Source organism: Pelobates fuscus, chromosome 5 (assembly GCF_036172605.1).
Source record: "Pelobates fuscus isolate aPelFus1 chromosome 5, aPelFus1.pri, whole genome shotgun sequence".
Lineage (NCBI taxonomy): Eukaryota > Metazoa > Chordata > Amphibia > Anura > Pelobatidae > Pelobates > Pelobates fuscus.
In genome coordinates this window covers 219,199,653-219,271,741 of record NC_086321.1, presented here as the reverse complement: position 1 = coordinate 219,271,741, position 72,089 = coordinate 219,199,653, and the positions used below count along the sequence as shown (strand labels likewise).

The window sequence follows — 72,089 nt, the reverse complement described above, 5'->3', positions numbered from 1 at the left end:
CCCCACTAACTTCCACCCTCCCCAGCTAGCTAAATTTATAATTTTAAAATATTTAAATTAATTAATAAAATAAATTTAACCCCTGAGGGTTAAAAAAAAAAAAAGAATTAACCTTCAGTTGTTAAAAAAAATCAGATCATATTAAAATGTAATCCCTGCCAATTGATCACTGTAGTCAGTGATCAATTGGCAGGGAAGGGGTTATTTTTTTATTAATATGGGTAAGGGGGGTGGGATTTTAATTTAACTTTTTTTTTTACACACCAGGGGGCAGGATCACTGAAGATCCGTCTCCCTGCACTTCACACTGAACCCGGAAGTGCAGGGAGGCGGAGGTGAGTATGCAGAGCACATGTGCCCGCTCAGACATGCTGTCAGAGCGGGCACATGTACTGGGACAGCCCGATCCAGTGCTCCCGGTCTGCCTCTAATACAGAGGCAGACCGGAGCACCATTAACCCCACGATCGCCGCGATTGCGGCGATCTGGGGTTAATTTTACCGCGTGACGGACGAGGTCCGTCATCCGTCGTTAAGGGTATCCCCTGGATGACGGACCTCGTCCGTCACCCGTCCTGAAGGGGTTAAATGGGGTGCTGCTGGGGGCCATATTATACAATAAACAATACACAAGATCCAGCGCACTCTCCTATCTACTAAACAGCAACTTTAATGTTGACAGATTTTATTAGTTTTTAAAAGTTTTTTTTAAAAACACCTAATCTAGGCAAAAAAAATAATGGGGTTTTAGTTACATTATATGATCATACATTGCATAAGCCTGCCACAACGTCAATGTACTGCAGAGAGCCTCAGATGGAATTTTTTCCCAAGTAAGTGGGTTAATCTCATAAGAGCAGACATAAGACTGTGAGAGTAGGACCTGCCAAAGATGGGGTACATTGACGTTGTGGCAGGCTTATGCAATGCATAATCATATAATGTAACTAAAACCCCATAATTTTTTTTTGCCTAGATTAGGTGTTTTTTAAAAAAACTTTTAAAAACTAATAAAATCTGTCAACATTAAAGTTGCTGTTTAGTAGATAGGAGAGTGCGCTGGATCTTGTGTATTGTGTGTATATATATACCGTATATACTCGAGTATAAGCCGAGTTTTTCAGCCCATTTTTTGGGCTGAAAAACCCCAACTCGGCTTATACTCGAGTCATAGTCTGTATTATGGCAATTTGCATTGCCATAATACAGACTGGGGGGAGAGGGGGGCTGGCAGAGCTGTACTTACCTTTCCTGCAGCTCCTGTCAGCTCCCTCCTCCGCCGCGCCGTCGTTCAGCACCTCGGTCAGCTCCCAGTGTAAGTCTCGCGAGAGCCGCGGCTCTCGCGAGACTTACAGTGTGAGCTGATAGAAGGAGCTGCACGGACGGCGCAGAGGAGGAGAGAGCTGACAGGAGCTGCAGAACAGGTAAGTACAGCTCTGCCAGCCCCCCTCTCCCCCCCACTGAACTGCCACTGGACCACCAGGGAAGGAGAGCCCCCCTCCCTGCCATATATCAAGCAGGGAGGGGGGACGAAAAAATAAAATAAATAAATAAATAAATAAAATAATAAAAAAAAAATTAATAATAAAAAAAAAGGGGTATAAGGACCACTATGGGAGGGGGGGGGGGTATAAGGACCACTATGGGAGGGAGGGGGGTATAAGGACCGCTATGGGAGGGAGGGGGTGGGTTAAGGACCACTATGGGAGGGAGGGGGGTATAAGGACCGCTATGGGAGGGAGGGGGGGTATAAGGACCGCTATGGGAGGGAGGGGGGGTATAAGGACCACTATGGGAGGGAGGGGGGAAGGTAAGGACCACTATGGGAGGGAGGGGGGGATAAGGACCACTATGGGAGGGAGGGGGGGTATAAGGACCACTATGGGAGGGAGGGGGGGTATAAGGACCACTATGGGAGGGAGGGGGGGGATAAGGACCACTATGGGAGGGAGGGGGGATAAGGACCACTATTGGAGGGAGGGGGGTATAAGGACCACTATGGGAGGGAGGGGGGGTATAAGGACCACTATGGGAGGGGGTGGGATAAGGACCACTATGGGAGGGAGGGGGGGTATAAGGACCATTATGGGAGGGAGGGGGGGGGTATATGGACCACTATGGGAGGGATGGGGGGGATAAGGAACACTATGGGAGGGAGAAGGGGGATAAGGACCACTATGAGAGGGAGGGGGTGGGATAAGGACCACTATGGGAGGGGAGGGGGAAGTAAGGACCACTAGGGGAGGGGAGGGTAAGGACCACTAGGGGAGGGGTGAGTCAGGACCACTGGGGGGGGGGAGTGAAGGAACACGGGGGTGGGGAGGTAAGGACCACTGAGGGAGGAGGAGGGGAAGTCAGGACATATGGGGGGGGGGAGGGGGCGGCAAAAATTTTTTTGCCTACGGCGGCAAATATCCTTGCACCGGCCCTGCACACACTGCATTCACACACTGCACTCATGCACACACACACTGCACTCATACACACACTGCACTCATACACACACGCTGCACTCATACACACACACATACGCACACACTGCATTCATTATACACACACTGTAAATAAATATTCAATTAAAATATTTTTTTTAGGATCTAATTTTATTTAGAAATTTACCAGTAGCTGCTGCATTTCCCACCCTAGTCTTATACTCGAGTCAATAAGTTTTCCCAGTTTTTTGGGATAAAATTAGGGGCCTCGGCTTATATTCGGGTCGGCTTATACTCGAGTATATACGGTATATATATATATATCTATCTCAAGAGAAACAAGACAAAAAATGTGAATCAAATACTAGGTAGATATCAGGTTCCCTTCCTCACTACCTACACTCATATGTTTTCCCTACTTGTAAAAAATAATTTTCTGTAAAACTAAATATTTTCAAATGTAAAAAATCCAGCCAATGGTATTAGTTTGTCTGATGCGCTATTCAATTAACACACACCCAATGACACATGGGAAAAGATCAATGTCATTCTACTTTACAATGGCACATTGAACCCCCATATTAAAGGGACACTCCAGGCACCCAGACCACGTCTCCCCATTGGAGTGGTCTGGGGGCCAACTCCCACTACCCTTAACCCTGCAACTGTAATTATTGCAGGTTTTTTTTGTCTACTAGACAGCCACTAGAGGGCACTTCCTGATTCATAGCAAAGGTTTTCTGTGCTATAGCATCACTGGACGTCCTCACGCTGTGTGAGGACCTCCAGCTTCGCTAAAATCCCCATAGGAAAGCATTGAAAGCATTTTCAATGCTTTCCTATGGAGAAGTCTAATGCGCGTGCGCAGCATTGCCGCACATGCGCATTAGGTTTCCCCCGCCGGTGGGCGGGATCGGTCTCCCCCACCTGATGACATGAGGACGGAGAGGCGCGTGGGCGGACCAAGAAGCAGCAGCAAGGGACCTCGTTGCTGCCTCTGGTAAGTCACTGAAGGTGTGGTGGAATCTCGGTAAAAATAAATTTAGTAGGCCGAGATTACCACGTGGCATGTGTACGTGCATATGCTGACGTATCGATCAGTTGGTTGCACGAGGCAAGATACGATCAGTAGTGTACGGAGCATGTGCAAGAATACAGGATGTAGTATTCCCCTCCTCCATTGTGCTGGACAGGCCATGCGGTCAAGCAGGAAGTTAATTCTTATGTGTATTGATTGGTCAAGAGAATGTGCGGGTGGAGCTTAATATGGGAGTAGTTATGTGCCTATATAAGGAGCCTGCACTATTGTCCGGGGCTCAGAACTTGCTGTATTTTGGTGACACTAGTCCCTCTGAGTCCCGATCGGTGATCCAATAAAGAATCTCTTCCTTCCTGAAGAAACCTGTGTCCATCTCTCTGTGCTTGGCTTCCGTCAGTTTCTCCGGTATCATTTGGTGCATTGGCCGGGAAGCTCATCGTTCAACGGTAGCTGAGAGGCAGAGGCGTGAGACGGTCTATCTTTGCCCACGTTCTCTACGGCTGCACCCCTGAACTTCTGCGTGGACCTCCCTTCGTCTCGGCGCCACTGGTCTGTTGTCCAGGAGATCATCGGCCTCTACGTAAGAAGTGCTGGGGTGTCCCCGTCGATGAGTGTGAACTCAGGTTCAGGAACGAGGAGGTAAGACAACTGCTGTTTTAGACGGCAGACCCACTAGGGGTATACCGATTGTGCGGTAGGCCCATAAGGGGTTTGAATTGTGTATGGAATCTGCCCCCTCTGTCGGAGGGAAGGAGGGAAGGCGCACCGCTCAATCGAACGCTCTTTAGTAAGACCGTTTGATTTGGTTTGGAGTCAGGCGGGGTTCTGTGTAAATAGCCCTAGCCGGACACCGGTGTCTTGTCTAGACTAGCGTTCTAGGGTGTATATTACGTTCGCTAGGTCGGAGGGACCGGGAGACTAAGCGGCGTCTGTGTAAATTCGGTTCGCTAGCTCTCAACCTATCTTGGCTAAGTGGGAAGGCGTGTAAATTTGGAACCCACTAGATTTTTGATAGAGTAATCGACTAAGAGGAGTCTGTGCAAATTCGGTCCTCTAGTTCGCTATATGTGGTGCTTGGGCAGTGTGGCTAACCAAAACGGATATAGATAGTTTTAGGTAGTCCATTCAAGGTACTGGCCAATAGTTTAGTTGGGAATTGTAAATGTGTTAAAGATTGTTAGTAAAGTGTATATCTTGTTAGATAGCGCGAGTGTTAATAGTGTGTTGCTGTATCATAGTGCACGGTACCATAACCCTGTATATTTACTGACACTGTATATAAGTACTAATCATTGTCGTCTATTGCATGTTTAACACCATAACCACTAATAATTGTATTGTGACCTTAAATTGTGCTTTGACCTATGCTAACCGTACTGTAACCGCTATTTGTAAAAGACGATGTTACTGGGGTGTGTTATAGACAGGTAATTCATATATAGAGAATTATAGCGTGGGTGACTGTATAGTTTCGCCAAAGGGCATAATATTGATTATTTAGTGACTGGTGTAACAGCTGTGTGTGTACGGGAATTCCCTGAGTGTTTATTGCGTTATTCTGTACGTTTCACTTGGTAACCGTACCACGTGGTGCTGTTGCCAGAGGAAACGGGTGTGACTGTTGAATAGTACGCGTGCATAGTATTCGTTGTCAACGACGTTCCATTGATAAGTATGGGCGCGTCGGAGTCAACGATTTTGGATCCCTTAGGTTGTATGGTAAAGAATTTTAAAAAGGGATTAAAAACATGTGATTTTGGGGTTAAAATGTCTCCTGTACGTTTGGTCACTTTGTGCACTAGGGAGTGGCCTACTTTGGTTGCGGCATGGCCGCCACGTGGCAGTTTGGATCCAACTCTGGTACAGCGTGTACACGTGGCTGTATCAGGTAGGCCTGAACTTTACGGACAGTTTCCATATATTGATTGTTGGAGACAGGCCGTAAACGACTCGCCAAAATGGATTCAGATATGCCACGAGGAGCAATGTCGCCTCATGGTGGCCAGGACTTGTTTGTCCACTAGGACTGTGGTTAGGCCCATTTTGGACACGCCCCCTGAGTCCAAGATCCCTTTGCCGCCCCCTTACTTCCCTTTAAGAGGAAATGACGCGAATGCAGGAAGTTCTATACCCCTCCCCTCATTGCCCTCATCCACTTCCGCTTCCTCCTCTAGTACAGAATCCACCCCCCCTCGTATTAAACCTCCCCTTCCGGAACCAGAACCAACCCCCGTTAGATCTAAATATCCTGATTTGGCGCCACTTCAAACTTCCGGTCAAGCTTCTTCTAGCTCGGCTGGGAGTATTCTATTTACCAGCTTTTCCCAAAATCAAGCTCCCACATCCTCATGCCCTATTTCCCCCCGACTGGAACCCATAACTGACGCCCCTCCACGTAGCCCTATACTAACCCGACAACTGACCGGTACCCAACAACTTAGACATTATCAGATGCCTCTTCGTCTGAATCCCGGGTCAGCCTATCTCGATGCCGCAGGTCAAATGGCACATGCTGACCCAGTCTTCGTATATGTCCCGTTCACTACTACCGATCTCTTGAATTGGAAGACCCACAATTCCTCGTACACTGAGAAACCACAAGCTATGACCGATCTGTTCACCTCGATAGTTCAGACACATAATCCGACATGGGCTGATTGCCAGCAGTTATTAATGACTTTGTTTAATAATGAGGAAAGGACAAGGATTAACCAAGCGGCCATTAAAGCGCTAGAGGATAGAGCCCGTGCTTTAAATCAAGCCAATCCGGCAGCATGGGCCGCAACACATTACCCTAATACCGATCCCGATTGGAATGTTAATGGCGCAGATATGGTTCAACTCAAAGCCTATAGAGACGCTATAATTGCTGGCATGAAAGCCGGAGGGAAGAAAGCCATTAATATGTCGAAGACAGTTGAGGTGATTCAGAAAAGTGATGAAGCGCCCAGTGTCTTTTATGACCGATTATTGGAGGCATACCGCTTGTATACCCCCTTTAATCCGGAAGACGCAGATAATTCCCGAATGGTGAACTCCGCCTTTGTCAGCCAAGCTTATGGAGATATTAAGCGCAAGCTACAGAAGTTAGAAGGGTTTGCAGGAATGTCTATCACCCAACTAATGGAGGTAGCAAATAAAGTATATATGAACAGGGAAACAGAGACTAAGAAAGAGGAAGAGCGCAAGATGCGTAGAAAGGCAGATATGCTAGCGGTAGCGATCGCAGGCGTAGATAGACGGGGCCCAGATAGAGGCGATAGTAAGTGGAATGAGGAACCTCTGAGTAGAAATCAGTGCGCATACTGTAGGGAAGAAGGGCATTGGAGAAGTGAGTGTCCGCGAAGAGAACAGTATGAGAGAGACAGACCTAGGACAGGTTACGGAAACTTTAGAGGCAGAGCGAGAGGTAGAGGAGGCCCCGGAGGGAGCAATGGTAATAGAGGGAGTAATGGGAACAGAGGAAGTGTAAGGGAAGATAGGTACTGTCCAGCAGCGCAAAGGTCCCGCGATAGAGAAGGTAGGGACTTTGTAGGATTGGCTGACACGGTCATGGAGGACTATTGATACCGACCGGGCTCCATCCCCCTTGGTCGAGCGGAGCCTATGGTCGATGTATCAATAGGGGGAAAAAGGAGTGCGTTCATGATCGACACTGGTGCTGAACATTCGGTGGTGACTGACCTAGTTGCTCCTCCATCTGGAAGAACTATTACTGTAATAGAAGCAACTGGGAGAAGTGCTGCAAAACCGGTTCTTAAAAGTCGACTCTGTACATTGGGAGGCCACGTAGTAAAACATCAATTCCTTTATATGCCTGAATGTCCAGTCCAATTGCTGGGACGTGATATGCTATCCAAGTTACAAGCGCAGATTACGTTCCTACCAAATGGAACAACATCCTTAAAGTTTAATGGACCTTCAGGTATTATGACATTATCCGTACCAAAGGAAGAAGAGTGGCGACTTTATACAGCGTTGACTATCCAAAACCCTAGGAGTGATGAATCCCTATTCAACATACCAGGAGTTTGGGCAGAGAACAACCCACCAGGACTGGCCCGCAATATTCCACCTATTAAAATCGAACTAAAACTTGGGGTTTATCCAGTGAGCCTAAGACAATATCACATCCCGCAGAAGGCTAAGAAGAACATCCAATCTTATCTGGATAAGTTCATACGGTATGGTATCCTAAAATTCTGTACTTCCCCCTGGAACACCCCATTGCTGCCTGTTCAAAAGCCCGGTACAGATGAGTATCGACCTGTGCAGGACTTGAGAGCAGTCAATGATGCGGTTGTTAGTATACATCCAGTTGTGCCCAATCCATATAACCTGCTTGCTTTAATTCCGGGCGGGGCTACTTACTTTACAGTCTTAGACCTCAAAGATGCCTTCTTTTGCCTCCGAATTGCCGCAGAAAGCCAATGTATCTTCGCTTTCCAATGGGAAAACGCTGTGACGGGCTCAAAACGCCAAATGACCTGGACAAGACTGCCCCAAGGGTTTGAAAATTCACCTACCCTATTTGGTTCAGCTCTAAGTCAAGATTTATTGGATTTCGAGTCCATCCCAGGAGAGTGTGTATTGTTACAATATGTAGATGACTTGTTGATAGCAGCAGTTACAAAGGAAATATGTCAGCAAGCAACGCACGATCTACTACACATTCTCTGGAAGGCAGGATACAAGGTGTCTAGAAAGAAGGCTCAGTTGTGTTTGCCAACTGTCAAATATCTGGGATTCCATATCTCTGAAGGTCAAAGAATTATGGGGCCAGAGAGAAAAGAAGCTGTGTGCCAAATACCGATACCCAAGAATAGAAGACAAGTGCGAGAATTCTTGGGGGCAGCAGGCTTCTGTAGGATATGGATTCCCAGCTACGCGATACTGGCAAAACCTCTGTATGCAGCTATCAAAGGTACAGAGCACGACCCCTTCTTATGGACTCAAGAACAGCAAACGGCATTTGAAGATGTGAAGAAGGCTTTGATGAGTGCCCCAGCATTAGGTCTACCCGATCACACACGACCATTCTACCTGTATGTACATGAGCAAAGAAGAATGGCTGTGGGAGTATTGACACAGTACTTGGGATCATGGCAAAGACCTGTTGCCTATATGTCTAAGCAACTGGATGCAGTGGCCAGCGGTCTTCCACCTTGTCTAAGAGCCGTAGCTGCAGCCGCCCTGCTAGTAGCTGAAGCCGATAAACTCATTTAGAGACTGTAAATACCTTAAATCCAGCTACCCTTTTGCCACAACCTACTGAAAGTCAACATGATTGTTTGGAAGTAATGGATGAAGTATTTTCAAGTAGACCAGATCTTCGTGATTTTCCCATCCAGAACCCCGATGTTCAATATTACACCGACGGCAGTAGTTATGTGAAAGAAGGGATCCGCTATGCAGGATATGCAGTAACAACAATAGACAAGGTGATAGAAGCTCGGCCACTGGCAAAAGGAACATCAGCACAAAAGGCAGAATTGATAGCACTGACACGAGCGTTACAATTGGCTGAAGGTTTAAGAGTGAACATCTACACGGACTCCAAGTATGCATTTTTAACCACTCATGCCCACGGAGCTTTGTATAAAGAAAGAGGACTATTGAATTCAGAAGGCAAAGAAATCAAGTACGCAGCTGAAATCCTACAACTATTGGAAGCAGTGTGGGAGCCGAAAGAAGTCGGTATTATACATTGTCGAGCGCATCTGAGAGGAGATGGTGATGTAACCAAAGGAAATCGGATGGCAGACAGTGCGGCTAAGCGTGCCGCTGAATCGGGAAGACAAGAGTATGTGGGGCATATAGCTGCTCTTATACCAACTCCACTGTCTCAATGGACTCCAGTTTATACAGCTCAAGAAGAGGAGTGGTTAAAGACTGAACCTGGAAAGTACATGGAGAACAAATGGTATCAGTTAGAAGATGGAAGAATAGTTATTCCAGCATCACTAGCGGTAGAAATTGTCCAAAACTATCACAACGGGACACATTCTGGGAGAGATAGTACAGAAGAATCTCTCAGAAAACATTTCTACATACCAAGATTGTCCAACTTGACTCAGGCCATTGTAAGAAGATGTGTAACGTGTGCTAAGAATAATGCAAGGCAAGGACCAGTAAAGCCACCAGGAGTCCAGTTTATGGGGGGACTCCCCATGTCCGATTTACAAATTGACTATACAGTGATGCCTAAATCTGGTGGACATCGCTACCTGCTGGTAGTTGTGTGTACCTATTCAGGCTGGGTAGAAGCATGTCCTACTCGTACGGAGAAAGCAGGAGAAGTTGTGAGATTCCTGTTACGAGAAATAATACCCCGATATGGACTACCCTGCTCTATAGGATCGGACAATGGTCCAGCTTTTGTGCACCAATGCCTACAACAACTGACTCATATGCTTGGTATAAAGTGGAGGCTTCATACGGCATATAGACCCCAGAGTTCTGGTAAGGTAGAGAGAATGAATAGAACTATTAAGAATCAGTTGGCTAAAATGTGTCAGGAAACCCAACTTAAGTGGAACGTTCTCTTGCCCATAGCTTTATTGCGACTCCGCAGTACACCTACCAGAAGGATGGGCCTCTCTCCTTTTGAAATCATGTATGGGCGACCACCTCCCATACTTGGTAACTTAAGGGGGGATTTGAGTCAGTTGGGAGAAGGAATTACCCGGCAGCAGGTTGTAGAGTTGGGTAAGACTATGGAGGAGGTACAGAAATGGGTACAAGATAGATTACCTGTGAATATTTATCCCCCAGTTCATAGTTACCACCCAGGAGACCAAGTGTGGATTAAAGAGTGGAATAATGTACCGTTAGGGCCCAAGTGGAGAGGTCCTTATGTTGTTCTTTTGTCTACCCCTACAGCGATAAAAGTAGCCGAAGTGACTCCGTGGATACATCACTCCAGGGTTAAACCAGCAGCAGTCGATTCTTGGCAAGTTACAGCAGATCCAGAGAATCCCTGCAAGATCCGGTTAAAGCGCACGACTCAGTCGGAGTGACGAGGAACCTTGTGGATTACAAATTTTATTGTTTCAGAGATTTGGTAAGTGAGTGAGAAGGCCATAATAAAGCCTGTCCGCTCACCGACGTATAGTATATAAGCCAGGAAAAGTCTCGAAGGGACCCCTGTGAAGACGAGCAGAACTCCATTCCCTGCAGCCCTTACACCCTGGAAGCTGAGGTGCCATCGCACGGACGAAGACTGAGGATGACGACGAAAGATGTGTTCTTAATAATGTTTTTATATGTGTATTTTTATATTCAGGAAGGTAGAGGTACCGACACTCCTAGCTGTGAGGTATGCATTAAGACTACAAGGACAGGTAACCATATTTCCCAAACCCTAATTTGGCATTCACAATACGAGTGTAAAGGAGATGTATCAAGATGTAGATACCTAAATATAGAATATAGTGTGTGCCATTTAGGAGTAGGAGAACCTAAGTGCTTCAGTCCGGAGTATCAGCCTCGTACAATTTGGTTGACTCTCAGGAATGGATATCCTCAGGGGACCCTAATTAATAAGACGGTATTAGAATCCGTACATTCTTCGGGTGTTTTGCTATTTGATGCGTGTAAGGCGATATCAAGTGGTAGAAAGCCGTGGAATGTATGTGGGGATCTTAGATGGGAGAGGACGTATGGGTCTAACGATAAATATATTTGTCCCAGTAGTAAAAATAAGTACGTGAGTCCTAGATGCCCAAATAGAGATTATAACTTTTGCCCATATTGGTCTTGTGTGGGGTGGGCGACTTGGGGACAGACAGTAGACAAGGACATGATTGTGACTAAGTTGCCTACCAGTCCATATTGTAAGTCTATGGAATGCAATCCAGTCCATATACTTATAAATAACCCCGACAAGTTCTTAGATAAATATGGTAATTTATTTGGGTTTCAAATATATGGGACGGGTTTAGATCCTGGGACAGTATTGTTTATAGGGATAGAGACTGATACGGTATCCTCCCAAACTCATCAAGTATACCATTCCTTTTATGAAGAAATGAGCATAGATAATAAGATCCCCCATAATGCTAAAAACCTGTTCATTGATTTAGCCGAAAGTATTGCCGGTAGTCTTAATGTTACCAACTGCTATGTGTGTGGAGGTACTAACATGGGAGACCAATGGCCTTGGGAAGCAAAGGAGGTAATGTCCGGTTCTGAGGCAGTTGACCAACTAATATCTACACAAGCCGATTATCATATGAGTATAAGAGGTAAATCTGAGTGGAGATTAAAGACCTCCATCATAGGTTATGTTTGCATAGCGAGGAAAGGAATGATGTATAATACTTCTGTAGGAGAATTAACTTGTCTAGGGCAAAAAGCTTATGATGATGATGAACCCGTTTGCTAGATACGCCAATTTAAAGGATGTGTGGTTTGATTTATCCATCACATCTAACTGGAGAGCCCCAGCAAATTTGTACTGGATCTGTGGTAAGAAAGCCTATTCGGAGTTGCCACAGGACTGGGAAGGGGCATGTGTGTTGGGTATGCTCAAACCATCCTTCTTCTTGTTACCTATTGAAACAGGTGAGACTTTAGGTGTTAAAGTGTATGATGTGAATCATAGGAAGAAAAGGGGACCCATAGAGATAGGCACCTGGGAAGATAATGAATGGCCTCCCCAGCGTATTATAGATTACTATGGGCCAGCCACGTGGGCAGAGAACCCCAATTTATATGCTCAACCGTATTATAAGATTACAGGCAGTGGTTGAGATCATTACTAACGAAACATCACAAGCTCTCAATCTTCTAGCGAAGCACAATACCAGGATGAGGACAGCAGTCTACCAAAATAGATTAGCCTTGGATTACCTTTTGGCAGTAGAGGGAGGTGTATGTGGGAAGTTTAACCTGAGCAATTGCTGTCTTCAAATAGATGACGAAGGGCAAGCAATAGCTGAGCTTACTAGCCATATGGTTAAACTAGCGCATGTGCCTACTCAGGTATGGAAAGGGTATAATCCAAGTAGTTGGTTTGGTAGCTGGTATGAGTGGTTTGGAGGGCTTAAGGCAGTGGTAGGTGGAGTCCTACTGATTTTAATTTTGTGTCTACTCCTGCCGTGTCTTATACCCTTAGTAGTTAGGTTTGTGCAAAGCCTGATAGAAAATATAGCAGAGAGGAAGGCTGCTGCACAGATAATGGCTATTTATAAATATAAGGCTCTAGATCAGGGAGAACCAATGCAGGAAGATGAGTGTTGAAGATTCACATCATAGATAAGTCTGGTCTGGTTCAAGGTAACTTGTGGTGTATGCAAACCAAGGTTAAGTGATGCCTCAAGTAATTGTGAAATATCAAGAGGCATCAAAGGGGGGAATGTGGTGGAATCTCGGTAAAAATAAATTTAGTAGGCCGAGATTACCACGTGGCATGTGTACGTGCATATGCTGACGTATCGATCAGTTGGTTGCACGAGGCAAGATACGATCAGTAGTGTACGGAGCATGTGCAAGAATACAGGATGTAGTATTCCCCTCCTCCATTGTGCTGGACAGGCCATGCGGTCAAGCAGGAAGTTAATTCTTATGTGTATTGATTGGTCAAGAGAATGTGCGGGTGGAGCTTAATATGGGAGGAGTTATGTGCCTATATAAGGAGCCTGCACTATTGTCCGGGGCTCAGAACTTGCTGTATTTTGGTGACACTAGTCCCTCTGAGTCCCGATCGGTGATCCAATAAAGAATCTCTTCCTTCCTGAAGAAACCTGTGTCCATCTCTCTGTGCTTGGCTTCCGTCAGTTTCCCCGGTATCAAAGGGGTTTTGACCCCTTCAGCAACCGGGGATGGGAGGTGGGAAGAAGAGGGGACCTGCAGTGCCAGGAAAACAGATTGTTTTCCTGGCACTGGAGTGTCCCTTTAATGTTTACCTTTTCAGTTTGACCTTTCTTGTGTCTACAATTTGAACACTATAGTGAATAACCCTGACAGATGTGGTTTATTTATTAAACACTGAATTGTGCAGAATTGAAAACTGATTTGCAACATTTAGGCAAAACTAACCAAGTGGCTGTGGCTGTAATGGAGATTTGTTCCAAGTCAGATCTTGTTGCCTAAAATATGCAGTAAGGTTTTCAATTCACTATATTTTGATATTTATTGAACAAAGCTCGGTTAAGTTGGATAATATTTCCAGTTTGTCAATTTTTGACTCATTTTTTTTTTAACATTCCTGGTGAATTCCTAACAATTTGCTGTTTGATTAATAGCTGTGTCAATTAAGGTAGGATGCAATTGGGATGCCTGCTTGGTTGATTTTTTGTCTTCTATTCAGTATATGAATTCTACATACTGCAGACCTTTTCATGCAATACCAGGCAACACTGGGACCTCTATTACTCTGATTTACCCCTACAATTTCACCTGAGTTAGATATTCACCTTGACAGTCCTGACGTGTTTTTGGACCTGAAGGGGTTAAATTTGCAGCTATGTCATCCCAATTCTAACTTAACAGCAAGTTATTAAAAGATAAAATGGCAGCGCACTGAATTAAATGTGAGCTGGCTACAAAAAAACTTATACTGTGCTTCATTTTTAGGGAGTGTGTTGGGTTTCGTCTTCTTATATGTACTAACCAATCACTGGCCTGCAGAAAATATTCTTGGGTTGCTAGGTGTGGCTTACAGACGTCTTTATAAAAATCAGAAGCCCAAGGCTGCATTCTTCTGTCCTGCTTTTGAGAAGAAGAAACACACTTATTTCTTTCATCAGGTGGGTTCTGCAACTTTTATTGGGTATTCTGACATAGGATTTGATACATGTTTTCAATTATATGTACTCCTTTTTCTTTGTGCAAACAGCATAATAATGTAACATGTATATGTTCCTCCATGTTTAATTTGCGCATTATTGTTCCTTTTATAACTCAAAATTAAAACAAACTTTACAAATAAACAGCAGTTTGTGATCTAAACTAATTTTAAAACCTGAAAAAGTGCTGGGAGACACCGTTAGAAACTGGCAACAGATTTTATTTTTTTTATTTTCCTCTAGTGTTTTCTTCCATGGAAACCAGATATGTTCTGCCAAAACATGAGTCATAAATTGCCCCACCCTCCAGATTAAACCCAAAAAGTACAGCAGAGATACTTTCTAATGCAATTTTTATAAAATCTTCATGGGAATAGAAAGTGCTAAACTAACAGAAGCTTATTTTAAATGAAGGTGTGTGTGTGTGTGTGGTTTTTTTTATTATTTTTAACCTGTTCTTCCTTTCAAAATGTCATCACACTTTATAGCAAACAACCATTTTGTTTACCCAGTAAACCAGTTCTTCTGGATATCTGATGTCTGAGCATGTAGAACATAGATGGAGATAGATAGATAGGTGTGTGTGTGTATTTTATTCACAGCATGTGCAAATGTATATTTGATCACTTAACATTCCACAGCTTTTTTTTTTCTTTGGATGGTGAGGCTTGCAGACTTTATTCCTGATGTGGGGTGCAAATCTATTGTGGTTTTGTCACTAAGATCCAAACTGTTGTCAACTAAAATCCAAATGGAAAGTTTGTTTAAAATTGCCTAACTGTGGCTATAACGGATTTGGAGTGTATGTGTGTGTGTGTGTGTGTGTGTGTGTGTATATATATATATATATATATATATATATATATATATATATATATATATTTTTTTTTTTTTCATATAGACTTTGAAAATGCTACAATTTGGAGTTTAAAGTGAACTTGTCATACCCCCAAACAAGTTATGCTCATTGGCTTGAGCATACAATTTTATTTAGACGTTTTGCTAGCAAAAGTATAGACTAGGAAAAAACCCTATTTTAAAATAGTTTTTTTTTTCTCTCAACAGTCAGTCTCTGCATGCAGCGAGGCATTGACTGACCAGGAACCGAAAAGAACTCCTGCAGGAGGTCCCTCTGCTCTGCTCTCCTCTCATAGCAGCCGTAGTGCATTTGCTAAAGTTGCTATGTAAACTTTCTAGTACTGGCTATGGAGTTTAGGAACTGAGTGACATTATGTCCCTCTGTCCTGGAACTCGCAACAAAGCCAGCTTGCCAAAGTCACTGACGAGACTTGCCATGCTTTGGGATACCTCCCAAGTAGGGCAAATCAACTAAGAACACAAGCATAGTGGATAATGGTCTGCAGGTGAGCCTAACCTGAAAGGTAACACCCACGAAGCATAAGAATAGAGGAAAAGTGAGTGAATCTTTACAAATTAAATTGAATACACCTTGTATATTTGTGACGTGGTGTATCAAATGTATATGGGAGTGATTTGAGGAGAAGTTAAACTATTCATAACCGGTTCACATTAAAGGAATGTCAGGGATTTTCACTAAAGTGTGAATTTCAAATTTACAGTTGAACTAGAAGTCAGTTATGTTTTCAGTAGCCCAACAAATTTTAATTCAGGTTTAATTTCTGACAATTCAGACTTTATTGAATAACACTGTAATGTGTGACTTCTCAGGATGGATGCATATGGGCACACAGTTACCCCTATTTAATCCAGCTGTACCAGTATGGTACATTTGCAAGAAGTACTAGACCTCATTATGGCAGATGGCAAAATACTAAAGTTATGGTGAGACCAAACATGAAAACACCTGACCGATGTATGTCACTTAAAACGTTCTATTGTTGTAAGCTTGCGTATCTGAAGTAGGTCCTTGAGAAAAGTCCACCTCAGGGACATTAACTTTTTAGAAATACTTTGTCCACACTTCTCCCAGAATTCCCAGCATGACATGCAAATGAACAGACCTATATCTAGTTTCAGACCTCATCATTCATATTTGCAGGCACCCTTAGTAAAACACTATTTTTTTTTATTTTTTTGTGATCCAAAAGAACCAATGATCATACATTAATCATGGACTGTACAGTACATTATTGCAAGGTATTTCTACTAGAAGTACATTTTTGAAGGGTGTGGAACAATCTAGAATAATGTTAATAATTTAGCAGTAGGTTTCCTAATATTTACACTTTTTTTATTTTTATGTGAATGATAGTTGAAGGGAGGAATTGTTACTAGGCATGTGCATGGGAACATTTTTCGGTTCGGCATTCGGGACTTCGGCAAGTTCGGAACTTCGGGACCTGGGTACTTTGGCAACTTCGGGACCTCGGAACTTCGGGACTTCTCTTGCAGCCGCTTGGTAGATAACTGCCTAATTCCCACGGTATTAGGGAGTTATCTACCAAAAGGCTGAAAGACCTAAATTGGTCTTTCAGCCAAATTTACTAAAAATGTAGTAAAAATTACTTGGTATTAGTAAATTGTGTCCCTACTTGCGAGTAGGGGCATGTCAATTAAACAGTGAGCTCACTGTTAAAAAAAAAAAAAGCAGCACGGCGGTTGTGGGCCCTAAAGTAAAATAATGGGGGGGGCGGGACACCTATTGCCCCCACCCCTGAGCGGTCGGTGGGGGCCCTAAATTACTAATTAGGGGGGGGGGTCTAATGTGCTCCCCCGGGGCCCACCTGTGAGCAGTGGGTGGGGGCCCTAAAATACTAATTAGAGGGGTAGGACCTAATATCATCCCCCTGGCCTCCACCCCTGAGAGGTGGGGGCCCCAAAATACTAATTGGGGGGGGGGGGGGGGACCTAGTGTCCTCCCCCTGGCCCTCACCCCCCTCCCCCAAAAAATTAGCCCCTACCTACCCCCCCACACCTCAAAAATAATGAGGGGGGACCATTTAACTAAGTACCTGGAAAAAAATTAAACTTAACATTTGATGTTTTCTTTCTTGTAAAATCATCTTTTTTCAGCCCCAAAAATGGCCAAATAAAAAGCCATAATAACCAACGCAATTAAAGAAGAAAACGAGCGCAAAAAAATAAATAATCCATCTTCACCCGGCAAGGGCTCCGCGCAGACTGAGCTCTGCAGGGCGGGGGAAGGCTTATAAAGCCTTGCCCCGCCCTGCAATTGGGCTCAGATCACTCTGATAGGTGGGTTTAAGCCATCCAATCAGTGCTCTGACAGTTAAATGAAGAGACTGACAGGTAAGTAGGGGGTGCTCTGAGCCTAAATACAGGGCGGGGCAAGGCTTTATAAGTCTTCCCGCCCTGAAGAGCTCAGTCTGTGCGGATCCCTTACCGGGTGAAGATGGATTTTTTTTTTTTTTTTTTTTATAAATAGCGCTCTTTTTGTTTTTTTGTGCGTCAGTTATTATGGCTTTTTATTTGGCCTTTTTTGGGGCTGAAAAAGATTTTTACAAGAAAGAAAACATCAAATGGTAGACCCAGCAGCACCAGAAGAATAACTGCAGAGAAGAACCCCCCCCCCCCCTGGAGAGACGGCGGTTAACCCCAAATATCCGGGCACCACGCTGACACTAGACGCCAGCGACGACCTCCAGGAAACCAGATAAGTGCCACACTGATCACATCGCACACACTGAGCTAGAGGCTAATTGGCAACAGATAATGTACATAATATGGAATTACAGGACATATGCTGCATTTGGGGCCGGGGGACTATCAGGGGTCGGGGGGACATTATACACGGACACTGCTCGCACTCAAGCAACTGGGGACAACATGATGTTGGAGAAACATGTTAACAATGCTTTAATGTTCTAAGGTTTTAATGTTTTACTGTATTACTACGGTTAATATTGGGCGGGACTGCAGGGGCACCGCACAGAAATGCTAACGGTCCCCAGGATACCCAAATGACACGTGTTGGGCTCCCTGCAGGGTCGCCCTGTACCGCCAATTCGAAGCAGCCATACGGTGTGAGGCAAGCCCACAAAGCCTAACCTTAGAGACCCCCACAGATCTAATAATTATGGTGGAGTAGGGGAAGGGAAACCGGGTGGGTAGGTCACGGTTACCGTTTAGGGAATGGAAGCGGACGGGAGATGTGAATGCCAAGGTAGATATAGGGCTGGGGGATCAATGGGAGAAGGCACTGATGCCATGAGGGGGGCAGAAAGAGTACTACCGCAGACAACGGATAGGAGACGAGATAGGAGACACGTTTAGAATAGAATTCCGAGGACACCTTGGGACACCGAACCAACTAACCGACCGCGGACAGCCTCTACACCCCGCTAGTCCGCCCCCCCAGTTGGTATTGCAATGCAGGAACGCAACCCCGGACTAGCGAATGAAGACGACAAAAGGGACGGGAGATGACATCACACCTCTGACGTGCTCACACACTGAGACACAGCTGACGATAGAGAGCCCACGCTTACGGGGACAAACACAGTGAACTATGCCAAAGCCACCCCTGAGACACAGACACTCAGTAGCTGTGGATGGGACTATGCCACGTTAAAACCTCATAACCACCCATACCAGAACTGCAGGACCAACACACAGAGACTTACTGTACCAAACCTAGCTAATTATCAGTGAGATGGACGGCTCACGGAGTCTGACACACCCAGACAAAACTTTCTTAACCAAACCACCACAACTTCGGTGGTGGACATAACCGACAGAGAGGCCACAACCCTGACCTAATCCTGTGTTGGCACGGACTACCGGGGGAACACTGCCTTGCTGCCCTAGTTTACACTACGAGGTGGTTTGGCTTTGCCATCCAACCCGGTTACAAAGGTACCCTTTATCTAAAGGGAACATCACTCTGGAGAACCCCGGAAACTAAACTGGACAGCAGAAACTAGGCCCACAACCGGCATAATCCCCCTGTGACTCGTATAGGAGGCCCTCAAGACATTGACATGAGGGGATAGGCGGGCGCAGACGCGAGGGCTCTGGGGTAACCCACCCTAAACCCTTTAACACCTCTTACCACCCTCCATCCCCCATTCACGCACACACAAAACACCACATACCGCACACACAAGATGGCATACTCAGAGACTGCACCCTGCGGATGTTCACTATCCAAAACCTGGCATGGAGGGACAACAAGAGCCTACTCTTGCTCTCCACGGACACAGAAAAAGCCTTCGATAGCGTGAGATTGCAATTTATGATGGCAACACTCACCAAAGTCAGGCTGGGGAGAGGGGATGTTACGTGGATCGAAGAACTGTACCGCAATCCGAGCGCGTGGATACGTGTCAATGTGGCACTCACAACCAGCTTCCCCATACGCAACAGCCCCCTATCTCACCTCCTTTTCGCCTTAACGCTGGAGCCGTTTCTAGACAGGGTCCGACAAACACCCAAAATCCAAGGATTCCAATACAAAGATCAAGACCACAAGGTAGCAGCGTACGCTGAAGACATGCTTTTTTTACTTACACAATCCAATGTAAACACTACCAGAGTTACTGGAGGAATTTGACCTGTACGGACGAGCCTCAGGGCTCAAACTAAACCACGCGAAGTGTGAAGCCCTGCAAGTATTGACCCCAGCACCCGAGTGGGACCAAATCAAACGAAACTTCCCTTTCAGATGCTGCGAAGACCAGATGAAATACCTAGGTATTTGGATCCCACATAACCCGACAGAAACATACTCACGGAACTATACCCCACTCCTTTAAAGAATCCAAGGAGACCTAAATCGTGGCATGGTCGAATAGCGGTGGTCAAGATGAATACCCTACCGAGACTCCTCTACTACTTCAACACCATACCCTGGCTTATACCACCAGACTTCTTTGCGACGATGAAAACTGAGATCAGCACCTACATTTGGAAGGGGAGCAGGGTACAACTCAGCCATGACAAAATATGCCTACCCAAATCATGGGGGGGACTGGCATTGCCCGATCTCCGCAAACACTACCACGCACATATTGGAAACCTGCGTGTTTCACACTGCACACAGACTAAATGCTTGTTGAATACTAAACAAAACTTCAATAAAACGCTATAAAAAAAACCCACAAAAACTCTAACACGATGATAATCTTCAAAGCTGTGTGGCCTTGGAACATGCCAACACACTACAATGAAAATCATGCATAGACTTGGAATCTCAGAGAAATGTATATCTAGACAAAAAGTTCAAACTTGTTTAAACTTGGTATTACTGTTTCTCTAGATTAGTTTACGTGGGAAGTGGTTGTCTTCTCCTATTTGTTGCTTAGCAATAAAACCATAATCTATCTGCATTCAAGGGATCCTTGGCTCATTGAAGTGGTCTGGGCACAATGTATTTGTCCCACTTGGTTGTAGAAAAACTGCAAGAATTACATTGCAACACTAAGACAGACCGCCACTAAAAGCACTTCCTGCTTGCTAGGCGACATTTGGTCTCCTAACTGATGCTGAATGTACTCACGCTCTGCAAGATGACATTCAGCATCAGCAAAATCTCCATAGGAAAGCATTGCAGTAGTGCTTTCCTTTGAGAAGTGCCTAATGTGATTGTGTGTGTGTGTATATGTATGTATGTGTATGTATGTATATATATATATATATATATATATATATATATATATATATATATATATATATATATATATGTGTGTGTGTGTGTATGTATATATATATATATATATATATATATATATACACAAAATAGAATGGCTGCACTCACGGAATTTCTTCAGTTTAAAATATAACTTTTAATGAAATCGCATAAAAATCAACGTTTCAGTCCAGCCTGTGGACTTTCATCAGGATATCCTGATGAAAGTCCACAGGCTGGACTGAAACGTCGATTTTTATGCGATTTCATTAAAAGTTATATTTTAAACTGAAGAAATTCCGTGAGTGCAGCCATTCTATTTTGTATTTGGATATTTGGAGCCCTGGTAATGCACCCGGTTCATTGCAAGAACTGAAGGACAGCTTGAGTGCAAGGTATTATATTATATATGTTTTTTTTTTAATATATATAGCTCTGGTGATCTCAATGTTGTATTCTTTCAAGTTCAGCTTATCATGCATAAAATAATTGTTGTGCGAATATAACAGAGTTCTGCATGATCTGTTCTCCTCTATTAACCTTTAGTTTAGGTCATAATGACTATATAACTTAATACAAGTAAGCCATTGTTTTATATGGATTTATAGATGTACTGGGCAGTTATTCTTATTCCATAAATGAATTTTCTGTACTAAGCAGTTGGCAAAACTCAAATCGAAATACTTTCCTTCTACTAAATGGACTTTTTTTTTTTTTATCTCTCTCTGTGGTACCATACATGTGATCTTGTCTAATAAAATAAAAGCAATATTCATTCTAGAAACAAGCATTTAAACAGTTTACACTACAGCAATACAAGAATTAATCAGTATAAAAATGTTGGTATTTGTTTTTTCAGTCACTAAACTGGACGGATAAAGGAGCTGTACATTTTTAGTCCAACATAGTTTACTTTTTTTTTTGGGGGGGGGGGGGCATTCAAACTCTGCTACATCTTCAACCCTCTTTACACCACAAAAAAAAGATCTGTTAGTGAAAATATTGGTGCAAAGAGATTTAATCTCTTACAATTGGGGTCACTTTCTTGACATTTTAAATATTTATATTGCGTATATTGCAGTTTAATTTGAAACTTTAAAATGTACTAAAGAACTGATTCTCAGAACACTAGGGTCCAAAAATACTCCTTAGGAAGTGTTCTAATATTTTTTACTGTATAACAAAAATGTAGACTGGGTGCTTACTGCAGCCACCACCAGAGAGCTATAATAGCAGAAATAATTTACAGAAGCAAGTTTTTGACCCTAGTGATGGGATAAGATCTATGCTTGAGTACTCGTTTACATTTTACCTAATGATTATTTATAAGAATCTGATTTTAAAGAACTGAATAAATGTCAGTCTTTACTTCTGGATAATAACCATAGCTTTTCAATGATCTTGAAATAAGTGCATGTTTGTAAAAGGCCTAGGTTTGTGTGATGGCACATCTAAAACATGCATAAAGGAGCTGGTGGAAAGAGGGGGTTCTTGATACAAAGCACTGTTCCTGGCACCAGAAAACAAAGCAGACGAAGCAGCATAGCTTCCTATGATGGACAAGTGGTCAAGGGTTCTGTCTAATCGTGAGACCTTTTCATATATCTTTATTTTTTTTCCCTTTTAGTGTTTTTAAGCACCATCAGTCATGTCCTTCGTAAGCGAGTTCTTGAAACAAGCTAGTTTTCTGCAGGAGTTTACTCCAAAGGTATGTACTTCTTTGCAAAAGATAAATGTTGAGAAAAACTAAGGTAGTTCTGTGTTCTGTTTTTTGCTTTACACTATTTGTTCTTTTGTATCTTATTGTTGCCATCTTTCCTTGGACTATTGTGTGTGCCAATATATAAAAGACAGATTGGAATTAAAAATACACTTATAAACGGTCTTGTTTAGAAGGTGATACTTTAATATATAAACACGCTGTAGACCTGTTTAAAACTGAAGCATTTCATGGTTATAACCCTTGGAATGCACATTTAAACAGGGTAAAATCTAATTCTGAACAAAAACAAATAAACTAATCGTGTATGTATATGTACACCATCTCACTATTCATTTATTGCTATGCCCCTGTTCCTCATATGGCTTAATGCATTAATTGGCTTTAGAATGTAATGTGCCAGCAATTTGTTTCATTAAATGGACACTAATATAGTGACCAAAAAAAGATTAGCTAAATTAAGCAGATTTTATGTGTCTTTATAATTCCACTGAGGTCTCACTGCTCAGTTCTGTCATTTAGGAGTTAAATAACTGTTTATACAGCCCTAGACACAATTGCCTACATGTGGTTTACACAGCCTTCCTAAACACTTCATGTAAAGTGACATGCAACATTTACACTTCCTTCTATTGCAATCTGCAGCCTGTGGAACTCCCTTCCCTTTTCATTGGACACTCACCCAGTCCCCACTCCTTTTAAAAACTAATTCACAAAAGCATATCCTTTAAACTGTTAATAGCCCCCAATTAATACCTTGCAACTGTCATTAAAAAAAACACACCAAGTCTTCAGTGAATGCTGTTCTACAAATCTACGTCTATAATACTATGCTTACCTTTTGTGTCAATTTACCACACTCCCTCTAGGTCTGGATATACGGTTATTGAGCAGGGCTTTCAACCACTCTGTTTCTGTGCGTCCAACTTGTCTAGTTACAATTACATGTTTGTTAGTCAACACACTGTAATGCTCTGCAGAATTTTTTTGGGAATAACAATATGATTTTAACCCCTTAAGGACAGAGGCCATTGTAAAAATTCTGATCAAAACCTGAAATTTGACTGTCTGTACAACCATAATTCACCTATTTCATATTAAGTGTACCCACACTTGTATATCATTTTGTTCATGAGAAATGGGGTTTACATTTACTGGCCAAATTTAGCATTCATATTTGTGTGTGAAAAATGCTTAAACAAATATGAATGCTAATTTTGGCCAGTGTTGTGACTAAATGGCTAATATAAGACTGGATATTCCCCATTTGCAATACCTTGGGTTGTCTAATTTTGTAATTGGTATCCCATTGTGAGTAATTCCCATTGCTGGGCTACTATATAGTCTCAAAGGCAACATAACCAATCTAGCAAAGTTAAATGTGGAAAAAAAATCTCTTATCACAATGATAGTCTGTGAAAGTGCCGTTTGTGTGTGAAAAATGTAAAAAAAATTTTTTTTTTTTTGCTTTCTAGGATGAACGAACTGGTGGCCTGAAAGCAGCTGCAGGATGTGATGGTTCTGCAGATGCTGCTAACTTGGAGAAGGCCATTAAGGCAAAAGGTAAGAATCTTGTATTATAATTAATACTTTTTTCTTTTTTGTTAGATCACTCCTCCTGTTTATTCCATATAACAAGCAGATCAGTATATGCAATAGTATGAATTAAATTCACAATAACTACACCAAGAAAGTAAAGCATAACTTCAATGAGAACATTGTTTAGAGCAGGGGTTTCCAACCCAGTTCGCAAGTACCCCCTACCAGTCCAGGATTAGGGATTACCCTGTTGTGTCGAAGGTCTTTTCGGAAAGAGACAGAAAGACATACTTTAGACACAACACGGTAATTCCTGAATCCTGTTTTAGGATAATTGAGGACTTGTTTAGAGCATCAAATAAACTGCATGCAGACCTGCAGGATTACTTGTAATTGGCCCCATTCATATAACTTACTCTCAGAGCTCTTGCTTCACCTAACATGGAGGCTGCTTCTCAGTCTTTCAGTTGAGGTTTATTGGCTTTCTGAGTGAATTAAATATATTACATTTTTAGGTGTGGATGAAGCAGGTATAATTGACATCCTGACAAAAAGGAACAATTCACAACGCCAGGCAATTAAAGCAGCTTACCAGCAGATCACAGGAAAGGTGAGCATTGTGATACCACTTGATGTCACTGCAATGTATTAATCTTGTCAGTAGCACTAACTCAGAAATAACACTTTTCAACAGTGCTATTTTCTGTAATGTGCAATATGAATTTTTGTTTTTGGATAGAAATGTGATGGAAGCCATGTGCTGTAACCACAAATATGAATTCAAGGGCACAATACACGGACTAGAAAATATGGTGTTTTGTCATTGGTTCTCTCAAAATGGGCTCTACCATGTTCAAAGCAATAGATACTGATTGGTAGTCCGCTCGGTTAAGAAGTAAACCTTAACTAAATTTTCTTGGCAAATTATGGAAATAAAATTTGTCGGGAAGGGTTTGGTATTTCAAGCTTTGTCAAGAACTCTCAAAGGATAAATGAACACTCCAATGCCCATTTAAAAACTACAGATCGCTGTAGTAGTTATGGTAGTAGGGGTGCACTGGAGCCGCCCATTGTAAATAGATGATGTTAAAATGATTAGTCCTTTTTATCATGGGTCTGCCAGGTGCCAATACTCGCCTTTGTGCAAGAGGAAGTGCGAGCCAGAAGCACCTATTAGAAGCTTCTATTAAGTCATGTGTGACGATGCTTGCTGTGCAGGACCAGCTGACTGGCTGTCTGACAGTGTTCGCTGAGCACTCTCAGCCAATTGACTGAACCTTTTTAAAACCACCACTAAACTATTTTATTGCTGAAAACTTCTGGCTGCAGTAGTGGTTAAGAGCGGCACTCAAACGCCACCAGATATGAAACCAAAAAATTCTTAATAATTTTACTATTTACAATGTGGGGCACGAACAATCCTGAACCCAGAGCTACTACAGCACACTGTAGTGGATGTAGTGCCTAAACTGTTCCTGAACCCCTTAATGACGAATGACGGACCCGGGGAAGCGGGGTTAACGCTCCTCGGGTCTGCCTCTGTATTCGAGGCAGACCGGGAGTACCCGATCGCTCTGACAGGCTGTCAAAGCGAGCACATGTGCTACAGGGACTTCTAATCCGCCTCCCTGCTCTTCCATGTTCTTTGTGAAGTGCAGAGGCGGATCAGTGCTGATTTTTCTCCATGTGTATAAAAAAAAAGTTAATTTAAAATCCCACCCCCTTTTACACATTTTAAATAAAAAAAAAAAAAACCCTTCCCTGTCAATTGATCACGGACTACAGTGATCAATTGGCAGGGGCTACCTTTTATTGTGATCAGATTTTTTTTTTTTTTTTTTTTTAACACCCGAGGGTCAACTTTTATTTTTTTTGTAACCCTCAGGGGTGAAATTTATCTTATTAATTAAATTAAATATATTAAAATTATTTGGCTAGCTGGGGTGGGTGGAAGTTAGTGGGGAATTGGGGAATTTGGTGTTAGGCTAGCTAGGGTTTAATGTTAACGTTTAAAAAAATAAAAGTGAAATAAAATCCCACCCCCTTTACCCAGTCCTAATAAAAATTAACCCATCGCCTAACAGTTGATTACTACCTACAGTGATCAAAATGCAGATTATTTTTATTTTTTTAAACTCTCGGTGGTTAAATTTATTTAATTTAAATATTTTAAAATTTATATTTTTCTAGCTGGGCTGGGTGGGAGCTATGGGAAATTGGGGAATTTACTGTTAGTGCTGCATACTGCTAGTTAAAGGTTAAAGGGGAAAAAAATTAAATAAGCCAAAAAAAGTAAAAAAAAAAAAAAATACATTAAATGCTCATTACCAATAAACCTGGAACAAACTAGAGAAAAAAAATTATCCCATGCTAAGGTTCAAAATATGCCTTTTGAAATACTCTGGGATATCTTCTAAGAAATGGTGTAGCTGGTATATGTAGCCTGCTCAAGTGCTCCAAAGTGGGACATTAATGCATCAAAACCCTCCATGAAAATTCAATCTTAAAACCCTGAACTTGTCACGTCTTTTACAGCACTGTAACTTCACAAAATAGTGTCTAGGTCAAACATTGGGCATATTGTTTTGCTCAAAATGTAACTTGGCATAATTTGGGGGGTTTTATGACAGTGGTACATATCAAGTGTAAGAAATACTCAGCAAAAATGCAACATATATGTAAAAATGCTGTTATTTTAAAAAATAAAAACCTTTATTTTACCCCAAACCTTGACATAAATTGGTGAAAAGAATGGTGACAAGTTAAGGCACACTATAAGATACCCTTGGGTGTCTGCTTTATCAAATGAAAGCCCTTTGTGGGGTTGTTTAAAAAGTCACACTGCTATAATACCCTAAAATGAGACATTGGCCTGTCAAATCCATCTACGAAAATTCTAACTACCGTATATACTCGAGTATAAGACTTTCAGCACATTTTTTGTGCTGAAAAACACTCACTCGAAAAACATAAGAGTGTATCAATGACTCCCACTAAAAGTGAGAGTGTTGAAACACCCAGGGTCAGAGTGGTGGTTCCAGATCCACCAATAAAGGGCTTGTACCCGGATTAAAGTAATTGAAAAAAGAAAAAAATTGAGTCTCGATAACAAGAAAGAGACTCTAAACTGGTTTTACAATACAATTAATAGGACAATTAATAATTGTGGTGACCACACCAGAACGCACTGTTCCATTTAGACCTAAAAAATGCATCAGATGGTATATAGCATGATATAAAGAATTACATAGCTCCAAAAAATGGCTCAATAAAAATAAAAATTACTTTATTGGTAAATAAACAGGAGAGAGGACACTTTAAATGGAGTGTAAATAAATAAGGCTGAATACAATATATCAATATAGAGGCTAAATACCACTGTGAAAAAAAAAAAAAAAAAAAAAAAAAAAAAAAGGTAATTAACAGTTTAGCAGAGGAGCAATCCCCAGAGTATTCAAAGGCGTCTCAATCTACTAACTCCTAGATAGGGAGCCCCAGGAAAAAACCCTGTTGGCTCCTATGCACGGCACCTTCCAGGGTGCGCTAAGCTGCCCTTGTTGCTATATAATGGGGGAGAAAAGTCCCCAGATGAAGCAAGGCAGCCAGTGACAGGAGTAGAGTAAATATAAAGAGCAATAATCCCTGTAACTCCTAGATACACCTTCGAGGGTGTTCTATACTGTCCCTATATGAGAAAACAGAAAGGAGATTGACACAAGCAGCTCCACCAAATAACTCCTAAGTAGAGAGCCTAAGGAGATAACCCTATAGCTCCAGTAAAGCAAGACAGTCTGCCACAGAGGAAAATAAATAAAAAGAACTGGTTTCCCTGTAGCTCCTAAATAAAACACCTTCAAGGGTGTTCTGTGCTGTCCCTACATGGGAGAACGGAGAAAAGAAGGCAGACTGACTGCAGCTGAAATCACCTTTAAAGTAAATAGAACAGTGCTTTCAAAAAATAAATCAAACAGCTAGTGCTACCATTAGTGTAGAAAGCGTGATAAGATTAAACCCGACGCGCGTTTCGGTGCGTCTACGGCACCTTCGTCAGGGGCTAAAAATACCTCTGTCAGTGTGGAAGCTTTTAAATCCTAAATGGCCAATCATATGCGCAGTCCCATCACCCCGTAAGTATCAGCCGGTGTATGCACGGAGCGTTTTGTGGGAGGAGCAAACGGCCGTCATCAGTTACCTCTGATGAACGGTACGCCGAAGTGAGCGTCACAACCCACGTGGGTATCCAAGGGCGGAGCTAGGGGCGGCGAAAGGAAGGGTTCGCTCCTCCCTTACTCCAATCCGGCTCGAGTGTGCCGAAGTAATGGGCGTACGGGGGGAGGTGGGGACCAAAATACCGATATGAAAGACTCTGGCAAATTACAATATATTATGCCGAGAGTTCAAAGCGTCAATCCACGGAATCATGAATGCGGAATAAATAAAAGTATATACACCCAGAGTCAGATATTTAGCCCTTATAGACAAAGTGTCATATATCCAGGGCTAAAATGCTGCATACAGATATGTAAAGAAAGTATATTGTGAGGGTTAAACTGAATCTCTGTAGCAGATGGTGATAAACCAAATATTCTTATTTGAGACAAAGGGTGAACCCATACTTCACATATTTCATATGTATGTCATATGCGGTCATAGGAATCTAGAATTAACTTTGATTTCCATGTGATGTGACTGAAATACTCTGGGGATTGCTCCTCTGCTAAACTGTTAATTACCTTTTTTTTTTTTTGTTTTTTTTTTTTTTTTTGCACAGTGGTATTTAGCCTCTATATTGATATATTGTATTCAGCCTTATTTATTTACACTCCATTTAAAGTGTCCTCTCTCCTGTTTATTTACCAATAAAGTAATTTTTATTTTTATTGAGCCATTTTTTGGAGCTATGTAATTCTTTATATCATGCTATATACCATCTGATGCATTTTTTAGGTCTAAATGGAACAGTGCGTTCTGGTGTGGTCACCACAATTATTAATTGTCCTATTAATTGTATTGTAAAACCAGTTTAGAGTCTCTTTCTTGTTATCGAGACTCAATTTTTTTCTTTTTTCAAAACACTCACTCGTCTTATACTCGAGTCAGTTGTCTGTATTATGGCAATTTTCATTGCCATAATACAGACAAGGACCGGGGGCTGTCAGGAAGCTGTAACTTACCTTGACCGCAGCTCCTGTCAGCTCCCTTCTCTCTCCTCTGGTCCGTGCAGCTCCCAGGTCAGCTTCCTCTGCAACTCTCGCGAGAGTTGCAGAGGAAGCTGATCTGGGAGCTGCACGGACCGGAGGAGAGAGAAGGGAGCTGACAGGAGCTGCTGTGAAGGGTAAGTTACAGCTTCCTGCCAGCCCCCTTCCTACAGCCCATCCACTGGACCACCAGGGAGTGAGAGCCCCCCTCCCTGGCCAGCTAACAAGCAGGGAGGGGGGACGAAAACATAAATAAAAAAAATAATAATAAAAAAAAATAACATAAAAAAATATATATATATTACAATAATAATTAAATAATAATAATTAATAAAATGCCCACCCCCACCAATGCTCTGCACTCTCACACACTGCATTCATACACACACTGCATACACACTGCATTCATACATACACACTGCATTCATACATACACACTGCACTCATACATTCACACTGCACTCATATACACACTCACACTGCATTCATTATATACACACTGCACTGCATTCATTATATACACACTGCACTCCTACACACACTGCACTCCATTCATTATACATACACACTGCACTCATTATATACACACTGCACTCATATACACACTGCACTCCATTCATTATATACACACTGCATTCATACACGCACTGCATTCATTATACACACTGCATTCATTATATACACACTGCACTCATACACACACTGCATTCGCACTGCACTCATTATACACACACTGCACTCATTATACACACACTGCACTCCATTCATTATATACACACTGCATTCATACACACACACACTGAATTCATTATATACACACACTGTAAATAAATATTCAGTTAATATAATTTTTTTAGGATCTAATTTTATTTAGAAATTTACCAGTAGCTGCTGCATTTTCCACCCTAGTCTTATACTCGAGTCAATAAGTTTTCCCAGTTTTTTGGGGTAAAATTAGGGGCCTCGGCTTATATTCGGGTCGGCTTATACTCGAGTATATACGGTATATAGAAACTGAAATAGCCTTGTCTCTTATATGGCATTGTAACTTTACAGAATATTGCCAAAGGCATACAATGGGTGTATTGTTTTACTCAGCAGATTAAGCTGAACACAATATCCGGTTCTGTGCAGAAATGGCACACACCAGCTTTATGAAATACACATTACAAAAACCTTGTGTATATGCCAAAATAAAGAAAAAACACAATTTTACTCCAATATTTAGCAGAGATTGGCGATGAAATGGCTACGTAAAAAGTGTCAAAATAACATTGGGTAAATAGCCTGTGATGTCTACTTTATATAAATACTTTTGTTTAGCAATTTTATTTTTATTTTTTTTATGATGGCTACTAAACCTAAAAGACGAACATACCAACTTCCAAAATTGTTGCAAATTGAAATTTTATTTTATTCCTTGTATTTTGTGACCTGTAACTTTCAAAGTAAGCTGAAATCCTATATATATGATGTACTCTATAAATCAAGACACATAAATGAATTTATTTTTCATTACTTTTCCTAAGCTGCACATATTATGCATACGCTATTATTGCCAAAACTGTGGAAAAAAGTTTTTTTTATTTATTTTTTATTTTTTTTATTTTATGAGACTGTATCTATGTATATATGACCTCAAATTAAAGCCCTGTTTGCCCTCTAAAAAAAAAAACGTATATAATATGTGTTGGTGCGATAAATGACAGATGCAAATTACGTTTGAACACAAACCGGAAAAATTACTTGTGTCCTTAAGGGTAAGACGAGCTTCTGAAGCTGTCCTTAAGGAGTTAATTTTTATCAGGCAATAAACCAGCTTGATGCATTTCCATACAATACATGTGACCTACAATTAACCCTAGTTTATATATTGATTATAGTTTTTATTTTTTTCTGACATACGGTGGCAGTACGTATGGGTTGTGCTTCCTAATTGGGACAAGCATCTGCAAGATAGATGATTAAGAAAAGTCCCTCCCCGTTACCCTTAAAGGGCTTCCCCGGCAAACCCATCTCAGTTCTTCCTTGTCCCAGCATGAGACGGATCAAACGTCTGTTGGTGAGACACACAGGTTGCTGTCTGGGGGAGGAAGCCTGATAGCCACCCGGGTGGTAGGCTGAGTGGCATAGCTTCATCCATGGAGGTTCCGGAGCACTTTTCTATTTAACTTTGTGTAGAGTATGTTCCGGCTTGGTGAGTATGGTCAGGCCAGGGAATGCCTTAATTATGTTGCAGGCCTTGCGCCTGCACACAGCGGTGGAATGCATGCCCGGATGGTGTTGCGTTCTACCAAAGTTCCGGGTGCGCTATTGTGCATGCACGAACCAGAACTATCAGTAAACCGCAGAGTGCGGATCGCTGTGCTGTTGCCTCTGGCAGCAGGTAACTTGTCAGAAGGTTTCCCCGTGTCACCAACCCCCCACACGGCTCAGAGGTTTTCAAGGTAAGTTTAGCTGATCTCTGCTTTGAAAATCTGTTCTGATTAAAATTGCAAGTTATGGATGGAATTATTTTGCAGAACGTGGACTGTTTGTACACTGTGGAATGCCTCTGCTATACACGGCTTTTGCTTATTGTATCTGTGCTACTCCCCTTAATATGGTTCTGGGCTTTATAAATATGACCAAGGTGCTGCAATTTCTTGGGTAAACGTAAGCAGATAATATGCAATCATTCCTATCTTTGAATTCTTATAGAGAATCAAATAAAGTATTAGCTGCTGATCTGCCTGAGATGTACCACAGAGACCGAAGAGAAGCGTCCTTCAATTACTTCTAATGTCGGGCTAATGTTTATCTACCTCTTCTTAAGACATGTCTGGTTAGTCATACTGTGTGGAGTTGGTTTCCATCTGATGTACTTAGAAGGTTCATTAGGAATTAATCTGTCATGGGACAGGATAAATCTGCTAAAGTTTAATGAGGGTTATCTGTTCCTCAAACCCCATGTCTCTTATATGCAGAAATGGGAACTCTGTGTAACAAGACTTTCTTGCCCGACATTTAATGTTTACCATCAAATGGGTAAATGTTACACCCCCAGGTACACTGGGAATCCATAAAATTCTGCGGAAGTAGATGCTTTTAAAATCCTATTGTCAGGATGACTTAGACCTATTGCAGACTATCTTCCCAGACTGCTGGGTTTTGGTATGGGTGTTTGCTAGCAGGTGCAGCTGTATCCAAAACTTGTAACTTTGTTTACAATAGTTAATGGAGGTTATTTAAGTCTCCTGGTAAGCAGCTTGTCAGTTTCCAGTTGTATTTGTGATTGTCACATACTTTATTTGGATTTGACTAATACAATCTGACAATGACTGCCAAGATTATGGGTTTATCTGCTGTTTCCCTTATATCCTGGTGGCTTAATCTTGGACAGCAGATCAGCATCATTTTCAGTCCCCTGTTTACTCCCATTTGGAAAAGGGGTATCTTTTCATAACTTTTGTCGAAAAAGGAAAAAAGCTCTGCCTCAAAGACCAGTAGAACTAGGTCCGACATGGGTAGGCATTTCGGACGTTAAGAAGCTTGGAGGCGTAATCCTGAATTTCTATACAAAGTGTGGGTTTAGCCCTTGTTCAACCCTTGGGGTTCATAGGTTCACTTCCCCTGCAGGGTTGACTCAGCCCTTCATCCCTTTGAGGTAGATGACTGGAGTACTATTCAATGGAGTCACTTATCATTCCCAGGTTGCATTTGTGAACCAGTATATATCTGAAAGTCTCTTGCCTGGCTTTTTAGTAGAACTTCTTGCAATCACTGGTTTCTTGATCTAGTTAAAGAGGGCACCGCTTGCTCTTTTCAAATCTGCCCAATCCATAATCTTCTGAACATCTGATACTCTATTTACAGAAACCATGTTCCTGTTGGATTTAAGGAGTTTGAGATATGGTTCTGTGAACCATAAAGTTCGTTGGGTTCCTCAGGAATCTCCTGGTTATCAAAATCTGATAATTCCTTTTATGAATTTAAATTAATTGGTTCCTCTCCTGAGGTTGAGAATCTAAACTTCTGATTCTGCAGATAGGAATTTCTTGGTGTATATAGATCAGAAATATATTCCCACAGATCCCTATTGCGGCCCCTCAAGAAGTTTTCTGAAAATACACCATGCGTGGATTGAAGAGAGACTGAGGCATTCCCTACTTGGGAGTTTGGCTACCTATTGCTAATCGGGACGGTTGCCCTTTAGTATGTTCAGGTAGCTAGCAGAGTGCTACAGCAACACTGTTGGATATGGAGACAATAATGTATTTTCTTCATCTCCAGGAAACATAGGGTTTTTTGAAGTTTGTGTTAACCTTAAAACATTACCTCTGCATCTACTGCACTAATAAAGGAAATGTCCATTTACCAATAAAGCTAAAATTCCTCCAGAAGGACAGGATATGAGATTGCTGGGATGTCTGACCTCTTCAATTCCTGTGGCAAAATCTGGATTTGGACACTACAGTGGAAAATTCTCTCCTCTGGGTCAAAGTGTGGAAATCTTGGATTTGTCTCCTAGACTCTCTTTGAAAAAAGTGAAAGCTGTCCTTTAATCCCATGGAAAGAGAGTAACTTTCTCCACAGAATGCATCTAATACAGGCTGGGTCGCTCGTCTAAAGTCTTTAATGTGTCAGCACAAGAAATTGGGATCAAGAGTAAGGGTCTATAGATCGTTCCTGTTCATGGTCTACAGAGAGAATTGGAGTGCTCGGGTAGACCTTATGGCAAAGAGGGAGAACATGAAGATTCTCAGGTTTGCCTCTCTGTGTACAGGACAGACCAACTATTCCACGTGAACTATCTAAGGGTATTTCTCCGGGCTTACATTTTTTTTTCTCCTATAGACTGTTCCCAAGACTTCTTCAAAAGAGGTGAACAGACAGATCAGTGGTTCTTCCGTACTGGCCAAACACGAGCCAGCTTTTGGCCTTGTTGGAAATGACTTTCAAGTTTAGGGATCTTCCGCACAAGCACTTTTGGAAGACCGAATATCCTAATGAAAGGGTATAGGTTCTTATTTACGGTAGGGCATGGTGGATCCTCCATCTACTGAGTCGTCATGAGTCCACTTGTTGCGTATAATCTTCTAGTTGTTCTGCCTCTAACTTTTACATGAGAATTTGGGTAGAGTGTCTACATTGGTGTAAGAATGTCATTGTCTTCTAGTTCATTTGTCCGGTCGGTTCAAATTTACACTTCTTGCTGGAGGTTTCCACGTTAAGACCAAATTGTATTCCCCAAGTTCTTTCTGATTATGGATTGGTCTTCGTATATACCGGTTAGAAGTTTCTTTAAAGCAATAAGCTTTTTATGCCACCCAGGAAGTTCTGTTTCCCTCCTGGGATCTTTCTTCAGTCTTTCAGGTCCCCTTTTACTTTGGAGGTGGTACCTTTTTAATATGCTAAAGCTTAACCAGCGTTCTTAGTGGCCATTACTTCTGCCAAGAGAGTAAGCAAGCTTCAGGAAATATCTTCAGTGGAATTTCTTATATTCCATCAAGGTGAAAGTTGATGCTAAAACTTAAATTCTTCCAGAGTTATCTTTTAGAGCTGTTAATCAGCTCATCCTTCTATAATTATGCCACCTCCCCACTGGAACTAGATTGCATATTCTAGAGTTAAAAAAAGCATTTCATATGTATCTATCAATATCAGCTGAATTCAGAAGATCAGATCACCTGTTAACTTCTAGAAATCTTTTAAGCCTCTACTAATTCTATTTCTCGTTATTTTGTCTATCATAATGGCCTATGCTTCAGTAGTTTTGATTCGCCAGTGTCTTTTCTCAGCGCATTCCACAAAGGCAATGGCCGCTTTGTGGACAGAGAAAAGCTCTTGCTTCACCCAAAGAAATCAGCATGGCTGATTTGAGCGCAGGGCTAGTTTCTTTAATGTGGATCAGTGTTCCTACTTCTCGTTTGCATCACCAGCATATGTTTGTGGATGCAGGCCATATTTTGTGGATTCTTTCCGGTACTAGGTACCAGCGGTATAAGATTTTTCCTTTGGATTGCTAGGTGTTGGGCGCAGGATGTGAGGCCCTTATGGACTGTGTATGCATGTTTCCATTGTGCGGTACTAAGCTCGCTTCCTAATTCTCTGTGCCATGCTTCTTTGTATGATTCGTGTGGTGGTGGTTGGCTGTGTAAAAGTATACGGTAAAATTTTGACACGGGTTTCATGATGGGTGTGCTTGACAAGCGGGCATTTTCAAACTCTGAAGTTGGTTCGGACAGCGCTCTCTTGGGTTCGGTAGGTAGGTTGTTCGCTAGCAACCACTTTACCTGGAGGTATGGGAACAGAACTCTGGTGGGTAGATTCAATTGCTCTTGGAGATGTGGAAAGGTTTTACGGTATCCCCTTGGTATAGGTGGAATATGTGGGTGATGCCTTTATTGGTCTTCAGTTTATGGTTGAAGGTGGGGACGGTCATGCTAATGGTTTGCAGTCGTGACGCCATTGGAATCTTGGGGTGGTTAACCAATGCCTTTCTCACCCTGTCCCATGTAGTTATAAGCAACAGAGTAGTGGGCAGACTATCATAGGGTTTGGGTCTATGGGTGCTGTCAGTCCAGAAAACAGGATGTAGTCTGTCAGTTTTGAGCCAGAAGACTTCAATTCCCGTCGATTTTGGGCTGGAATGTGTATCATGTGAGACTAGCATAGTGCTCAGCAGAGCCGCTTTGTGATATATGTGCAAGTTTGAGATGCCTAACCCTCCGTCTGTAAAGGAGTTTGGTGGCTGCAAGACTTTTTTTTTTTTTTTTGCCAAATTTATTTGAGTAGGGATGTGGCCGATCTGAGGTAGGTGGTTGGTAGGGGTATCTGTAGTGTTCTGAAGAGGTCTAACAATTTTGGCAGCAGTGACATTTTGATGGTTGCTATGCGGTCTAGCCATGCTTCTTTCAGCCTGTTTCTCTCCCCACTCCCACCGTCAATGCTTGTGTTTTGGAGACATTCAGTTTATAGTACGAGTAGTGGCCAAAAAGTTCAATTTGTCGCCTAAGGTTGGGCATAGATATGAACGCTTGAGTTAGAGTGAGCAATACGTCGTCCGCAAAGATGTTTAGCTTATAGTCTTTAGTCCCCAGGGGTATGCCATGAATGTTTGGGTCTGGTCTAATTTGGTAGCTAGTGGCTCCAGGGCTAGGACAATGGGGACAGAGGGCACCCCTGTCTAGAGCCATTGGTAACGCTTATCCTGCGTGAGGGGAAACCTGCGTAGAGGATTTGTGCTGAGGGTGTACTGTAAAGAGCCTCCACCGCTGTGATAAATTGTGTGGGGAAGTCAAATTTGAGGAGTACCCTATTCAGGAACGTCCAGTTTATTCTATCGAAGGCCTTCTCTGCTTCTAGGGACACGAAGAGGCCTCCGATCCCCAGTTTCCGAGTGCTGTGCATGAGGTCTAGTACCTTGTAGGTGTTATCCGAGCCCTGCCTGCCCCTACGAACCCCACCTGGTCATCATGGATAAGTTCTGGGTGGATGGTTTTAAGTCTGATGGCTTGGAGCTTCGCGAATAGCTTGGCATCCGTGTTGAGCAGGGAGATAGGGCGGAAATTTGGACATGTGGTTCAGGGTTTCCTTGGCTTGGGGAGGGTAGTAATATGAACCTATTTGAGCTCCGTGGGCAATAAATGTTTATCTATGGCGTTATTTAACAGGGTTGTTGGTGCTGGGGAGAGAATATCGGCTTATAGTATGCGTTGACAAATCCGTCCGGGCCTGTGGGGAGTGCTTTTTATTGTGGTTTTTAACCTCTTGTTGGGTGATGGGGGCTGAGAGGGCTCTGTGTGCTGGCGAGAGGGGTGTCTTGCAGGTATTCATCAATGGACGTGGTGGGCGTGAGCAGGTTGTCTCTCAGGTTGTACAGGGACTCCTAGTATGTTGCAAATTTGTCGCTGATAGCCTTCGGGGCAATTAGTCTGTCACCAGTAGGTGATTGTATGTATGCTATTTTAGACGTGGCCTGTCTGTCCCTGAGTCTTCGGGCGAGGATTTTGCTCACTCTGTTTCCCTGGGAGTACTGCGTGGCTTTCAGTTTTCTCAACATGTAGCCCACCTCAGTGAGTGCCGGGTCTAAATCTTCTGCGTCTCTGAGATCTGGTGTTTCAACCCTGGGGATGGGTGTGTTTGGCTCAGTTTATGGGTATGTTTGGTTCAGTAGCATGTTGGGCATGGGACATCTGTTTGAGGTGGTGGGCTCTTTATCAGTTCTCCTCGAATAATGGGCTTGTGTGCTAACCAGGTGGTTTCCGGAGAAATATCTGGTGCTGTATTTTCCTAGAATAGTGTGTGAGTGAGTCTTCAAGGGGTCCAAAGTTTGATCATGTAGCAGTGTCTCATTCAGGTGCCCCCCTTGTTCTTCTTATAGTCCCCCCCCTTGTTCTTCCTACTTCCTCCTCCCCCCTCCTTGTTCTTCTTACTCCCCTCCCCTGTAGTGTGGCCGAACTCCTCTCCGGTCCGTGGTACCCGGCCAGAGTGATAGGAAGGTGCACAGAAACTCTGCGCGGTACAGGAGTTCGTGTTTCCTGTACCCGGCCGGACTGACGGGAAATTCACACTGAGCGACTGACTGTGCACCTTCCTATCAGTCCGGCCAGGTACTGTGGACCGGAGAGGAGCTTGGCCACGCTACAGGGAAGGGGAGGTGAGAAGCAGCGCTGCAGCCGCCTGAGGCTCTTTACAGAGCGCTCAGGCGGCTGCAGCATTGGGACCGGCCCTGCAGCGGCTGTTTTTAAAATAATTTAAAATGGGCTGAGTACCCAGAGTAGGTAGTATGGAGGTTGGCAACATAGAAAACATAAACATGACAGGAAGCTGCGGGTAGGAGCGGAGGGGGGAGGGGGGAGGGGGAGGAGAGGTGTTGCATACGGTTACCAGGTGAATAGCTTCACAATCGGGAAGCCATGCTAATCAGTCCTGAATTTTAACACCTGCATCTGGATTTGATAACTAGGTGTGGAGACTACTTTTTTGCCTTCTTCCATTCGTACTCTATCCGCTGTGGCGAGGCGGTTTTCCCAGGCTGCTTGCGGACAGGTAGGCTCTATGTCTTGAGGGCCTTTATCCCTTCCTCCAGAGATGTTGTGTGGTCCGCGTATATCTGTAGCTGTTTGTATTGTGGCAGGAGATCTGTGCGGGTTCTCGCTGCCTTCATTATAGCTTTTTTGACATGGTAGTTTTGCAGGTGGGCCAGCATGTCTCTTGCGGCCTCAGCTAGTAAGAACTTTGGCTTGGCCACCTGGTGAGCACGGTCCAAAAGTAATGTCTGTTGGTATATCGGGTAGTAGACATATGAAGAACCCAATGAGGAATTCAGGCATGTTCGCTGGCATACTCTCAAATTTTTCCGACGTGAGCGATCTTCGAGGTTGGATATTTTAAGTTGTGCTGCGGTAAGTTGCTTCTCCAGGGCACGGACGTGGTCTGCCAGATCGTTATGGGCCTCTGCGTATTCACCCATGTTCCACGTAAACCGTTCTTTCGTCGAGCTCCTGGATGTCCTTGCTGAGCGCAGTTACTTAGGACTGGATGGTTTTCAGCAGTTTTTTGGACATTTCCTCCAGAATATCTTGGGTGACAGGGAAATTACCTAGGTCAGGCGAGGTTTGCAGAGGAAGAGTGTTGTCCCCGCTGCCATCTTGGTATGCCTTGTGCGGCCCGGGAGTTTTGTTGTGCACCGATCGCACTGTGAAAAAGCCTGTTTTGTCCCCCTGGTCAGGGTTTTTCTTACCGTTATGGCACAGCAAAAGGGTGAGGCAGGTGGAATGGGTTTTCTGCTGTATTTATTTGTCACGTATTGGGCTAGTTTCGGTGCGGAGCGCTAGTGCAGTGTGACCATCCGCTTCGGCGTCCAGGCCACGAAACATCAGGCATTTTGAGGCAAGATGTACTTGCGACCTCTAAAATTGTAGGTAATGCCAGCTGTTTAGGCATAAGGTCCACCTGATTGGGAATCTTTCTATATCCCATAGGTACTGCCACCATATGTCAGGGCACTCAGGGGGCGGCAAAAAATGCCGCCCCCGTGTTCCCCCTGTCATGGGGGGCCCAAGAGGTGGCCTTATGGCCACCTGAAGGACCCCCCCGGCCGGCTCTTGTCTCGCTGTCAGACGCGAGCTGTGTTCTCTCTGCTCCCTCTCGCCGCGCCGTTTGCTGATGCTGGGAGCTGGAATATGACATCATTTCCGGCTCCCAGCATCAGCAGACAGCCCTCGCGGCTAGAGGGAGCAGAGAGGACACCGCTCCCTCGCCGCGTCTGACAGCGAGACAGCCGCCTGCCGCACTGAAGCCCCACTGGACCCCAGGGACAGGTCCATGCCAGCTCTCCAGGTAGGGAGGCTGGGTGGACCTTTTTCAATTTAAAAAAAAATATACAATTAGTTTTTGTCTGTGTGTGTGTGTCTGTGTGTGTGTGTCTGTGTGTGTGTGTCTGTGAGTGTGTGTCTGTGAGTGTGTGTCTGTGAGTGTGTGTCTGTGAGTGTGTGTCTGTGAGTGTGTGTCTGTGAGTGTGTGTCTGTGAGTGTGTGTCTGTGAGTGTGTGTCTGTGAGTGTGTGTCTGTGAGTGTGTGTCTGTGAGTGTGTGTCTGTGAGTGTGTGTCTGTGAGTGTGTGTCTGTGAGTGTGTGTCTGTGAGTGTGTGTCTGTGAGTGTGTGTCTGTGAGTGTGTGTCTGTGAGTGTGTGTCTGTGAGTGTGTGTCTGTGAGTGTGTGTCTGTGAGTGTGTGTCTGTGAGTGTGTGTCTGTGAGTGTGTGTCTGTGAGTGTGTGTCTGTGAGTGTGTGTCTGTGAGTGTGTGTGTGTCTGTGTCTGTGAGTGTGTGTGAGTGTCTGTGAGTGTGTGTGTGTCTGTGTCTATGAGTGTGTGTGAGTGTCTGTGAGTGTGTGTGTGTGTGTACGCGTTTATATATGCATACAAGTTTTTTTTTTTTTCCCTGGTGGTGGGGTGAGGGTGGAACTCGAGTGAGTTCCTACACTTTATTCCACAGGACTTGACCCCTGGTAAAGGGGAGTGACTTTTCTTAATTACCGATCTTGCAGATGCTTGTCCCAATTGGGAAGCACAACCCATATGTACTGCCACCATATTAAGGGAAAAAGAATTGACGGTGAGTAAAAACTGTTTTCAGTGTTATTAGCTGAAAATATAATTGTAATTCTTTGTGTTCCAGTAATCTTTTTTGCAAACAAAGCTCTTCGCTTGTCATCTAGGAAAAAAGAATTCTTTATCACTTTCCTTCCATAGTTTCATCAATGCATATGTTTTACAGCCTTTGGAAGATGCATTGAAAAAAGCGCTTTCAGGAAGACTTGAGGAAGTGGTTTTGGGATTGCTTAAAACTCCTGCTGAATTTGATGCCCATGCACTAAAACATGCTACAAAGGTACAGTATGGGTTTATAAACTTTAAGTGAGTTACTCTCTTGATCTTCTCTACCTTAGAGATTGCTTTCTGTTCTCTAAACTGAATAGCATTGCTCTCTGAAGTGCAGCCTGCAGTTTTATTTTTAATTTTTTAAAATCTTTATGAAGAGATTTCCCAACAACTTCATAATGTTTTGTTTTTCACTTATTTTGTTTGTGACTTGTTCATTCTTTGACAGAATGTTGGCTATCCTGGTGCCATAATGACCTTATCCATTTACCCATCTTAATACTATGGTAGCTACCACACTTTGTATCTTAATCGTGCACTTTGTTATTAATGGATGGCGTTTCGGTGTTGCATTTCTGTTTTATCCTTTACTTTCTACTTTGCTTCCCTTGTATTGTTGAAACCTAAATGGGAAAAATACATTGCAAAATAAATAATTTTAAGTATCGTAGCACAGGAATGATTCCCAGACTTTATGCAACTGTTAATTATTCAATGGATATAAAATGTCTTATAGTTTCACTTGGTAGCCAAGAAATAGAAGCCGTTATTTGTTATTTTCCGGTGTTTTTATTCTGGCCTAATTTGTAAACTGTAGTGCCAAGTCATATTTGTTCTAATCCTGTAAATTCTTATTTAAGGGTTTAGGTACTGATGAGGATGCACTCATTGAAATTCTTGTTTCCCGAACCAACAATGAAATAAAAAACATTAACAGAGTCTACAAGGAAGGTAACTTTCTTAAATGTTCAAAACAACAACTTTATAACTTGCAGTTGGAGGCCCTAGCCCATTACAGGCAATTTACAAGTGTCTGTCACAATTTTTCATTTATACTGTATTTACTTCAGTCTAATTCCCTGCATGGAAAGCTGGCTAAAAATGTTCTGTGTGACTTGAAAACTCTTTTGCCAAACAAATTTCATGACTAACACATTTCTGCCAAGTTCCCAAACTTCATTAACAGACGGATTTGCAAAAACAAATTTGGTGGGGGAAAATAGGCCAATCTGGGTATTGTAAAATATATTCACGACTCTTACATTCATTTTAAATTACCCTGATAAGAGTATATTCCAACAATTTAGTTCACACAGACCAAGACCAAGTGAGGAAAAGTAACAAAGAGAGGTGGGAAGGGGAGAGAAGCAGAGAAAAATATTCCTCCTGATTTTATTTTAATCTCCCCTCCCCCAACATTTAGTGACAGTCATATATACAGCAATCATCTTGCCATCCACCCCAAAAATCAACTCTTGTTAAAAATAAATGTGCTAAAACTAATTGACAGACTGCGCCAGGTAACCTAACCGCATCATAGGAAAAATGACTTTCTGTGAATGAATACGTTTTCCACTAATTATGACTCTTGATTCTAAAATTGCATGATACTGGTATTCCTGATAAGTAATGTTCAATAATAAAACATGTTATATGGTGCTACAAACATCAAAGATAAGCTTGGTATATCACCCACTGGAGGAACTACCGCGGTCGCAGCTGCAGACCCCTTCGACCGGGTGCCCATCGCCATGTGTTGCAGCCCCGACCCGTGCGTTGTAACTGAAGGGGCCGCATTGAAGAGGTCCATCAGGTGGCCAATGCTGTTAGGGCCACCCAATGGCGATGAATATCCAGGGGGGCCCTGGTCAGTGCTGCAGCGCTTTAACAGCGTGACCAGGCCACCTGTGATGACGTCAGACGCTGGGAGGAAGTGACTGCCCAGGTCACTCCTCCCAGCTATCAGAGCGAGCTGCGGGGGAGGAAGGAGAGGAAGTCAGAGTGGGAACTCTAACTCCTATCAGCCTGAGACACCACTGGACCCCAGGGAAAGTCACCCTCCTGCACCTAAAGGGTAGGAAACAGGAGGGTGACTAAAATGTTGTACGTGTAATGCATCCCTGGTCCATGTGGTCAGGGCAGGCCTTAAGTGTGTGTGAGCTGTGTGGCCGCACAGGGTGCCATGGAGCAGGGGGCACCCTGCGGCCGACACAGCTCACATTGCTGGCTACCCGGGTGGAGGATTTCATTATTCTCCACCTGGGATAAAAAAACATTGGGGGGGGGGGGGGGGGGGGCTTAGCATGTGGTGGGGGGCGGGACTAGACGTGCCGGGTAATTGCCGCATGGGAAGCAGGAAGGAGTCCCTGCTTCCCCAACAACCAGAATCCAGGAGCTGCAATAATTCCACCTCGATAATGAAGAGCGGTAACTGTGTGTGTGTGTGTGGGAGAGTACTTGGTTGTTCCATTAATTTTTGTATGTGGTCATGTGTACCACTTTCTTGTGTCATGTAGCTGACCTAAAAGGTTCAAGCATGGCTATCCAATGTATTAGATGTAGCTTCAAATAGTCTACCACGTTATTTATTTTTATTTGTTTTGGATGGTTTTACATGGTGACTCAGAGGAATACCAGATAAATAATTCACAATAGGGCAAAATAATTGGAGTAGTCCAGCTATGTCCATGATGGATGGAAAAGTAGTAGGTATATGATGCAAATTGGGTGTTGAAATGTTTAGGTTTGTTGACATGTAAAATTGCTTATATCATGGTAAAAACTTTATTACAGCTTTTAAGAATGAATTGGCAAAGGACATAACTTCTGACACATCTGGTGACTTCCAAAAAGCTTTGCTTGCCCTTGCCAAGGTAATTTTTTTTATTTTTATTTTTTAATTTTTTTTAATATAGGATGTTTTATCAACATGTCAAACATAGTTCCACCACCAGCAAACAAACATTTCAGTCGTATTGGTGTTTCATATTTGGTAATCTGCATTTATTGCCACAAGGATGAGTACAAAAAGATGGAAAAATATGTTGAACAAAAGTGACATCTATAATGTTATATAGGCCTAAATTACAACTTGGATTTTGGCAAGCAGCAACGGTTTCTGACTTTCGAATAATATCAAAGCAATAGTTATCTAAACTTCACAAACTTTTTTATTTTTTTTATTTTAATTGCACTGAATGCTGCTAAAGTCAGAAGCCATTATCTAAAAACTTGGTTAAACCGTGTTGTAACTGTTAATTTTGTGATGACAAACTCCACAGGATAATATCTCATGGTTAATGACAAAACAAAATTACAACTTTGAGTGTTTTTTTTAGAGACCTCACCAGTTGATAGTTAAAGATACTCCTGTGCATAGATGTCAATAGGTGACAGATGTCTATACCCCTCATGTTCAGGATGTGTGTCTCTTTAAGATTCCTTTTCAAATGGATATTTCAGGTATTGCACACATGTTAGTTAACATGCATTCCTGACACTAGATAAATTGAATAACTGTTTAATTACTTTCACCTCAAATAGTTAAAAAAAATAAAAATAGTTTTACTGACTTTTGTCCACCTCTCTGCCCTTTGTGCCTAGTAGTATCTTATTGACTCAGTGCATCTCTATAGGGACTTTTCGGCATCTTCATGCAAAATGCCAGGAAGGGTTTGTAGTGGCTGAGTGATTGTCCCTAGATATGGCCAAAGGAAGCTATGTAAACACCACCTTTTCTCATAAAAGGCAGTGTTTGTATAGTGGAGACTGCAGGGACTGTCTCTGTACACCTGACCAATATATTAAGCTGGTGCTTGGAGTGTCCCTAATCAATTTTGCGACTTCTATTTTAGTAACAGTGCTTAGATGTTAAGAATGGGATGCCTTTACCATAAAGCTTTCTCTCCCTGCACTCTGATTCAGATTTTCTTCCCTACCCTTGCCTTTAGTGTCACTATATCCCATTCCTTCTAACATGTAAGCTCGTTGAGCAGGGCCCTCCACCTGTTTCTGTGCATACAACTCATCTGGTTACAATGACATGTCTGTTAGTCCACCCATTTTACAGTGCAGCAGAATTTGTTGGCACTTTATAAATAACACTAATAAAAAGTTAACAAAATAATGACCATATGCATCTTTTACATTCTACAAAAATGATCCCCATGTAAAATATTCATAAAAGTTTTGTGCTTAACCAGGTAATACATTTATAAATTCTAAACATTTTACTACAGGGTGACAGGAGTGAAGACACTCGTGTGAATGAAGAACTTGTTGACAATGATGCAAGGGTAAGAAATGTGTGCAATCTGTATTTTATAAATTACTTTCTTTACTGGAGAGGGGGAAACTATACTATGTTTGACAAATGTGTATTTAATTTTTCTAGGTTTTGTAAAAGAAATGGATACAGCCTAAAGTATAATTTTTATTTTTTATTACAACTGCATGTTTTTGTATATCGATTTGCATTGACACCATTTTGTCGAACTGGTTTCAATAATGCACTTTAATTACTATAAAATGTAATTTAGTGTGCGTGTATATATAATAATGTTAGTGTGAATATTAACATTTGCAAATTGTGTGTTTTTATTGTTATCTAATGTATGTTTGATGCTAATAGCGTATTCTACTAAAATGAGAATTCAAGGAGAAATTCAAATTTAAGGACAGAGTAGGTGAAGTGAAACCGTAACTTTTCCACTTAAGCTTTTTTGTCCTTAAAAGGCCACTATAGTGTTAAACTAGGTATTTCACTCCCCGATCACTTTGAAATGTTTTTAAATGTACCTTTTCTCCCATGATATTGCTTGCCCGCCTCTGTGGCTAAGATTATCATCACTCTTAATCTTTGCTAATCCAATGCTTTCCCATGGGGAAAAATACCTCTCAGAGCCAATCCTTAGAGATGCATTGAATCAATGCATCTTTATGGGGAATGTTCATACTGTGCTGCACTGCGATGGGAAGCACCCCTAGGCATGCCTGGATTAACATCTGGGCTGATGGAGCTGGAGCTCCAGGCCCATGCTTATAAAATAGGTACATTGAATTAAAAAAACAAAACAAAAAAAACTTGCGTACTATGCAAATGCTCTTGCTGCTTCAGCCTCTCTAACATTGTGGCACGTTCCCTTTCATCTACACTACATTTCACTGTATAACTGAAGCTTTTGCCTGCTAGTAAGGTTAGAAGAGTGGACCAGCAAGTGCTAGGGGACAGTCCTTAGAAAGCGTAGAGCTAGCACATTACATGCATTTATGCCAAGCTCAGGGTGCTGTCTGCAAAGTATGCCCTTGGTTGGTCATCCTGCAAGTTTGGCAGGCAGCCTGAAGAGCATTCACACCAGGCTGACATCAAATTGTTCATGCAGACCCACCTCCTTTTTGGGCATGTTTGTCCCTTCGGGCGATACTGGTTACGTGATTCACATCACTTGCCCACCCTTTACCCCACCCACAGAAATCCTGCTTCACCGGACACATATCAAGTGATATGTCACTTTAGAGATGAAAGTGAGAGATTAGCATAGGGTATGTGTTATCTGATGGCTATATCCCATTACTTTTCATCCAGCACCACCCCCACCAGATACATGACGCTTGGGACGTTTACCTATTTTAATGTTTTCTGTTCATAGGATTCTGTAATTGGGATCCTCATAATTGTCAGCACCAGACTCAATGGGCTCTTAATCCGGCCCTGCCTGCAGTAACCATCTGAGTGACTGAACATTTTTACATTGAACATTTTACAGCTTTTTACATTGAAAATCCTCCAGGGACTGGCTATAAACTCCACAAAGCTGTATTGTTTCTGATTACTATAGTTTCACTTTGAATTTCTCACTTTAGTGAATAACTGTGTAAGGAGTTTAGAGTGTGTTATATCTAATGGTTTTGTGTTTTTTATCTTTCGTTATTCCTCTTTTTACTAGGCCCTATACGAAGCTGGTGAAAAAAAAAAAGGAACGGACATAACTGTTTTCATCAATATTCTTACCACACGCAGTTTCCCACATCTTCAGAAAGGTGGGAGCATCAGTTTGTAGATACTCGCCTTTAGTGAGGTCGCGAACATAAAATTTTCAGTTCGCGAACGGCGAACTCGAACTTCCGCAAATGTTCGCGAACCGCCATAGACTTCAATGGGCAGGCAAATTTTAAAACCCGCAGGGACTCTTTCTGGCCACAATAGTGATGGAAAAGTTGTTTCAAGGGGACTAACACCTGGACTGTGGCATGCCGGAGGGGGATCCATGGCAAAACTCCCATGGGAAATTACACAGTTGATGCAGAGTCTGGTTTTAATCCATAAAGGGCATAAATCACCTAACATTCCTAAATCACAATGGATATGGATTGACACCTGACATATGACATATTGACACCTTGACATATGGATTGACACCTGTCCTCAGAGACCCTGAAACACACTGACACAGAGCAGAATAGGGACTGTTCCCCCTACATAGGGTCACTTGGCAGATATGGATTGACACCCGTCCTCAGAGATCATGATACACACTGACACAGAGCAGAATGACACCATATATGAGTGGCACTGTGTACTGGCAGAGGTTGGCAGAGTACACGCTGTAGGCCTGACACACCCGCTTGAAGACAACTAACTGCTATTCAATCTATAACAGTGAAAAAAATGGTTTTTGTTTTTAAATGCACGCTATTGTGACACCAGATATGAGTGGTGGCACTGGGCAAGTGGGCACAGTATCCACAGTAAGCCTGACACAGAAGCTGGCAGGCAGGCAATTAGATTGCAATTAGATTACACAGGATAAAAAAGCAGCCTTATGTTCTAGCCCTAAAAAGGGCTTTTTGGGGTGATGTCCTTACAGCAGAGATCAGATGAGTCCTTCAGGACTGTAGTGGACACTGAATACACTAGCCTAGCTATACATTTCCCTATCAAATCAGCAGCAGCAGCAGCTACACTTTCCCTCCTCTATCTAAGAATGCAGCTTCAGAATTAATCTAAAATGGATGCTGTACAGGAGGTGGGAGGGTCTGGAAGGGAGGGTCTGCTGCTGATTGGTTGGAATGTGTCTGCTGACTGTGAGGCACAGGGTCAAAGTTTACTCGATGATGACGAATAGGGGGCGGATCGAACCGCGCATATATTCGCCCGCCGTGGCGAACGCGAACACGCAATGTTCGCCAGGAACTATTCGCCAGTGAACCGTACGGTACATCACTACTCGCATTATTTATTTCAAGTGATTTTAGTTGAACATGCAGTGATGGTAAATGGCAATAACCCTATAACAAAGAGATCTAGCTATTAAATGGCCGTGTAGGAGTTATCCGGTTATATCCAGCAGCCCACCTGTCCACTGCCACACAGATGCTACATGGGTACATAATTACAAACTTCGGAGATAAGGTAACACTTATACCTGTACGAGCGATCTCCTCACAAAACATGCAAGCATGCCATAACTGTGCTCGTATCTCATCCATTTGACAGCTTAAAGTAACGTAACCAATCTTATCGCAATTGTTTCAGGTGTAGTGTGGCTCAATGTAATTAAACTATATATAAAAGTTCTAAACTCTGCATAAATGCTGTAGCACAAAGAGCGAAAAATAGTCCTGCAGCAATTCTGTAAATCTCTAGTGTTTTGCTTTTTTGTCTCTTTTATGTTCAGTAAGTCCCTATGTCTCTATTGTTTTGTACAAATTAGCAGGCTTGACATGTTTACTAGGCCAAGATCCTAGGCAACTGCTATGGAAACGGAAAAAAGAGGATTAATATGTGAGGGAATATTACCTTTTCCATCTGTCCTGGAAAAGGCTGAATGTTATAGAAATACTATTTTGGTAACATAGGAGTATTTAAACATGGGTGACTGGCTTGTGCTCCACTAAGACATGCAAAGATAAGTTTACAAAAGAATGGCAAACTATTCTTAATGTGAAAAAAATGCAAAGTTATGCACTTTGTGGTAAAGAATGCAGAAACAACTTACATCCTAAATTGTAGCAAATTAGGGATAACCAAACGTTAAAGGATTTGGGAATTGTTAGGCAATATCAATGTGCAATATCAATCATACTAGCCTTAGCATTTGCTAAGGCTAGTAAAGGAAATGATGGCATTATACAAATACATTCAGGACCAATATAGGCCAATCTCTGGTTTGGTGGTTTTGTTTTTGTTTTTATGGTCCCTCCTCCGTACAATAAGGATGTGGTTTTATCAGAGTTTGTATAGAGATGTAAGCTGCAACTGGATAAATATTTGCAAAAGATTTCAGGGATATAATTTTTAATTTGTGGGGTGTTAGTGTATTGATTAAAGGCCTGATCTGACTCCCATTTTGCAGTCAAGAAGGATCTCTTTATTTAATTTTTTTATTTTTTTCTGGTTTGCTGCAACATTTGAAGCCTACATTAAAATATAATGTAAATTGGTGTGTCTCCAGTCAAACACACCGCTGCAAACACAATCATTCTATACAAACACACCCCTGAATTCAAACTCCAAAACTGTATACTAACATGCACTTCACTCACACCAATATTACACACAAATGTACATCTGCATTTAAAAGACAACACTGCATCCACATGCACCCCTGCATGCACTAATAAACACACCCTTTTATTAAAAGGTTAAACGTGTATATACAAACACTAACTCTACACCCAAAAGCACACCTGCATTTAAAAGCCAACAATACATACAAACCTACATTCAAATGCAAAAGCTACACACAAGTACACCACTGCATTCCAATGGAAACAGTACATACAAGTACACAATGCATGCACACACATACTCTATATACAAAAACATGCTTGCATTCAAATTCACAAACACTGCTCACAAATGCAACCCTACAAGCTGAGGCGGCTCTCGAATTAGGCAATTTAGGTGGCCGCCTAAGGCCTTGCTCTGTCTAGGGCCTCGCGGCTGCCTAAATCACCTTAGGGCAGACTAACACATCAGGTCCTTCCAGTCAGTCCGAGGATCCTTCACCGGGTGCGAGGTCCCTCCAGTCAGTCCGCCCTAATGGAGAGCCAGTCTGCAGCTCAGCCGGGAGTGAGCTGCAGACTGAGGTGTCGTGCGATCTCCAGCCTGTCAGAGCGTTGCCGCGGGTTACCACGTTAATGCTCTGACTGGAGATCACGACACTTACCAAGTGGTGCTGTAGACCGGAGTGGGAGAGTGGGCCTGCTGGACCACCAGGGGAATCCACCAGACCACTAGGGTATCGTTTTAATAATAAAAGTTTAAAAAAAGTATTTATGAACCCCTGTCACTGCTCCTCCATCCCCTCTACCATCTGTCCCAGACACCCTGTCACAGCCACCCATGCATCTTGTCATAGCCCCCCACCCTGTCAGTCGCTCCAATCTCACAGCCCCCCACTGTCACACCGTGCCTCACCCCATACATGCACTTTCAGCCCCCACACACGGTCACCCCCTTCACCCTCCTAATCCTGTCACTCTCACCCTTCCAACCATACCAAACTCACCTGCCCTTGCTGTACCACAATTACCCTATCACATTAACCACCCCAATCCTGTCTGACTTGACCTTCTCTTGCATGGTCGCACACAGTCCCCAACCTTGTAACACTCATCCTCTATCAGTCTGTCACCCCCTTCACCCTGCCACTCACTCTACCACATAAGCCCCTCCAATCCTGTCCTCCAACTGTGCCACAATCACTGCAAACCCTGTCACACTCTCCCCCCCCCCCCCCAACCCTGCCACACTCACCCTTTCACATTACCTAATCCTGCCACATTAACACTCTTAATCTTGTCACACTCACCTCCCCTCATTCTGTTACACTGCCTCCTCCAAAGATGGCACATTCACTCCAACCCTGTAATACACCCCCAAATGCCTGTCACATTAACCTCCTCCAATCCTGTCACACTTACTTCCCCATGTCCTGTCACACTCCCTCCTCCAACCATGTCACAATTGCCCCCTTTCATTCTCACCCTACCTCATTCTGTCACACTCCTCCCACCCCCCCAACCCTGTCTGATTTACCCCACTCACCCTGTCCCACTCACCCTGCCACAGTTATACCTTTACTCACCTTGTCAGTCACAAACTGAAGACATTCATCATACACACATGCACAAAGGTCACAGGCAGACCCCATAAACACCACACACCGCAAGCAGCTACCCCACACATACGGTCCCAGACACATATTCATAAAGACATGCATTCACAGTAGACCATGCTAGACATACTCAGAAATACACACACCGGCAGTAATGTTTATATGACTGCAAGGCTATGTAGTCATACCCCGCAGTTGTGTATAAATGATTAGCCTAATTGCTAATTAAATTTGTTTATTGTAAATTAATTTAGTTTGTAAATTATGACATAACTACAGTCGGAGAGCTAACAACACAGCGGCACAGGAAGCCATGACACTGCGTGCCTCTGAACAAAGAATACAGAGACTTGCTCTCTGTATCCAGCGCTGCAAGCTTGTCCTTCAATATAACTACATCACCTTATACACACAAAGCAACCCCTATTTTTTTCCCACTTTGGGTGTTAGTGGGGGGCCTCATGTTTGAGTTTTGCCTAAGGCCTCACAAAGTCTAGAGCCGCCTCTGCCTACAAGAATGGCCAAATGGTAGAAGCTGGGGGAGGTGAAAGGCAGGGTCCAGGGGGCCCAAGCAAATGCTTGCCCAGAGTCCAATCAATATTAAAGACTGCCATGGCTCTGCCTAATTGCATGTTTTTGTAATTTAAATGCACTTGACTATGGAGGAAGCTCAAGCCTAATACTCCATACTGAATCTCTGGATTGTCCATTATCCATTGCCGCATATTTGGGTTGAGGACCTCTAAGGAACTATACCTTTTGCATAACTCACACCCTCAGAGGATGGAATGCCAATGTCATTCAGTGTTCAGATCCTTCCAGGGCCCAGATTACAGCACCCGGATTAATGGGAAATGCATACAGGCTCTTGTTGAGGCTCAGGGCAGGCGTAGTATACGGTTTTGGATAATTCAGGCCCTGTGTCTATTAGGAAACTATTGCTTGCATGATAATTGGCTGATCACAGATTGTATAGAGTGATAGGAGTGGTGCTGTTTAATTGTGTATACTTATTTCTACCATCGTCATGTGTTCATATAATACTATAGCTTCCCTCCAATTATCCAATCCAATTATGTAAAATTCTTTACAGTAAGATTTGCAATCTTCCTTCCAGTGGTATACATCTTTTTATACCTTAAAACATATGTGCAGCTATTTCACTACATGTTGTTTATTTGTCAAATGCAATTAGATTGTTGATGCTTATTGCATATAGACTACTGGATAGCTATAATTTGTCATGCTAAATTTGTCCTTGTATTTGTCACTGCACAAGCCAAATTATAAAGAGACTGAACTTGATGGACACATGTCTCCTGTCAGCCTATGTAATTATGCCAGAGATTAATTTTTTTTTTTTTTTTTTTTACAGGGCTCACTGGGAGGTTAGCATGCAGAGTTGTTTCTGCTTGTTGCAAGTTAAATTGAGGCGCAATAATCAGCCCTTTAATAAGGAATGAGGTTTAACTAGTTATTACACACCCTTTACTCTATTCCCATTCTCTTGCAACCAACCTCTAAAGCAAACTGAAAGCCTACAAACTGCTTGTTTTGAAAAAAATGTGTTAATCCCGTAAATGTTTTCCAAAGATGCCATCAGTTCTAGCATCCTGTAAAGTGAGGAATTCAACTGATTTAGTTAATTTGTTGGTTTTAGCACAAAGATAACATTGCACATGAGTTTTTAAAATGTGTGCCTAGTATAGCCGAAACCTAGTGCTATGACTTTCCGGGACACAACTGCCTGAAGGCAACATAACTTATCATGGTAAATGGTTCTTTATCAGTCATTCTGTTGGGCATATACCCACTCTGTAAAACTATCTAAAGTCTGTACTGGGTAAATCCATACTGTTAAAATATCCTAAAATAGGCTAAAAACTACATACATCACCCTAAAATACAGTGGTGATGAGCTGAAGGGCAAGTTTGTAAGCAAATGGCATTGGTTGTACGTTTTGAAATAAAAGCAATCTGCTCCATGTAATTCACATGTTGAACTGTTGTGCATATCTTGCAAGTGTCTCTGATGGTTAAACTTTTTACTTTTTATATACAGTGTTTCAGAAGTACACCAAGTACAGCACACATGATATGACCAAAGCTTTAGACCTGGAACTTAAAGGAGACATTGAGAAATGTTTGACGGCTGTCGGTATGTGCTATATTTTCCAGTAAAAATGCCAAATTATTCCAGTATTTTGGAAACCTATTCTCCTATATTGAGTTATTAGACAATGTTTCTGCTGGTAACCCAAAACCCCAATGAAACATGTTAAACACATTCAGAAATAAACCACTTATCAATTGGGAGAAACCACTGCCTTATGACCTCAGTCAGGTAAACGTTGACACTCTCTTGCAGAGCCAAGAAGCTACAATGGGCGTAGTCTCAAATTAATGGATAGCAAGCCACTGCATGCCTAGTGTCTCTTTGTTCATAGAACTTGCTTTGTCTGTCACAGCACTGGGTTGGAGAATACCATTGGGAAATATGCCAGAGCTAATGCCAAAACCAACTTAACAAGAGGTTTTGTTGACATGGGTGTCCTGTGGTGATCGTTACATTCCTGAATTGCTCCGTAATGTAATTCCGAGGGGTAGATGTTTCAGTGCTATAACATGTGAAAGAGTAATATTTTCATGTTTTAATCTTCCTCAGACTTTCCCAATACTATATAACCTTGTCAACCTAAGACTAGTATAGGAAGAGTCCAAGATTCCTTGACCAGGGATGCACAACTTAAGACCCCGAAGTCTATTAATGTAATGCAACATTTTCTAGTACTCAACCAGACTAGAACAATAAAGCCAAAAGTTTCTCATTCTTGACTTTCTTCTACGTCTAATGTAATGTATGTAGAAAATGTAATCGACGTGCTTTCTAGGACACTTCAACAAAAATCGTAAACTTATATTGTACTAATGTAATCTACACCCAACTGAATGGACTATGAGAATCCGAGTTAAACTCACACTATTTCTAATTATATTAGCTTGGCATCTGATTAATGTTCTAACTTTAAAGAAAGGGTAATGAGAAGCTATGATTTTTTTGTTTTGTTTTTCTCACTTGTTACAATAATTTCTCTTTGCTCTTCTTTACCCCACAGTAAAATGTTCTGTGAGTAAAGCTGCTTTCTTTGCCGAAAAGCTCTACTTGTCGATGAAGGTATGATTTATTTATTGTTGTACTTACCACTAGTGATGTCCCGAACGGTTCGCTGGCGAATAGTTCCTGGCGAACATAGCTTGTTCGCGTGAACATATGCGATGTTCAGTCCGCCCCCTATTCGTCATCATTGAGTAAACTTTGACCCTGTACCTCAGTCAGCAGACACATTCCAGCCAATCAGCAGCAGACCCTCCCTCCCAGACCCTCCCACCTCCTAGACAGCATACAATTTATAATAATTCTGAAGCTGCATTCTTTTTTTTTTTTTTTTTTTTTTTTGTGTTTATTATACATTATCCTCCATAGCCAGTAACCTGTGTTTATTATACATTATCCCCCATAGTAATTTTCCATGGGAGTTTTGCCATGGATCCCCCTCAGGCATGCCACAGTCCAGGTGTTAATCCCCTTGAAACAACTTTTCCATCACTATTGTGGCCAGAAAGAGTCCCTGTGGGTTTTTAAATTTGCCTGCCTATTGAAGTCTATGGCGGTTCGCCCGTTCGCAAACATTTGTGGAAGTTCGCGTTCGCGAACAGAAAATTTTATGTTCGCGACATCACTACTTACCACATGAACAAACCCAGGCAGTGCTACCATCAGACGTTATGAAGCATCTTGCAAGATCGCTCAGTAATATACTTCTAGTCGTATGTACATACACAGATCACATAATCTTATCAGAAATGCATACAAACTGAAATACTTTATCTGGATTTTTTGCTTTGGGAGGGTGACTTCCCTGGACGTTCAAATGTAATCTTTATATATCACACATTGTATTTTAGCTCTCTCAAACATCCATAACTCTCAAACTTAAATGCTAATATAATTATTAGTTATATCATTCTGTTTGATCAAGTAATTTATTATTTTTTATCTTCCCTTGTATTTAAGGGTTCTGGAACTCGTGATAAAGACTTGATTAGAATCATGGTTTCCCGTTCTGAAGTAGACATGAATGAAATAAAACATCACTATAAACGACTGTATGGAAAAAGTCTTCCCCAGGCCATATTGGTATGCTTTATTTAATTGCAACTTTTCACTTTGCTCAGTAATTAACACATTGTGTATGTGTTGTTTTTTTTTTTGTTTTTTTTTTTTTTTTTAGGAGTTCCAATATAAGAGACTGTAAACTCCCAATGTTTTCATTATGAATGTGATGTGTGAATGAGATCACGTTCTCAATATTTTCTTTTATATTTTTTGTTGCATATATTAAAGTAAATATTTGTCTACCTTAATAAAGCCATTCTTTAATTTTAATTGCAGGATGATACCAAAGGAGATTATGAAACCATTTTGCTTGCACTTTGTGGGGGAGAATAATCTTCACTAAAGTTCTTACAAAAGTACAAAATGCTTGAGGCACAAATACAATTACATTGTATAATGAAAAATAAACATTGATACTATATCCTGTTGTATTCTATTGTCTGTAAATGGTACTCTATACTTGTCAAAGCTTTGAGAGACTAACATCTTTTGTAGATTAGGTAAATAACCTCCCCCTTTCTGCACCCAAAACCTATATCTTCCATATCAAAACTCTTAGAATCTGTCTGTTGAAATGCAGAGGTTTTTTTTCTCTCTCTCCTTCTTGCCATTGACATTCCATGCCATCCTCCACAGACTTTTTTTTTTTTTTTAAGTTTGGACACCTGCAAACACATGCAGTTTTGATAAATCTCTGTTCACACCAGGGACACCCAAGTGTCAATCAATAACCTATGCTCTCCTCCATCAACTGAGGCCATATTTGGTGTTTCCAAACTGGTAGATGAAGCACTGTATTCTGTGCTCAAAGGTTATGCTGCATACCACCCTTTAAATCACTGAGGCTGTGTGATTGTTCTCAGCCAGCCCCAGTCTAAGGGAGACTCCTGAAAATAACCTTCTGCCCACAATGTATTTTGTACTGTGCTTTGTCAGCTGCACAGCACTGTGATCTACAGAGACCACATGCAAAAGATGAGGTCTGCCTCTCATGCTGCAGTCACACAGTAGGCACTCACAGAGCACTCTATCTTAAATCACTGTGGACAAATACATAGCACAAATTCGATGTTTTGGTACAGATGTTAAACTATTTCATGTGTCCTTAAAGGGACACTGTATGCATTAATGGCTTCATGTAATTTAAGTGGATTATGTCTAAACTCCCCTTCGGTGTTGAGCTGTTTTTTTAATGTTTAAATGTACAACAAATTTGCTACTTTGGTTAACGGGGAATCATTAGTCTGATATGTAAAAGGTGGCTACGGCATGATAACCTTCAGCTGACACTTAGCCAATCAGTGTCCATTGCACATGTTAATTGGCATGTCCAGTAGGAAGTGTGTAATCTCTGCCTTGGCCCTATCTACAATAGGGTCTGGCTGCGGGTGGTCATGGACCTTTAGTGTTAAATTATCTGAAAATGTTTATACACTGACTAAAGGGACAGTACCGGGAACCCCGGCACCAAAACCAATTCAATTAAATGGTTCTAGTTCTTAGTGTCCCTTTACAGGTGTGTATGCGGCAACTGGATGAACGTAAACTGCTTTTGCATGACACAGACTACTGTAACCCAACAGGCTGGGGAGATCTCCCGCTAACCTGGCCTGACAGTGTCTGAATGGGATTTAGTCAGATCTCTGTGCTTGTCTACTGTAGGTAATAAGTAGTTAAGCTAACATGGACTGTAAAGTTCGGGTTCATACCGAACATTAAGTTTTTTGGACCCCGGACCCCAACACTGACGTATCACTGTATGTTCGGGTTGGAGTTCGGTGTTCGGCGATTTAATGGCACGTTTTGAAAGGCTGCAGGGCAGCCGATCAACAAGCGTTTGACTTGTGTGCCCTTAGAAGCCATCACAGCCATGCCTACTAATGGCATGGCTGTGATTGGCCAGTGCAGCATTTGACCCAGCCTCTATATATAAGCTGGAGTCACTTAGCGCCACACGTCACCTGAGCTCTTATTAGTGTAGGGAGAGGATGCTGCCGCTTTCAGGGACAAATTAGTTAATCATTCTGCAAACTAGTACATTAGTGAGGTGCACTTCATATCTGAGAGTCAAATAGAAGCGTCAAATACTGCTGTGACATAGCAATTGTAAACATTCTTATTTTCTGGGTGCCAATCTGCTAAATAGTACATTTGGGCCCTGCACTTCATATCTGAGAGTCAAATAGAAGCGTCAAATATTGTGCTTGCATTGCAGTTTTAAAAATTCAAATCAAATGCTTTAGGTGCTAATAGTACATTTGGTGTTTGCACTTCATATCTGAGAGTCAAATAGAACAGTCAAATACTGTGGTTACATCGCACTTTCAAAAATTCTAATAATTTGGTGCTAAATGGTACATTTGCGGCCTGCAGTGCATTTCTTGCAGTCCAATAAACAAAAAATAATAATAAAAAAAATTGTTTATTGGCGGTTACATTGTCACCTGACATAAAACATCTGTTAGTTTGGTGGGTGAACGCAAAGAATGACAAGAGTGTCAAATAAGGGACGTGGTCGTGGTACTGCTGGTGTTGGTGGAGCTCCTGTTGCAAGGAGAGGACGTGGTCGATCTGTGCCAGCTACACGCACAACTGAAACGCCTTCCTCTTGTGAGAGTACGCAACAGAACCTTCAGCGTTATTTGGTAGGCCCGAATGCCGCTTTACGAATGATGAGGCCAGAACAAGTACAGGCGATAGTAGATTGGATGACTGACAGTGCCTCCAGTTCCTGCTCATTGTCTCCCACCTGGTCCCCTGCTGAAAGCTCAGAGTTGGCACCTGCAGCCAATGGCCATCTGTCTTTCACCTCACCCCCTTGCAAATCAGCCAAGCAGTCTAAACCACAAGTAATGCAGCAGTCTTATTCTTTTTGATGACTCTGCTGGTGGGGTTTCCGAGGGCCATCCACCGAGCCCTGCCCCAGAAGTGGAAGAGATTGAGTGCACTAATGCAAAACCACTTATGTGTCAGGATGTGGACATGCAAGGACCACCGCAGCACCTCTCTGATGACGAAAAGGTGCCAACTGTGGCTTTCTGCAGTGTGCAGACTGGCAAGGAGGGCAGGGTTGAGGAGTGGCTGGCCCACTGCACCTAGGGACCGAGCACACCAAAGCCAGCTCCAAGGAGTTCCCTGGCATGGCAGTTCTTCAGACAATGTGCTGATGACAAGACACGAGGTGTTTGCATGCTGTGCAATCAGAGCCTGAAGCGAGGTATACATGTGCTAAACCTGAGCACAACCTGCGTGACCAGGAATCTACATCTCCATCTCCCAAACACTGTAAAACACTCCCAAACACAGCTGTCCATCTCCCAAACACAGCTGTCCATCTCCCAAACACTGTAAAACAAGAGGAAGTACCCCCTAGCCACCCGCGATCACTGGCCCTGAATGCCAGCATTTCCAAATTCCTGGCTTTTGAAATGCTGTCATTCCGTCTTGTGGAGACTGACCGTTTTAAAAACCTGATGGCGGTGGCTGTCCCACCGTACGGGGTTCCCAGCTGCCACTACTTTTCCAGGCGAGCCATCCCTTTCCTGCAAAACCAATTGGCGGACAAAATCAGGTGTGGACTGCGCAACTCCATCAGTGGCAAGGTCCACATAACCACAGATACATGGACCAGTAAGGATGGGCAGGGACGCTATATCTCCCTAACTGCACACTGGGCAAATGTAGTGGCGGCTGGGCCTGAGGCGGATAGCAGTTTGACGCATGCCCTTCCGCCACCGAGGATTGCAGGGCATTTCTCTTTGCCTCCTGTTGCCTCCTACTCTGCTTCCTCCTCCTCTACCACCATCTCATTTAGGCAGCGTAACACCTTCACCACCAACTTCAGCACAGCCAGGGGGAAACGACAGCAGGCTGTTTTAAAACTCATATGTTTGGGGGAAAAAACCCACACCGCGCAGGAGCTTTGGACGGGCATGGAACAACAGACCAATGAGTGGTTGTTGCCACTGAGCCTCAAGCCCGGCCTGATGGTGTGCGATAATGGTCGAAATCTCGTAGCAGCTCTGGGCCTAGCCGGTTTGCTGCACATCCCTTGCCTGGCGCATGTGCTGAATTTGGTGGTGCAGAAACTCCTGAAAAACTACCCAGATATATCAGAGCTGCTGCTGAATGTGCGGGCCATCTGTGCACGTTTTCGGCGTTCTCACCCTGCTGCTGCTCGCCTACCTGTGCTGCAGCGTAACTTCGGCCTTCCCGCTCACCGCCTCATATGCGACGTGCCCACAAGGTGGAACTCCACCTTGCACATGCTGGAGAGACTGTGCGAGCAGCAGCAGGTGATAGTGGAGTTTTAGATGCAGCACGCATGGGTCAGTCGCTCTGCGGAACAGCACCACTTCACCACCAATGAGTGGGCCTCCATGCGAGACCTGTGTGCCACTTTGCACTGTTTCGAGTACTCCACCAACATGGCCAGTGCCGATGATTCTCAGCCCATTCTCAGCCTTACTATCCTGCTTCTATGTCTCCTTGAAAAAACGCTTCGGGCGATGATGGAAGAGGATGTGGCACAGGAGGAAGAGGAGTCATTTCCATGGTTATCAGGCCAGTCATTCACAAGTGGCTTGGAGGGTGGGTTCCTGCACCAGCCAGGGCACAGTTCTGAAGGATGAGGAGGAGGAACAGTGTTCACAGCAGGGTGGCACCCAAAGCAGCTCGTGGGCATCACTGGAGCATGACTGGGGGGATACGGAGGACACAGACAATACACCTCTCACAGAGGACAGCTTGTCCTTGCCTCTGGGCAGCCTGGCACACATGAGCTACTACATGCTGCAGTGCCTGCGCAATGACTGCCGAGTTGCCACATTCTAACTTGTGCTGATTACTGGGTGGCCACCCTGCTGGATCCCCATTACAAGGACAACTTGCCGTCCTTAATTCCCTCACTGGAGCGTGATCGGAAGATGCGCGACTACAAGCGCACGCTGGTAGACGCGCTTCTGAGGGCATTCCAAACTGACATCGGGGGCTCAGTGGAAGCACAAGGCGAAGGCAGAGGAGGAAGAGGTGGCCAACACAGCTGGGGCACCGCCAGCACCTCAGAAGGCAGGGTTAGCATGGCCGAAATGTGGAAAAGTTTTGTCAGCACGCCACAACAACCAGCACCACCATCTGATATGGAACGTCTTAGCAGGAGGCAGCATTTCAGCAACATGGTGGAACAGTACGTGTGCACACGTCTACACGTACTGACTGATGGGTCTGCCCCATTCAACTTCTGGGTCTCCAAATTGGGCACAGAGCTTGCCCTTTATGCCTTGGAGGTGCTGGCCTGCCCTGCAGCCAGTGTATTGTCTGAATACTGTCCCAATATTTTTGGGGCTACCACAATAAAAAAAATAAAAAACAAAACAAACAAAAAACAGTGTTGGCTACCTCCTCCTCCTCCTCCGCCGCTTCCACCTACACCGCCACGGTGTATACCCAGATATATCAGAGCTGCTGCAGAAAGTGCGGGCAGTCTGTGCGCTCTTTTGGCGTTCTCACCCTGCTGCTGCTCACCTATCTGCACTGCAGCATAACTTCGGCCTTCCCGCTCACCGCCTCATGAGACTGTGCGAGCAGCAGCAGGCGATAGTGGAGTTTCAGCTGCAGCACGCACAGATTAGTCGCTCTGCGGAACAGAGTTTTCTTTTTTTTATATGTCCCAATATTTTGGGGGCTACCCCAATAAAAAAAACAAAAAAACAAATAAAAAACAGTGTTGGCTACCTCCTCCTCCACCGCCGCTTCCACCTACACCGCCACGGTCACCGCCTCCTCATCCTATGGGTCACTTAGTATAAACTATGTACACAATAGCAGAGGCTTGTGAAGGCCTTTTCTCCATGCATCAGGAGTTGAGCTCAGTTTGAACAATGAAAGAGAATACCCTGCACTCCAACCCTCTCTCAAATTGATAACTGGTGATCCTCCTGACAGCCATGCTTTAGATTTTGATTTATGTTCTTCCAAAGCTAAAATCAAAGATTCCATCTAGTGCTATTTATGGCTCAGCTGTATTTTAAATTTGTAGGTATTTTATGTTATTTTAAGTGATTTCCCTATCCACATTTGTTTGCAGGGCACTTGTCCTACTCTTACCCCCATTTTACTTACTTTTGCAGCCTTCTAGCCCTTTCCAGGACTTTTTTAAAGGCATTTTTGTGCCCAAGGGTTTTGGTCCCCATTGACTTCAATGGGGTTTGGGTTTGGAGTGAAATTCGGGTTCATAGTTCAATCCCGAACCCAGACTTTTTTTTTTTTTTTAATTCTTTATTTTTGTTGTGCATGTTTTAACAACTCGCGTGTGTTGCCACATCAGCAGTTACACGCAAAATCAAACATTTTCAAACATGGCAAGTAATATTTCTGCACATTTTTATAGATATAATACAGAGGTGATATGCAAAGTGTGGGTCTTTGAGTATACGGCTCAGAAACATGGTTGATCTATCTGTGTTAACACTAGGAGGGGCAGGCAATAATCGCTTAACGGCTAGCACATTGCAAAATATAGGATAAATAAAAATAAAAAATAAATAAAAAACTAGTAAAGATTAATCACACATTTTTGAGTATGTTTCATCCATCTGTGCTTATATAGGAGGAGTAGGCGATCGTCGCTTAACGGCTGTCACATAGCAAAATATTAGATATGAAACTGTTAGAGAGTAGTCACACATTTTTGAAATATGTTTGATCTATCTGTGCTAATAATAGGAGGAGCAGGCAATAATCGCTTAATGGCTAGCACATTGCAAAATATAGGATAAATATAAATAAAAAAAAAATTATAAAAAAAAACTAGTAAAGAGTAATCACACATTTTTGAGTATGTTTGATCCATCTGTGCTTATAATAGGAGGAGTAGGCAATAGTCGCTTAACGGCTGGCTCATAGCAAAATATTAGATATGAAACTGTTATAGAGTAGTCACACATTTTTTTAAATATGTTTGATCTATCTGTGCTAATAATAGGAGGAGCAGGCCATAATCGCTTAATGGCTAGCACATTGCAAAATATAGGATAAATATAAATAAAAAAATTATAAAAAAAAACTAGTAAAGAGTAATCACACATTTTTGAGTATGTTTGATCCATCTGTGCTTATAATAGGAGGAGTAGGCAATAGTCGCTTAACGGCTGGCTCATAGCAAAATATTAGATATGAAACTGTTATAGAGTAGTCACACATTTTTTGAAATATGTTTGATCTATCTGTGCTAATAATAGGAGGAGCAGGCAATAATCGCTTAACGGCTAGCACATTGCAAAATATTAGATATGAAACTGTTAGAGAGTAGTCCCACATTTTTTGAAATATGTTTGATCTGTCTGTGCTAATAATAGTAGGAGCAGGCAATAATCGCTTAACGGCTAGCATATTGCAAAATATTAGATATGAAATTGTTAGAGAGTAGTCACACATTTTTGAAATATGTTTGATCTGTCTGTGCTAATAATAGGAGGAGCAGGCAATAATCGCTTAACGGCTAGCATATTGCAAAATATAGGATAAATAAAATAAACTATTAAAGATTAATCACATATTTTTAAGTATGTTTGATCCATCTGTGCTTATAATAAGAGGAGTAGGCAATAGTCGCTGAACGGCTAGCACATAGCAAAATATAAGATATGAAACTGTGGGAGATTAGTCACACAGTTTGTATTTAAGCTAATAAGTTTCAGCATAGATAATTTTGTAATGACAGGTTAGCGCTAGTATGAGCACGCATGGGCGCATAGTCCGTGTGGGACAAGTCTTGGATTACTGAGATTGGGTATTTGGTTGTCGTGAAAGCAGTTCGTGCTAAAAAATACCCATGCGAGGCAGTGTGAAGGGCGCTTCATCCGATACCAAGCGCTGGCAGGATTTGGGCTTTGTCGCAGCTATTCTTCCCATTGTAGCCCCCGGGCTTGCTGTCTCCGGTTCGGGGGTTGCTTCCGGCAGTGCTCTGTGGAGCGTGCAGCCGCATAGTGATTCGTGGTACAGGGGAGTCCAGCGACATGGTCGAGAGAGGAGTAGAGACTGTGTGGGGCAGTCGGAAGAGGTTTGGGGAATGCCGTCTGAGTCTCTCGACTTTTAGGGTCCCAGGCTGTGGCTCAAGCTGCGGTTGTGACCGTATGCGGAGTCCTCTGAGTGGTTTCCGTGGTGTCGCTTTTTCGTCGTGTGAGGCATGATGCTTGGTCCGCTGCTTTGATAGGATTTTCCCCGTTTTCGGAGCTGGGCGCTTGGGAGGTGGTCTCCTCACCATATGGTGGGTGTTTGCTGGTTGTGGGGCGGAACAGCCCATCTGCCACAATGGTGATGCGGGTGGGTAGAACTTGCGTCGTAATTGCCGCCAGAGCTTTTTAAAGTGCCCGTCCAGCCGGGTGAGTATGTCTCCTGAGTGTGGGAGCCATGCTTCTCCCGCCATGTTGACAGGGCCGTTTTGTTGCAGGCCCGTGCTCGCAGTTTGTTCCCTTAGTTGCGTGCGAGTTAGTGCTCCCGGTGAGAGCCGGGATGTTGCGTCCGTCCCAGCAGGCTTGTATGTGGATTGTGGTGCTGTGCCATATGCTTCCGCCATCTTGGAGGCCCCACTGCCCGCCTTGCTTGGACTGGTCGCGGGTATTGTCAGAGGGCGCCGGGCGTAGGGTTCCACTGTTGGCGGGGACCGGGATGTCCCCCACCGGTCCAAAGGGGGGGGAGGGACTGTTCCAAGCTCACAGGTGGTTGTGCGCGACTTGCTGGAGGGCAGCCGCCTTTCTCCGCAGCTTCCTGCGGTAGGCCTCATGTTGCCGTTGCAGTGTCCGGTAATCCCGGGTGTCGGGTTCGGTATCACTCGGTTCAGGCCGGTCTTCTCAGACCGATGGGTCCCCTTGCAGGAGGTTAGCGGCATTTCTGCTCGTTTTGACCGCCGTTTTAGTGCCTGTTTTGCCAGAGCTCGTGCAGTGCACGTCTTCTCTGGTCGCTGGCTAAGCTCCGCCCCCCCAGACTTTTTTTCAAAGTTCCGCCGGACCCGAACATCCAGGTGCCCGCTCAACTCTAGTAATAAGGGGCAGCCCTCCATTCACCTTTCTTCCAGCTCCTTGAGAGAAATTATGCAAAAGGAAAACCATCTGCTAAATTACCCAAATCTGTTCTGGCAACGCTGATCCACCACTGGACCCTATGAAAGGCACCCTCCTGCTCCTAAATTGTAAGCATAAGGAGGGTGGCTGACATTATCAGCATTACCAGTGTGTGGGTGTAGGGCAGTGTGAAAAATACACTTAAGAGACCAGCTATAGCATCTAATGGATTTAGACCTTATAGTCAAAATTGTGACTAAATTCCAATTTTATTATTTTATTAATTTTTTTTTTTTTTTTTTTTCAAGTTTTGACTTCAGTTAGCAAATCACTATTATGGTAACAAATTCTAAATGTTCTCTAAAAGTTTAGTTTCTGCACTATTTTTTTTTCTTTTAGGAGAACCCAAAGTTCTTCCTAAAAAACTTGGATTTGCTAGTTCTACAATGTATCAGACACTCTGCATCGCACCCATATTGCAATGTAACACTGCCAAACACTTAGTGACCATTGGAATGTCACCAATTAATCCATATTCTACTGTCAACCATATAGCAGTAGCCAACACCCCATAGTGCTAAAATGTCTTCACATAAACAACACAGGAATCTCATAAGAGTTTACAATTTTCTGAGAACAGGCAAATCAAAACAGGATAAATGTACAGAATACAGAATATACTACTGTGCAAGCAATTTAATGATAAATTGGCAACTCCAAAAGGGATGCATATTCATTACACTGGATTTGCAAGATGTTGCAGAACTAAAGGTGTGGTATCCTGTTTTAGAAAAGATCAAATAACTTAACAATTTAAGGTGTAACCTCTGTAAACATAGCTACTCCCAGTCTTCCTAAATGCGTTAAATATATTACAGATATTAGATTTATTTTGGTAATGAATTCTGGAAATTGCAAAATGTGTACTACAGGATAAACTTGGAAATAAGATGGATTATTTTGTTAGTTTTAAGGTAATGGAGTAAAAAATGCTTGTGGTGATAGACCGGCTAGGACGTGCTGTGGCTGCTATGGGAGGAGAGCAGAGGGACCTCCTGTTGGACATCTCTTCTGCTGTCCGGTCAGTCAATGCCTCGACCCAGACAACTGTGTGGAAAAAAACTATTCTTAAAACTGCCAGCACAATGTATATATACAATCTTATGCTAAATCTAACGAGCATACGTTGTTTGGTGCATGACATGTGCCCTTTAAGTCTCCTGTGCTTGACTAGAACATTGAGCCTGTTGATTGCTGTTTTGATGTATTGCATGTTACTACAAATATGGCTTGCAAACATGACAAAGTTCTGTTTAAAAAGAAACCGATGCATGCAGGGCAAGTGCAAAGATTATTGGGTACACAGGTGAAGATTTTAGTCCCTTCCCCCCAAACAAAAATATATTCATCAGTGCGCCACTTAATTCCCCTTTTGTCTTATCCCCTCTTTTAAATGTCCTACCCCCTATTTTCCCCCATTGTGTCTTACAACTGTCACCCAGACCCTTTGTGTGTGTCTCCTTCTGTCCCAGTCCCTTTGTGTCTTTTACTCTTGCCAGCTCCTTTGTGCGTTTCTCCTTCACCTCAGCCAGTTTGTCTTCCCCCAGCCCCTGTCCTTTTCACCCCAACCCTTTTGTTTTTCCATCCCCAGGCCCTTCTGCGTGTCTTTCATCCTCAGCCCCTCTGTGCATCTTTTTCCCCCCCTCATGTCTCTCTGTGTCTATCCTAACTCAGGTCCCCCTGTGTGCCACTCTCCCCTACATATCCCTTAGTTTACCTTTCACCTTCCAATCCCTTAGTGGTTCCTCTCCTCCCTCTCTTTTAGTGGTTCCCCCACCCCCTTAGTGGTCTGCTAATAAAGACCATCTGACTCAGCGCATCGTTTTGCCATACATTGCTTTCCGATGACAATGCTGTCTTACTTCTAAATGCCAAAATATATGCATGCCGTGGGTAATATAAACATGTCAAAATGTATTAAATACAGGGCTGGAACACTCCCTTCTGGCCATTCACTGCATGTAGCGTGGCTGAGCAGGCACACATGGAGGGCTGGAGGAGACACATAGTGGGTCGGGGGGGGGGGGGGTGTTAATGTGACCTATGAGTGGGGGTAATGAGAAAACTTGGAGGGTTGGTGGAGAAAAACACTGAGGGGTGGGAGGTGCACACAAAGGTGCTTGGAGAAAGAGGAGCTGGGAAAGGGAAACACACAGATGAGTTAAGGAAGATGAACAAAAGACACAGAGGGCTGGAGAAGGGGAGAATGAGACACACAGAAGTGCTGAGATGAAGTTACATAGAGTGGCTGTAAGAGGCACATGAGGGGTATAAGACACATGAAAGGGCCTTGGGTGAAAGAGACATACAGAGGAGCTGGAGAAGAGGGAAGAGACACAAATGGGCTGGGATGAAGTAAAAGTTAGACAAAGAGGATGTAAGTGGGACTAAAGCGAGTTAGACCATCAAAATAGGGGATAAGAAATACAAAAGCGGGGAATAAATTCTAAAGACAGGATGAGAGAAACATGTGAAGATGCATTTAAAAAAAAAACTTTTTGCTTGGGAGGGGGAATGCATCTTTGCCTGTGGCTCCTGCTCTCCCTGTAACTCCGTTCTTCAGCACAAGTCCATGCCGAACAGTTGATTGACAGGTGAGAGAAAGATGTATTATTGAAGGGACACTATAGTTACCAGAATCAGTACAGTTTGATGTGTAGGCTGAGCACTTTAAATGCTGCCTTTTCAGATAAAAGGCAGTGTTTACATTGCTGCCTAGGAATGTTTCTAGTGACAGTGTTTCAGACAGCCACTAGAGGTGCTTCCTAGTCCGGTGCTGTGTAGTGTGAGGCACCTATATCTCCAATGCTCCCCATAGAGATGCATTGATTAAGTGAATCTCTATGTGGAGATGCTGATTAGTGCAGCACAGCGTTTTGCCACACATGCACAATAGCCTCCCTATGCTTTCCTATGGGAAACCATTGGATTGGCCAGGTTTGGTGATCTCAGCCAAAGTGAAGTGCACACTCTTATTGCTTCAAAATAAACAAGATCACATAATTTAATTTTTTTACAGTTTTGCAATAGTGTACATTCTGCATTTCTGTCCCATTACCAAACTTTTCTTAATGGGACTCTCCAGTACCAGGAAAACTGATTGCAGGTTCCCTCTCCCTCCCACCTCCCATCCCCGGTTGCTGAAGGGGTGAAAACCCCTTCAGTCACTTACCAAAGGCAGCGACGATGTCCCTTGTCGCTACATCTTCCTCCGCCGCCACTACTCCCCTTTATCACGTCAGCTGGCGGGGGAGACTGATCACGCCCGCCGGCTGGGGAGACCTAATGCGCAATGCATTGCAAGCACATTAGACCTCTCAATAGGAAAGCATTGAAAATGCTTTTCAATGCTTTCCTATGGGGATTTTAGCGACGCTGGAGGTCCTCACACAGCGTGAGGATGTCCAGCGATGCTATAGTACAAAAAACCTGTGCTATGGACCAGGAAGTGCCCTCTAGTGGCTGTCTAGTAGACAGCCACTGGGGGAGGACTTAACCTTGCAAAGTAATTATTGCAGTTTATGAAAACTGCAATAATTACAGTTGCAGGGTTAAGGGTAGTGGGAGTTGGCACCCAGACCACTCCAATGGGCAGAAGTGGTCTGGGTGCCTGGAGTGTCCCTTTAATATGTCAAGGTAGTTGGACCTAAACATTGAATATATGCAAATGCACGTCTGCTTTAAATCTGCTTTTTTGTAAATTTTGAAGCCCTAGGAGTGCCTTCTTTCATATTTAAATAATCGTTTTTAGTTTTCAATTTTACGTTTTTTAAGTTCCTCTATCTGCTGGCACGACGCATTATGGGTCTGGCATTGTATTTTTCTCCAGGGCTGCTTTTGGTTCCCAGTCCGGCCCGGATAGTATGCTCTTAATTATTCTACTGGTATATTTGTGAGCACACATAAATTCACATAAATAACATCTTCTATAACCTACTTTACTATGATATGACTAACATTGTTATCAAAGCGATCAAGAAATTGTGACCTATGCACATCTACTCATAAAATACAAATAACTTCCTATACTAACAAAGAAACCATAACATTCTAGGTAGCTGAATAGGTATGTATTGCCAACACCCTTCAGTTTTGCAATATTACAACTTAACTACTGGGATTTACATGGATCACAACAAGTATTGTTGCTAGACATCTGCCTCAAAATGTAACAAAAAAAGGTCTGCTAAACCAGTGGCTACTCATTGCAATAAAAAAAAAAAAAGAAGCTAACCGGGCAGGTAATGTTGTCCAGTCGCTAGTAACAAACACTGCACTCTTCACACCAGGGTTGGACTGGGAATTCAAAGCAGCCATGGAAAAACAAATGTATGCCAGCACCATCAGTCCTTGTGCCATGTTGTGTGTGTGTGTATATATATTCACATAATTTTAGTTCAATCTTGCCTTGCACTCTGCTTTAATATAATCACTATTTTAATACCGGGTGCTAGACTGTGGTCACAAGGCCATACAAACAAATCCAAAAGGTAATCTGCACTCACGGATTTCTTTTAAAACTGAGCATTTATTTCTGCATATATATATATAAAAAAAAAAAAAAAAATAACACAAAGTGTTAAAAGTACATAGATGGCCAACACTTCAGTCCAAGTTTGGGACTTTCATCAGTACAATAAAAGTCCTAAATTGGGACTGAAACGTTGACCATCTATGAACTTAATACGGCCACACCAGCCCCCAGCACCTGCCTCCTGAATTCCCTAAGACTGAAAGAAGCCTTCACAGTCTGAGGGATAAAAAATTTAGATAAAACATTAGGGATTCCTTCCAGCCCCAGCTGCCGCAGCCCACCAGAAAAATTTCAGGTATCCCGGTAGGCCAGTCCGGCCCTACCTCATGCCAACATTTTACAGAAAGGGATGATATATCAATGGCCAACCCCTGTGGTCTAATCTTCTAAAAAAATGAATAAAAAGGGGCGAAGTGACAGTGTCTCCACTATTGGCATCGGGTGCGGGATTTGACACTAATTTAAATTATGAGGTGAGAGTGTGTGCGTTAGCTATAGGGCTTTAATATTAAAAAAAAAATTAAAAAAATAAAAAAAAATTCCAGAGCTGCTTTTTATTCCCAGTCCAACCCCGATAGGTGACTGATGCGGTACACAGAGACTAACATCTGTTACTGAGGCTGGGCTGACCAAGCAGATTTAGAGTGACAGAAATAAAGAGAAATTATACAGAACTTTTTTTTGTCAGAAAGACTAAGAAAGCCGTGTTGGCTAAAAAATGGTGCAACAGATGGAAACATGGTACCCTAATGTGGAGCTGTTATATTTAAGGGTACCAAATTAGGGAGGTAGCTGGGTTTTTCGTAATATAGCTAATTTGGTATTATCCTTCAACATGGCAATCACACATAAGGAGAGCTATTTACTAAATTGTTGAAAGATCAAGAAGAAAATCTCTTTTCTTAATTCAGATCTTCCAGCTGTTCAGTAGATAGCTCTTTCATTTGGTAAAATGGCAGTCAGATATTTCCCTTGATCAAGCAGCTGTTACACCACTAATTAGAAATAATATCCCTGTCCCCCAATCTATCTAAATCCCTCTGCAGCAAAGCAATATCCTGCTCACATTTTATTACTTTACAAAGTTTGATGTCATCTGCAAATACTAAAACATGGTTTTCAATGCCTATTTTAAGATCATTTATAAATATGTTACCTAGAAGTGGTCCCAAAACAGAACCCTGAGGGACACCACTTACCACTTTTGTCCAGCTTGAAAATTAACCATTAATGACAACTTGTTGTACTCTATCCTTAAGCCAATGTTCTACCCAAGAACAAGAATATTCATCTAGACAAATTTATTTTAGTTTGAAGAGTAACCTATTGTGAGGAACCGTATCAAATGCCATGGCAAAATCCAAGTAGATCACATCCATGGCAACACCTTGATCTATACTTCTACTTACCCGTATATACTCGAGTATAAGCCGACCCGAATATAAGCCGAGGCCCCTAATTTTACCCCAAAAAACTGGGAAAAATTATTGACTCGAGTATAAGACTAGGGTGGGAAATGCAGCAGCTACTGGTACATTTCAAAAACAAAAATAGTTACCAATAAAATTACAATAATTGAGGCATCAGTAGGTTAAAGGTTTTTGAATATTTATTTCAAAGAAAAACAATATGGTATCAACAATAACTTTAACAGTACAAAAACCAACTAAAGCTAAAACAGCTAAAAGAGTTAAAATCCTTCAAAACTGGATTCCTCATCGTCTGTATGTCCAAACAGAGCTTCAACTGTAGCTGGTGTGAGGTTATCAGCGTAGACATTGTCATCATCACTGAGTTCACAGTCATCACCATCACTGCTGTCCTCATACAAAGCGCTGTCTTCACTGCCATCCATAGCATTACTAATGCCACATTTCTTGAAGGTGCGTTGCACCATGTCCTCTGGAATCTCTTCCCATGCATCACGAACCCATGTTGCTATCAATTCTTTTTTTTTTTTATAATTCTTTATTTTGTCAATGACAGACATAAGTGAGTTATGCAGTTATGTGGCTTGCGCAGAAGCCTCAATATTGTACAAGTGGTTTACGTGACAAGCCATTAACATCATTCGTATTAAACATCTGTCTGTCATTGTTTTTCAATAATATGGTAAGAACAACACTTAGGAATGTATATAACTTAAATTGTAACTTTTGACCAAATAACAAAGTTGTCGTTTTGTTGCAGTGGTTTTGGTGTGTCGAACTTATAGGCCGGGTTACCGGTAAGCTCGGCCTAGAATTGAGGGGAGGGGTAGTGGAAAACTGGTTGTAGAAAGGAGGGGGGGGGGGGGATGGGTAGGGGGAGGAGGAGGAGGTGGTCCTGGACGTTACTCGTGGCTAATTAGTCGTCAGTGTAGTTATCCCATGGTTCACATACCTTTGTGAATGCTTTCATAGTGCCTCTCATTTGGGCCATTAATTTGTCCATGAGATGACACTCTTTGATCTTGTTGAGCACTGTGGACAATGGGGGGGGGGGGGGGGGGGATAGGCTGCAACCATGTTTGGGCTAGTGCCTTTCTAGCAGCTAGAGCAATCTTGTTGAGCAATTGTTGTTCTGGTCTGGGCAAGTCGTCAAGGGGTCTGGCTAGGAGGAAGGTCCAAGGGTTTAGGTCTATCGGTCTATTTAGAATCTGCGATATAAGCTTCTGGATGCTTTCCCAGAAAATTTTGATTGTGGGACAGTACCACCGCATGTGTGCGTAAGTCCCTTTTTCTCCGCAGTTATGCCAACAGAGATCTGTGGGTGTTTTCTTCATGTGATAGAGTTGGACCGGGGTAATATACCACCTGAGCATCGTCTTATATGCTTGTTCTTGCATCGTTACACAGATGGAGGTTTTGGAATTGGCTTCCCAAATATCCTGCCAGTCTATGCCCTCCAGGGTTTCCCCCAAGTCTGTTTCCCATTTCTCTGTGTAATGTAGGGTCCCCCATCCCCGTGTGGTGGAACAGAGGTGGGAGTACAACTGGGTGATTAGGCCTCTCTGATATTGTTCTGGAGGCAGATGCGCTCAAAGAAGGTTGGATTGGTTTTGGCGGCTGTTTTCACCGTCGCTTGGGTCGCGTAATGTTTGAGTTGTAAGTATCTAAAGAAGTCGGCTGGTTTCAAGGTTGCTTTGGCTTGTAGGTCTGGAAAGGTGACTATTGTGTCTCCTTTGTAAAGTTGGTATACCCTCTGGAGTCCGGAATGCTCTAGGCCTTTAAAGTCCCAGGGTCTCATGCCTGGCGTGAATGCCTTATTACGATATATTGGGGTGAGGGGGGAGGACGCGGTGGTGAGTTCGTGTTTGATGGCATAGGTGTCCCATATGTGGATTGAGTTAGTAATAGCTGGGCACGCCGTTCTCGGGAGCGCTCTGTGCTCCTTCGGTGTCCAGATATAGAATTGTGGGAGATTGGATCTCATTAGTGCAGATTCCAGGTCTACCCACCTTCTAGTCTCTGGGGGGGTGTGCCATAGGGCTATTTGTGCCATCTGTGCGGCTATGTAATAAAAGTGTAGGTGGGGCAACCCCAGGCCTCCTCTCAATCTAGGGCGATACAGTATGTTACAGGCTACCCTGTGCCTCTTAATTTGCCATATAAATCTGTCTATTGCTCGTTGTAGGGGGATGAGGTTATGTTTTGTGATGGGGATGGGTAGAGCTTGAAAAAGAAATAAAATTCGGGGTAGGACATTCATCTTGATTGAATGTATTCT

The 72,089-nt window shown here is 42.8% G+C and overlaps 1 protein-coding gene across 1 annotated transcript; it reads left to right on the top strand.

The window, feature by feature from the left end:
* Nucleotides 1-14,143: 14,143 nt before the first annotated feature.
* On the top strand, nucleotides 14,144-55,149 carry LOC134611310 (annexin A1-like). Its single transcript, XM_063455038.1, has 13 exons — nucleotides 14,144-14,221; nucleotides 22,456-22,536; nucleotides 24,024-24,111; nucleotides 24,603-24,697; nucleotides 40,546-40,659; nucleotides 41,291-41,381; nucleotides 43,224-43,303; nucleotides 44,669-44,725; nucleotides 46,376-46,469; nucleotides 52,614-52,709; nucleotides 53,668-53,726; nucleotides 54,627-54,749; nucleotides 55,005-55,149. Exons 2-13 carry the CDS (start codon nucleotides 22,477-22,479, stop codon nucleotides 55,059-55,061), a joined length of 1,014 nt encoding a protein of 337 aa, XP_063311108.1. The 5' UTR covers nucleotides 14,144-14,221; nucleotides 22,456-22,476; the 3' UTR covers nucleotides 55,062-55,149.
* Nucleotides 55,150-72,089: the final 16,940 nt, after the last annotated feature.

Bases quoted from the DNA above. Each gene is read 5' to 3' on its own strand.
- LOC134611310 (XM_063455038.1), top strand. From the start codon at position 22,477: ATGTCCTTCGTAAGCGAGTTCTTGAAACAAGCTAGTTTTCTGCAGGAG. The intron at 22,537-24,023 runs GTATGTACTTCT...TTTGCTTTCTAG, and splicing joins TGCAGGAGTTTACTCCAAAG to GATGAACGAACTGGTGGCCT. The intron at 44,726-46,375 runs GTAAGAAATGTG...TCTTTTTACTAG, and splicing joins TTGTTGACAATGATGCAAGG to GCCCTATACGAAGCTGGTGA.